This window comes from Ammospiza nelsoni, chromosome 7, assembly GCF_027579445.1.
Source record: "Ammospiza nelsoni isolate bAmmNel1 chromosome 7, bAmmNel1.pri, whole genome shotgun sequence".
Taxonomy (NCBI): domain Eukaryota; kingdom Metazoa; phylum Chordata; class Aves; order Passeriformes; family Passerellidae; genus Ammospiza; species Ammospiza nelsoni.
In genome coordinates, this window is record NC_080639.1 from 9748801 (window position 1) to 9812280 (window position 63480).

Sequence of the window (63480 nt, forward strand, 5' to 3'; positions counted from 1 at the left end):
CATCCTCTTGGCACCTGTCTTTGAGTTATTTATATGTAATGATGAGATCCCCTCTCCATCTCTTCTCCTCTAAACTAAACTGGTCCAGCTCCCGCAGTCTCTCCTTGTAAGAGAGTGCTCCAGATCCCTCATCGTCTCTGTGCCCTCTGCTAGGACCCTCTCCAGCAGCTCCTGGTGTTTTCTGTACCGAGGAGGCCAGACCTGGACACAGCGCTCCAGATGTGCCTCACTAGGGCCGAGTAGAGAGGGAGGAGGATTTAAAGGAGGGGAAGCCAATGAGCGGCGCCTTTCCTGCCTGGGTGATTTTCCCCTTTTCCCTTATTTTAAATGGCAGGGCCGGTGCCGGCGCTGGGGCGGGGCGGGAGCTCCGAGGCCGGGGGCGCTCGGGGGCTGCGGGCCGGGCTCAGGTGCCGGCGGGGGCCGGGTCGGGGCCGCGGCACCGCCGCTCCGGGCTCGGCGGCGCTCCCGCCCCCGGCCCCGCCCGGCCCCGCCGCCGCCGCCCCGGGGAGGGCGGGGAGCGCCCGGCGGAGCGGCGGGAGCGGCGGCGGGCGCGGGGCCCTCCCGGCGCTACCTGTGCGAGCGCCGCGGGGCCGGGCGGGGCCGGGAGCGCTCCAGCATGGACTTTGACGGTGGGTTTGCGTCTTTGCCGCGCAGGAGCCCGCAGGAGGCGGCGGCGTCGGTGGGACGAGGGCCGGATCCCGCGGGCACCGCCGGAGGAAGGGGCAGCCCGGCGGCCGGGGACCGTGCGCGGCGGGGCCACGCTTCCAGCACGCTGCTCGCACGGACACCGCCCCGCCGCGCCGGTATGTGCCCGGCTCCATCGGCCCGATCCGCGCCGGGGCCGGGAGGGAGGGAGCGGGGATGCGCGGCCGCACCGCGGGGCCGTGGGCAGCGCTGGCCTCGGGGAGCGGGGCGACGGAGCCGGGCTCTGAGCTGGGGTCTGCCAGGACAGCCGGCGGTGCTGCTGCCCTGCTCCTCCCGTCCTCTCGCTGCGAGGAGCCGCCCGCCGACTCCTCCGAACTGAGCAAAGCGGAGGTGCCGCTCCCGCTGGGCACCCTGAGGAAAGGTGGTGCTACGGACAGCGGTGAGAGATGCGGAGTGGGAAGGTGAACGGCGTGCCTGGTTCTCTCCAAGCGCTGTTCCGGCTGCTGTGTTTGCCGGCCGAGGTGATGTGAGGGTCTGTCAGCCCCTGCTTTGCCACGAGCATCTTTCCAGGCTTCCACACTGACTCTTATACAGAGCAGGTTACGTTCATCTGGCGTGTTATAAAATACAGATTTAATAATGCAAGACCCATCATGGCAAACATTCTTTAACGTTTAGAAATATTTTATGCTTTCTCATAGTTCAGTAAGTAGCAGTCCAAATTAGGTTTCTAAATATAGTCATTTTAAAAAAGGAAAAAATGCAGAGATTTATCCTGTAGGCTTAACAAAGTGGCATTTTTAACCTTTAAGTACATACAAATTAGTTTTCTTGTGAACATCACGTTCTGCTGGGCACATTCTTCCTTTAAAATCACCTTGGTTGGTACAAGTTGCCCGAGGGGTTGGGCAGAGCCTCGGGACGCTCCTGTCCCTGGGGACAAGGCGTTTCCGTGGGCAGGGTCCGGGGGACAGGGCTGGCAGCGGTGCCAGGCTGTGCGGGCACGGCTGCCTCGCCTGGCTCCCGGCCCTTCCCGCTGCCAGGTGCGAAGGCGGCAATGCTGGGAGCAGGAGCTGGCACATCAGGAGGGGTGGAATTCAAGGAAACAAATACCGGGGGAGAGCCGTGAGACAGAGTGTTTTTTAAGGCTGACATAGTTCTTTGTTGCAATTCGGGGCAGCTTTTGTGCAGCTGGAGCATCTGGTTGTTTGCCCCTCACTTTGTCCTCTTACTCCTTAGTTTGTGTGAGTCAGTGGTAACATAGTTGTGACTTAAAATGTGGGGCTGTGTTTTCCTGTGCCTTCCTATGTGAGATGTGGAAAGATGGCTTTCCTGGTGCTTTACTAATTCCCATTTCCCTTTTTATAATGGGCTTTTGGAGATTAAAGAACAGAATGGGCTTGTGTGCTGCCTTTATTGTGCTCTTCTGTGGTTCATCTTGGGCAGATCTTGACCGTCTCCTTCCTTCTGACTTTCATTTTTGTTACTCCAGTGGAGCCTTCAGCTTCCTGAGGCTGTCACAAAGGCAGGCAGTGTCCCTCATTCATACCTTATGCTCTGCAGCTCCATATGTTCGTGGTTGAATCTTGTGACAGCCACTACAATGAAGCCCGACCCTGTCAGCCTGAGACACCGATCGGCTGCTCTCGCTGCTGCTGCTGCTGCTCCTCAGCTCCTGCTGGCAGGATCCCCAGGCTGGGCAGCAGCCAGCAAGAGCTGCAGGAGGGGCTTTTCTTGCTCGTAAGGATTTGTGCATCCCTTTTCATTGTCTGCAGCTCTGTCTCTGCCAGGCACCTGTGGAGGACAGTAATGCACCTTTACAAACCAGGCTGGATCCTGAGCCTTAGTCTGAGTTAGCAGCTCAATGTCTCAATGTGGTCCTGAAGAGGACTGTTGCTAGGGAGGCTGTGACTGCATAATGGAGTTGTTGGGATGAAGTTTTGTGGTATATGTAGGAAAATTCCTGTTTCCACTCTAGTTGGTTACAGTGTTGCAGCATTGTAATAAACCACGAGGCTGCTCTGTCTGGGCCCAAGGCTGTGCCTTACAGCAGTCTGACCTCAGTGTAGGACTTGGCCAGTGTCTCTGACACCTTTGCTGGTGTGCTTTGTGTTTTCCCCTGCTGTGGGGATGGTCTCTAGACCGTGGATTTGCAGCTAGAACAGATAGGAAGGGCTGATAATTACAAGAGCTGTGGGCTTTGCTGAAAGAAGTGTTGGACCTGCATCGTTTGGTGTGATGCAGGACAAGGAAAAAGCTGTACATATAGATCAAAAACTTTGTTTCTGGTATTTTGGTTCTGTTCACTTACCAGTTTTGAGCATTATTTTGTATTTGGGATCTTGGAGAACTTTGGATCTCCTCTATCACTATTAGCTTTCCCTTCCAAAGGCATTCCTCTATAGTTTCTGTAGTTGGGTTCCTTAAACCTTGACTAAACTTCCTGCAGATGGAGTTTCTGAGAAGCCTTGAATCTTCTTCATGCCCTTTCTTCTCCAGCCTCACTCCAAGGCCTTTCTTGCTAAGGAAATCCATTGGTTCACTGTTACCCATCTAGAAAACAGGCTTCCATCAATGGTAGGCATCCTTCTCCTGCTCCCGGGGGGGTAGTTAAATTAATGTTCCCTCTTGTCCATGGCAGAGTCTGTACTGGTACATGCATGTGTTCTGAGACATTGGGGAAAATCCATCCATACATTGTAAGCATTTCTGTCCAAATTTGGACTAACAGCAGCCTATACAGCTGTTTGGACAAGCAGCTGAGGTAAAATATGAACAGAACCTGTAAGAGGTTTTTAGCATCCTGTTCTCCCATGGCCTTTGGGCTGCCCCCTGAGCTGTGTTGTTGGGCAGGGGCACTCACACAGTGTGTGCAGCTCTGGTGAATAAACTGCTGCACTGGAGGGAGGATTTCGGGACAGGCCGACTGGGTACAGTTTTACTTTCATGAAATTAGACAGCTACCAAGCACACAGTGTTCTTTGCTTTTAACAAGACTTCTTCCTGCATGAGGAATAACACTGTGGCTGCTGAGGGCTGTACCTACTGGCATTGCCGTTCTCTGAACTACTGGTATTTTCACTCAAAGGCTTCTTTTGGTATTTCATCTTGGTTTGCTGCTTCCCAAAGCTTGGGTAAGATTGCTAGAACAGTGCAGAAAGCACTTGTTTTTGTTCCTGGTTTCTGTGGTTGTGTGTCTTGAGGAGGGGTCAGACTGTTTCTTGATTTTATGGGGGCTTTTGCCTTTTTTAATTTTTATTTTAAGTCAGTGCTACTTTTAGAGTTCCAGAGTTTGTCAGCATAAAAACTCACATTGACACAGTTGTACTATTTAGCAGCAAAAACACCTCACTTGCGCTGTGCATGTAAATCATAAAGTGAAATAAAAAGAAACATTTTATTCTCTCTTGTTTTTCCCTCTAGTTTGAAGATTTTCGTGTTCCTTAACTGCATTGCTAAAGTGCTTGAGAGATGAAATTTGACATGGAAATTGCTTCCATTAAATAACTCACTGCTCTGACAAAGGAGGTTGTAGGCAGGTGGGGCTCAGTCTCTTCTCTCAGGTAACAAGCAATAGATCCAGACAAAATTACCTCAGGTTGTGCCAGGAGATGTTTAGGTTGGGTATTAGCAAAGATTCTTCACTGAGAGGATGCCCAGGATGTGCAGATGTGGCCCTTAGGGACAAGTTTTAGCTGTGGACGTGGCACTGCTGGGATAATGCTAGGACTTGATCTGAAAGGCCTTTTCCAACCAAACCAAATTTATGATTCTGTCATCAGCTGTGCTCTTATTGAAAAACCTGTTAAAGTAAACTAGAGGTCTGCCTGATTTGGAAAAGCAAATGTATTATTCTCCCATTCATTTAGAAACTGGCTTAGAAGCCTGGAAAGGCTTTATCAATTCTGGCCATGGAGAGGCAAAAACCCAAGCCTTTGAAATTCCTGGACTTTCCTTGAGATAACCAGGAGACTTTCCCTTCCATGCTAATCCTGCACAGCAGTTGTTTGCAGTTGCTGCATGCAGCCTTTTCCAATCTGTAGCTCTTATCTCTTGTTGGCACTAAGCGACAGGAGAGGGAGGGGATGGCTCTGAGAGCAATGAGAGCTCCATTTGTGCTTTTCATGTCCTGAGCTGTTTTGGGATATTTGGGTATCAGTGATTGCCTGAGGCAGCAGAATCTTTGGTATTGTGCTTGTCTTAAAGTAACTGTAGCTGTTTAAAACTTCCTTTTCCTATGATGAGTTGTTCTAATAAATGTCAGGCAGTGCATCTCCTGTGTAGGATTTGCGAGAAGCTGGATGTTCAGGAGAGCAGAACTGAAGGCCTGGTGGGTTGGACTGCTCTGGAAGCCTCTGCCTGGGGCTGCTTTGCACAGGGAGCTGAGAGTCCTGCAGGGATGGAGGGGATGCTGAGCACTGAGTGAATGATTCATGCCTTTGCCAGTTATGAGCTGCTGCTCTGCTCACAGCTGAGAGGATCCAAGGGCCAGTGCCACAAGTGCTCCTGAGCCCACCTTGGTAGGGAGAGGGGTGTTCTGGGTTCCCTCTCTGTTATACATGGAGAGTGTGAATATTTATAGTGTTTGGGTGCAGTTCAGAGGTGCAGATGCCCGAGTGCTGTTTGGTTATTTCTGCAGGTAGGTCACCTGCCCAAACTCCAGGTTTGAATACCTTCATTCTAGAGTTTATTGTTTCCATGCTAATGGCAGCACTGGCATTGTCTGACTGTTCTCCCTGAGTCCTTGGATGATCCAGGTCTCAGTAGAAGCTTTGAGAGGGAGAAGGGAAAACAAGAGAGAACTTTTGAGGTTAGGCAACAGATAGGGCACAATACCCTTCCCATATCCTTGCTGAAATGCCCCTGACCTGGCCTTGCTGTGGGAGGAGGTTGGCATCCTAGATATGGTCAGGAGCCACTTGCCCAAGCAGTGGCCCCACTCTGAGCCCAGCATTAGGTGCTGTGTATAAATTGTTGCAGCCTGTCATTCAATCTAATTTATTAAGTGCTGTATCATCCTTTTACCTTTGTCAAAGTCAAGTTCTGAGAGAAAAGGCAGGCAGCCTTGTGCAAGGCCAGCACTACAGATTCATCACCTTGCTGGTGGATGTTGTGCACCCCTGACACCCTGGAGGGTGCTAAGCTCTGTTCCTGGGTTCCCTTTGCAGAGTCCCAGAGGTGAAGCTGTCTGTGCTCTCCTGGGGACGAGGGGACAACCTGTTAGAAGCAGACGTGGTTCTGGTAAGTGGCACTCTGAGCTTCTCCTGCAGGTACCCAGGGGAAAGCTGAAAGGCTCCCTGCTGGAGGAGGAATCATATTTGAACCAAAAAGTTTGGCTCTGTCACAGCAGGAATTACTTGCTGCCTTCAGCTGGGTAAGGCTGCACATTTTGAAGCTGTTTTGAAAACTTTGGCTTATTTTTAATCTGGTGACTGCTGTGACATAAGGTGTTGTAGAAAGCAGTTTCTTATAGCGTTATATTGAACTTCAAGGTTTTTTCCTGAGGTTCTCATGGATGGAAAACGTGTAGATGATAGCAGGAACTTACCTGCTTATGATGGCTACAGATGTTGCATAACAGCAAAATGCTTGCTCTTCTGCCTGTTTTCATCTTATGCTGGTGTATTCCAGAGGCCAGTGAAACCCTTAATTTTTGATATTGCACATTTACCTTTTTGCAGTTATTTTTATTGAGAATTTTAATGCTTTTAAAAATCCTATTTGTTTTTTTTAAATGGCAGTTATGTGATTAATGCTTTCTTCCTCTATTTCATATTGTCTAATAGTGAATTGCAGGCATCCTTTCACCAATTTTTTTGTTTCCTTCAGTAGTTAGAAATGAATTTACCTTGGCAGGAAACACTTTGCCAGGCTGGCAAAGAGACTGCTTAACCCTAGTGTGCCTGCTGAGTTCAGCTACCACCCCCTCAAAATTTTCTCTCTCCTAGTATTACCACAGTAAATAAAGTATTAGGTGAAAAAACATCTGAACTTATCCTTGGGAACTTCCAATTCCAATATGGAATTGATTGTTTTCAAGACTTCCGTTAAAGTCATGCACAGTGTTGTGCTGAAGTTAAATGAAGCATTTAAAAACATTTTGACTGTGCATCCAGTAAAATGGAGCACAACTAGTAGCCTATATTTTTCAGATGAATAAATCAGCATTTCACCTACTGTAAAATCTGTCTCTAAAAGGAGAAGATGAGTTCTGGTTTCTGATGGTGCTGCTGTAGCTCCTGCTTGAGGGTGAGCAGAGCAAGCAGAGCTCGCTGACCCTGGCTCCAGCTAAGCCCAGCGGCTTTGTCACGTGAGGAACTGCAGAGCCCTTGGCCTGAGCCCCAAACCATCCATGCAGGGATGTCTGAGGCACAGCTGGGCACAGAGCAGGACTTGGGCACTGACAGAAGCAGGCTCCTGTCACACAGTTTGGCCTTGTGCAGTTACAGGATGCAGCAAGGGAGTAAAATGAGCTGCTCTGATTTGTTGGGTTTTTCCCTCTCAGGGTATGAGCGTTGTGAGGAAAGGTAGAGATGTTAAAATCTGCCAGAACTTAACACTCTGGAGATGAGTTAGGCAGAGAGGATTTAAACTGCATTTCACCGTGTGTGTGCAGGCAAGGGCTGTCAGCAAAACAAGGAAGCAGCCAGAAGGTTGAGGGCAGCTTCATTTGCAATTATTTCTGTGCCAACAATTATTAACTCCAGTAGACCAGGCACTGTAACACTCACTGCAGTGACTTGGAAAGTACTGAGCTGTGTAAAGAATGAAATGAGCAACAGGCAAGAATTTAAACTAGGGTCCATAACTTGGCTTTGAAGCTCAGCTGATTTGGAACAGTTGAATTGTATTGTAAATTGCCTTGCTGTCTGCAAGCTTCAGAGCCACCTGTTCTCTGTGTAGGACAGTCCCAGGAACGTTTGGCTTGACCCAGGTGAAGAGGCAGAGGTGGTGAGTTCTGCAGAGGAAGATGCTCACCTTAGGGAATTTCTCCCTACCTGCTTTAAGGAGAAGTTTATCCTCCTCTACTCCATTCTGTCCTTTCCATTAGACACTAACTCATCTGCTGGTGTCCCCTAACAGAAATCTCCACCTGCACATGGGAAACATTAAAGCAATGATAAAATCCTAACTAAAGATAGCTTCTATTTAACAGACCTCCATTTAAAAAACTTAAAAAAAAAAAAAAAGGAAAACTATAGCTCCAGACTTGGATAAAAACATCCAAATCTGAAAAGTCTATTTTAAGGAAAGTGTCAAGGATAAACTCTGATAAAAATACACTGCAGCTGTGTATTACCGATTACCTTGGCTGGATCAAGACTGCAGCTTTCAGGCATCAGCAGTGCTGGATGGTACCTGCTGCCAGTGATTCTTTACCATGTTCTTGGATCTACAGATTTGTCCAGAAAAGCAAGTGGAAGTGATTAGTATTAATGTTTTATTGATGGTAAATATGGAAATTAGACATGCACAAGATATTACTATTAAAGCTTTGAATTATTCAGCTGCCTGAATTGCTTTCAGGCCTCTCCTTGGCCTCTGGTCTGGAGGCATGGTAAGTTTGATCAGTGTATGTTATGGACAGACATGGGTATAGACATAGGGATAAATGTACTTTTTTGTGTAATAAGGGAATCCTGCTGTTAACTCATCTAATAACAAGTTATCCATCCAGTCTTTACACATTTAATGATGAGATATTGAAATTAAAATCTCATAGCTTGGCTCTCCTCTGTGTTGGGTAAAACTGCAGGTAGAAGTCAGACCTTGGCAGCAGGGTTTGTGTTCCAGGCCTGTGGACTACAGTGCCCGTCCCAGAGCACTGGGCACGTGCTGCACAGGTCAGTGTGCACAAAGAGACTCACTGGACTGCACTGAGCTGGTCTGCAAACCTTCCTCTACAGTGCTGAAATGTCCTGCTACACAGCCAGAGGTGTGGCACTGTTTGTGTGGACTTGGTGGTTTCTGGAGCCCTTTAGGGCTGACTTCCCGCCAGGAGTGCCAGCCACTCCTTCTGTGCTGCTGCCCTAAAACAGGTAGCAGTGATTTTTATGAAGCAGCAAAGAGAGGACAGGAGCTTGTCCCAGGGATCTGGTTCTCCTGAGGCAACTGCTAGACTGGGGAAGTCCCATCCTACCTGTGAAGCACCATTTGCCTTCAAATGGGATTGACTTCCTCTGCAAATATTTGACTGTGATCAGGTTACTGGATTGGAGCACCTATTTCCTCCACTGTATAAAGGAAATAAATAAGGCTTAACATCTTTGCCATGATTGTGTTTTCAAAGGCTATTTACAAAAATCTTTAACTTTGGCTGACCTTAGTACAACGTCATTGGGTGAAGCTGCAGGGAACAGTTGGTTTCTGTGCTGTGCAGTCTTTATTTTGGCTGGCAGTCTGTTAACTCTGATAAGTGGGTAAGCGCATGCCAGGCAAAGTCAGGCGTAGCGTGAGATTCTGCTTTGCCTGAGAGGAAGTAGCCCCAGAAACAGCTTTGTAGGCCAGTAAACAAAAACCCATATTTGGAGTTGACCAATTCTGGATCTTGAGGGCTTGAAAAGGACTCTGCCAGGTGGTTTGTTGGTCACTTTCCCTTCTCTGGGTGTAAAGTCGTCCTGCTCTAGCGAGAATGGTGCTCTGGCTCTGTTGGAACTGCCTTGATCACAGCAGGCTGCTGCTGCTTTGCCTACCCTCTCCAGGGAAAAAAAAAAAACAGCTCTTGTTCCTTGTGAATACCTTCTGGTGGCTGCCCTGCTCCAGCCTCCTTCAGCAACAGCAGAATGACACTGGGAATTAGTGTCATTGTGCCCAGAGGGCGTGTGACAGCCATGACATTGGACTCTGGCTATGGTGGTTGTGTGGTGCTGCTCTGGGGTGGTTTTAGTGTTTATTTCCAGCAGCACCAGTCCCTGGAGAGAAACAGCATTTGTTTGCAGTTTCAGGAGAAAGGTAACGCATTGTCAGCTTGGAAGAAACAGACTTTATCTTTTTTATAAGATTTTACATTCCTAGATGGCCTACATCCCGTACTGGGAATTGCATTCAAAGGCAGCATGAATTCAGGTCAAACTTTGCCTACTTGTAGTAGATGGTTGTTACCGATAAAAACATTTTACGCATGCTGGGCAGAGATTTACTTAAGCCGCTTCTCCAAGCGCCTGTAGTGAATTTACGTTTCCTTTGAGCTCACTGAGAACGGTAACGTATTTATTGCCTTTATATGAAACACTGTTTTGACAGATTTCCTCAGAAGAAGCACAAAAGGAGATGTCCTGTTCTTTGAAAATAACTGGAGCCACCGGCAAGAAGCAGCGACGCCGCACCGAACAAGGGAACCGCTTCCAGGTTATCCAAGCATGCTGCTGAACTGACTTTTGCGGCTGCATTTTCCAATGTACCATGGGATGCATCAAATCCAAGGCTGCCTTCCAAGGTTCCAGCGCCGTGCAGGATGAGCGGATCGGGGCAGGCGGCGAGGGCTGTGCCGGGGAGAAGTCGTCGCTGCTGGCGGTGCAGGCGGAGGAGAAGGGCCCCTCGAGCGCCGCCGTGCTGGACTACGCGCACCGGCTCTCCCGGGAGATCCTGGAGCAGGCGGTCAAGCAGTGGGCGGTGACCGAGAGCAAGTACAGCGACATCCCCTTCATCGAGAGCGACGTGCCCTGAGCCTCCTGCCAGCACAGCCCCTGCTGTCCCCTGGGCACCGCCGTGGGGAGGTGTCTGCAGGGAGAGCCTGAGAAATCTGCCTTTCAGCCTAGATTGCTAACAAACCACTTGGATCGCAGTAGAACCTGTCCATCAAGTGTCACTCCTTGTCAGCCATGTGTTGAGTGTACTCTGTCTTCGTATGTGTTGGATGTGAGCAAAATCAGCGTTAAAAGGAGGATGAAAAGACTGTGGCTGCCCTGCACCTCTGCAAGCACTGCCACAGAGGACAAAACGTGGATTATTTCTGTGTTCTGCATAAAAGATCAGTGGTCTGTCTGTAGGTGAGATGAACTCTCTGTGCTTGGTGATTTGTCTGCGTTTTGCTGAAGTGAAATCAAGGTGTGCATGTAGCAAAGGTTACTGCTATCATAAATTTTACTTTTGATTCTGTGACCTAACCAAATCTGTAAAATCACAAAATAATGAAGGTGATGGGAGGTGCTTTGCAAACCCCAGTAGTATTTAGGGAGCCATTTGGATGATGATGCTCTTCACCTGCCATTGAAGTGAACCAGTGAGAAACGTGCCAGTGTCGATAAGCAGTGCATTATCATTAACAGATGCTTCTGTAAATGCTTGAGAGCTTGTCTCTAAAACCCTGCAGTAAGATAGGTTAATGACATCTGGTGCTGTGTTCAGACCAAAGCTGTTTGGTGTTTTGGTTTTGTTTGGGGTTTTTTTGTGTTAGGGTGCCAGTTTGGAAGGATTTGGTTTTGTTGTTTTACTGTAGCCCAGAGAGATGTGCAAACACTGCTGCTGGTAACCAGTGAAAGGAACCTTCAGAGGTGTGGCAGTGCTTTAGGACAGTTTGCCTCACGGCAGCTCTGCCTGCATTACACTGCAATTCCACTCTGTAGCACCACCCTTGGGGTAGGACACCTTCCTTCAGCTTCTGCAGGCTGCTGCTTCCCCATGGGAAAACCTGTCCATGGCAGTGCCAGCAGGAGCCACAGGAGCCCCAGCCCTGAGCAGTGCCCTGAGTGCAGAGTTGGGGACCAAGCCTTAGGCCAAAGCTCAGGGGCTGCATTTCTCCCCAGGGCATCCCCACACAGCTCCCTGCTTGCCCAGGGCTCACAGCCTGACCCACTGCACTCACAGTGCACCACACACACATCAGGACACCGATGGATTGTTGCATTCATCCCAAAGGTACAGTGTGGCTGATGTTTTATACAAAGTGAAGGCCTTCTAACAGCTTGGCTTTTACCACTTGTTTGTTCCTTTCTCTGTGATGCCCAGTAGAAAAGACATAGTTCTTTTTCCTAGATCAAAATGTTTTCCATTTTGTTTTCATTTTATAGAGAAATGCTTTCCATACTGGTTAAAGCTGTTACTATTTTTACAAGGTACACATAGTTCTAGTAAATGATCCAAAGCATGATTTTTCAAGCAATGGGAAGCAAGCAGAAAGAGGACCATGTCAAATGCTGTAGAAAGACAGTCTATGATTTGAGCTGTTTTGCAAATGTTAGGTATTTGAAATTCACCTATATGGGGAAGTGGTTTTATCAGGAATGGAGGGTGAAAAATGCTTCTCTGTGACACAGCACAAGGCTGCCATTAAATCCCAGGGACCAGACTGGATTCCCAGTGACCTGCTATTAAGGCTGTTCTCAGGCTTGTGCTGGAAAAGGGAACAAAATCAGCTTATGCTGTAATGTCGTCCTCTTTGAAGTTACGTGGTTGTCTTCAAAGCCATTTGCAAAGTGGGACTAAGGTTTTATGGTTCACTTAAATTCTCCTGATAAGTGACACTCCTTCAAATTCTACAGCACATATTTAATCATACTGTTTACTCTAAAATACCTCCATATATTAGTGGGAGTTAGAAAGCAAAGCCAAAACACTAATCAAGTCAGTACATATCAATTGGATATTGCTTAACCTCAGTATTAAAAAATATTAATATTCTTATTAGAGCTAAAATAAAGCTTTATTACAAAAAATAAAAAAAAGGGCCAAACTTTCTAACACGAGTGTGGGCTTGAGAATGTGAACACTGCTAACCATAGAAAATAAAATTAAAAAGCAAAAGCTGCACAGCCATTGTTGGCCAGGCAGGTGAGGGGCAGGCAGAAAGCTGCACTCGCTGTCAGAGCACCCTGAGGTGGGTCTGCCCTGGCCCTTGTACAAGGCACTCACAGGCAGTGAGGTGCTGCAGTGCTTCCTGTTGCCACGTCTCAAATCCTTCCTCTGGGTGTAGCCTTAGCACCTGCAACTCTTCAGGAATATCAGATGCCCTTCTGAGAGCAGCTCCCAGCTGGCAGGCTGCCACTGCACAGTCCAACAGCAGGCAGAGAGAGTTACAGCACAGCTGAGGTTCCACCAGAGCATCCCCTGTGACCATCACTTGGCATTTCCCAGAAGAGGGGTCACCCAGGCACCTGAACGTGCCCCTGGGACTGCTGCCCTGTGGGGTGGCTGCTGCCCTGTGGGGTGGCTGCTGCCCTGTGGGGTGGCTGCCCTGCCTGCCCCACAGCTGCCCCCGGGGTGACTCAGCACCAGCTGCTTGGTGGCCCAGCCAGTCCCTCACCTGCAGCCACCAACCTCCGCCCTCGCTGGTGCCTGAAGATTCCAGCAGCTCCAGAGTGGCCCAAGTGCAATTCCAGCTGCTTTAGGATGCTTTCCATGACACTGGCACTCCAATTCCAGCTGCTTTAGGATGCTTTCCATGACACTGGCACTCCAATTCCAGCTGCTTTAGGATGCTTTCCATGACACTGGCACTTCAGGGAAGGCACACAGCAAATGGAAAGCAAACAACAGGGAGATGGCTTCTCACCAGGAAAATCATCTCTTTTACAGGATGCTGTCCTTATAAATAATGCACTTACCCTTAATAGAAAATAAATCTGTGCAGTGCTACAGTGTGGTAAGAGATGGAGGGAGATAACTCCCCAGAGCTCTGCTGTATGTACATTTAATAGGCACAATACTAATAAATTGTAAAAATAAAGACTTCTTCACCAAAATAAATTTATGCTAAGCTGTGCTAGAGTTTTAGAGCCACTGACAGTGAGTTTCCAGCTAAGTTACCTTTGATTCTTTGACTTCATTTTGTGTAATAAAGGCACTCCAGTTTGGGACTGGCATACTCTGCAAAACTGTTTACTTCTATTTAGGAGTTAAAAATACATTTGCTTTATATTTTCTCCAGGAAACAAGATTAATCTGAGTGGGTATGATGTGACTGACTTGATATTCTAATAATGGTTCAAAAAATTAACTGCAGCACAACTTTGTACAGTTGACATTTCTGGACTAAGGCACATCAATATTCCCAAATAAAACACACTACAATATATTTTTACAATATTTTTTGTGGAAAATATTTTCTTGTGGACCAAATAAAATTCAACTTACCATCTGCTTGTATGCCTTTGATTTGAAAAAAACACAGGATTGCAAATATTGGACAGGATCTTGTTACCTTGAGCTTGGGCTAATTCCTGTTCACATGAATTCTGGAAGCATTTGAACATGCAAGTCAAAGTTTATTAACTCAAAAGTATCTTCTTCCTAAGATCTTGTACAATCAGAGGAGCCATGATCCCTGCTCCCTGGGAATTACTGTGGTTTTCATGTAATTTAGTTGGCTGAATATTGCTCCTTTTATACAAAAATAATGGAATTATTAAGATAACCAATCTTTAAAAAATAAATTAAAAATAGCAATTGTTTATGAATGTAAAACATATAAAATTTTTAAATAATACAGGGGGAGCACTTCTTATGGGACCAGCTTGAGGTAGAAAGTCTTGTGACACTTTCAGACTTACCTAGAGGTTTTAATGAAATCTCGATTACTTTTGGAACTAAACTCAAGGACAGTCCCATAACAAGTATGTCCACAGTAACATAAACTCACAGCTGAAATTTTAATAATTTTATCTTACGAGACTCTAGTGCCAAAGCAAGGTGCCATTTTTTCTTGATTTAGCTCTCCATTTGCTCACCTCTGAGTTTTTGCAAGTCACTTTTGGCAGTTGAATTTCCTGGACTTTGTTTCCAGGCGCCAGCTCCTAGAAAGGAAGGAGCCTTAAGCCATTGCAGACCATTGCTGGTCATAAAAACAGCCCAATGTTGAAAACTCCACAATGGTTCTGCTGCAGCTCTGACTTTTTCATTCCCCACTGCTGACTATGGCATTTGAACAGAAGTTTGCTTTCTTTCTTCAGAGAAGCCAGAATTTGTACTTGTGACCTGCCTGTAAGTGTAGAAGTAAGCAGGAAGAAACACTGCTATGTGCTCTGATGAAGCATAAAAAAGAAGATGTAATGTTGAAGAAAGATGAGTAGCTGTCTGCATACAATAGAAAAAATGATTTCCCTCCCACAAATACTTGTATCAAGGGGTTCTGGTTCTGTTGTGTAACTTCATATCTTATCAGCATCAGAACCCCACCACCTTTAATGCACTGCAAATTGCTGCTTGGTGTTCACAGCAAGGTCTGAGGCACTTGTTTCTTCACCACTGTAAGACCAAGAAAAACCAGCAATTTTCTGAAATGGTGAAATACTGATTATGCAGTTGAATCAGACATAATGACATTTTAAAAAGTGGGCTATGCAAGCAAAGAGAAGTGTGCTTCAGGCTCTGGCAAGACTATCCCATTTGAAACAATGTTTACATCACACAGCAAGGCTGAAAAATTACAAGTGTTTAATCAATAGAACAAAATCTTGTTCTCAGACTAATAATATATCAGTCTGAGCTTTTATTTAAAAGGATATTTAACGCCATGGATTCTGTCTTGCATTTTCCTTTGTAGCTCTGACTGCATTAAAGGTTTAACCATATTTTATTTTCATTGTACACAGAAGAATCTGTGGCACAATCCCAATTTACCAGATCAGTGACAAAGCAAAGAACACAAAAGGTCTCTTTACTTTTTGCTTATTAGGTCACCCCTTAAACTGTGCTCTTTTGCCCAAGGGCTCCTCCTAAACTAAGAGTTGATGCAAAAAAATTAAATGTTAATCACTCTGTAAAGCAGTAAAAATAACAATTTGCCTCAAAGTGATTTTTCCCATTATTAACCAGAGATACAATTATTTTCTCATTACAGAGAATGTTCCTGAATGCAAAAAAAAAAAAAAAAAAAAGAAAAAAAAAGAAAGAAAAATAGACTTGTGAATCTCAGCTAGTTAAAAAGTTTTGTCCAAATTGATCACACTGCAGTTAATTTTGGTATCACAGAACTAAGCACATAGGTAAGATGTCAACAGGTTTGTTCTTTACAGCTTGAGATCATCATTTCCCAGTGGTTTAAAACAATTGTCCACAAATTCATCGCTGACTTCTTCTAGAGCAGCTGGCTTCCATTTGGGGGACTGGTCCTTGTCAATCAGCACTGCCAGGGGAACAGAGAAACACCAAAGTCACTCATGAACTTCCTCCAATTAAAGTGACTTAAGATTGCAGCAAGACAGATCACTGCAGTGATTCCATGGGGGAGACAAATGTGTGTGCTCTGGAGAAGGCAGAGCTCCTGTAACACGGATGTTTCATCTCTAATCAAAGTTCCTGAGTTGTGACCTGCCCAGAGATGTCCCTGTCACAAGGAACAGTGAATCCCTTCAGAACAGCCCTGAAATGAGTGGTTTAGTCAGACCTGCCACTCGTGGCTGACTTGCACTTCATGGGAGCCTGCAAATGGCACTTCACAGTGCTGCTTTTGGACAAGGCTTTCACACCTCTGTGCAAAATCTGACTCTGGGGAGAGTACAGGAGATGACTCAGTGGTGCTAAGTGCCTAAAGCTAATTTAAACACATCACATTAATAATGAAATAACTCACGAGGAGAGAGTAAAGCAGGGTGTCTTTGTGGGAACTGAGGGTGTTTATTTGTAAATACTGACAGCTGCTGAGGCCTGGGTACATTTAACTGTGACAATCTGTATCACCTCAGTACACAGACTTTATGCTGCAGCCTGGGAAATACAGCACTGGAGATAAAAACCATCACTGAGTGAATCACATGTAAAAGGCTAACAAGAAAATGCCAATTCCCAAAGAACATTCCCTGTGTCACAGGAATGTTGAAGGCATGTCAGCAATGGCTGCGTTAGCAAACAGTAAAACAAGAGGGAGTTAATTTGTGTGTAAAAATTACTAGTATTAATGGAATTCCAGGGCATCCTTCCAAGTACCTTTCAGGCTTAAAGAAACCCATAAAGGTGCTACTGAAAATGTGACATTTTTATCATTTAAAGAAGAACAGCTGTAAGAACTGTGGCTCCCAAGGATGTACTGATTACCAATTCCCTTCAGATGAGTGAGATCAGCACCTGATTTGGAGATGCACCTGTGGCCTGGGGGAGGCTTCTGACCAATACAGCCCACAGCATATAAGAGAGGATGGGCAGGAAGAGGGGGTACATTTCCAATTTCTCTCCTGAGAGTGGCTTTTATTTGTTTGCTTTTTGATAAAGAGTTTAGAAGAGGCTGGTTCTAAAGGCAGGTGAACTATGATACTCACAGATATTTCCAAGAATAACAACTATTTTTGGGTAAGTTGCTATGCTTTTCTAAATTAGTTTGTTCTTACTGAGTGAACTAGAAATATCCAAGATGAGGAATGTGTAAGGGGGTGGAATGTTGTGTTCAGTTAAAAGAATACCTGCCTAGAGACTGTGCTTATCAAAAAAACAGGCCTTGTGGTCTGCCCACCAACTTGTAGTAAAAAAAAATGTGACCTGAAAACTTCTCTTTAACTTTTCTGTCTTTAACCAATGGTTGAAAATGGCTAGAAAATACACACAATTCAAATGACAATGGCACTAATTAATATTTCTGTAGCTGAAGATACACAGGCATACATCCCCACAGAGAAAGGCAAATCAGAGCCCTGCACCTATTTACTTGTAAACAGGGAACTAAAGACTCCTTAGAAACAAATTGTAAAAGGTAATCCATTATATGGGAAACTGCAATTCCACTGAAAACAGAATCCATGAGGAAAATTCTTTAGAAGAAGAGTCCTGTAAAAGAGTGCTTTTACTGTGATGTTCAACTGGGTAACTTACTGAAAAGCTGTGATCTTGCAGGGTATTTCTGAACACTGAAAACACTGATTGGCTTGGGTGAAAAGATGTAATTATCCCAAATCAACTATGTTTATTCCATTAGAATAAAAATTATCTACAGTTTTTCTTCAATTTTAGTTGAAGTTCACAGTCTAAATGTTATCCACAAGAGTCAACATTGACTAGAGATGGTTTAGAGAGGAAAAAGTGTCCATATGTTTGTTAGTACAGCTTCCCCTCTGCCATGCTGCAGTAAGTGCTGCCAGCTCTCCACTCCAGGGTACTGCTGTCTATTCAAGTCCATCTTTCTGTTTGGATCTGCGGCCAGTTTTACTCTGGAGGATAAACTCAATGCTCCTAATGGTCTCTCTAGTGGAGTCTTTAATCTTGCATGAGTCAAAATATTTGTTTTCTAGTAGAACCATGAAAATATTCCCTTTCTGCACTGACTTCTTTACATTTTGTATCTCTCCAGCCTGAGATCAATCATTAAGAAAACAGAAATTCTGAAGACTTCTAAGGTAGGCTAAGAGAATTCATTATGATAAAAGTAACTGAGCACAGACATTGTGTTAAGGGTTTGATCTTGTGTTTCACCTTTCTAAATCAAAACCCCAAACCCCTCTGTTCAGCAGCAGTGACTTTACCAGACTTCAGGTAGTGCTCTGTTGCTGGGCTTCCTCCAGCACAGTCTAAACTCTGCTATTTCCAAGGCCCTGACATTCTGTTTGCTGCCATAAAATCTCTCAGCTCGTGCAGGGCCCTGGGGTGCCCAGGGTACAGCTCACATCTGCCAGCCCTGCAGGGGAGGTGGCAGAAGCTGCACACAAATATCATCTTTGCAGCACCAGCAAGATGTAGGAGACCTTTTCAGCTCCATTTCAAGTGCACATTCCTGCACAAAGAGTTAGGAGGGTGAATTAACAGATATTTGTCCCTGAGATTTGCTGCTGAGATTGTATCCTACCTGGATGTGTTTGAGCACTCACTCCAAAAGTGACCACTTTTCTTAGGCAGTAAGATTTGAAAAACAATTCTTGGCATCTACCCAGACCTATGCATTTCTGAGTTGACATATTGTTCTATTAATCAAGGTGAAAAATTGATACCTAATGTGTTCCAAGTCCACAATTACCATTTTATAGGTAAATGCTGATGAAATATGATCCATGTGTTTTACAGTTTAGGAGTTTTGGCTTTTCTTTATGATTCTTGTGATTGGAGTGATTAAACAGGGAAGACTGCCACAGTGGATTTTCAGGTTGAAAGAAAGCTGGCTAAAAATAAAAAAGAAATTTTGACCTCAGGTCAAAGCAGGTTTAAAAAGCTTTAAAACTACTCCCTAGAAAGCCTTTTAAAATTATGGTTTGAAGCAGATGAAAGGTATTAGTAAAACCTGACCTGTGGCCATTGGCTGCCGAGAAACATTCTTAAACTAAAATCTGATTGCTGTAACTCAACTTCTGTTGATGGTAGATCTTTTTGTGGTACAGAGGGTCAAGAACTGGCTCTTAAATGCTTGTAATGTAAGGCTTTAGGAAAGAGAAAGCTGATACCTAACACTTTTATCAATTTTATTCACAATGGTTGGTCCTGTGAGGTACTTAATAATCTCCCTTCCTGTTAAAAAGGATGCTCAGCACATTGATGGATAATGATTTTATGGAATTAGACCAAACTACAAAAGTGATCTTGAGTCAGATTCTACACTCCTCTGCAACAAGAGAAACAATGCTAAGAGTGAAAATCTGAGAACAAGATCTATGCAGTAAGCAGAGAGCAAAAGTGCTTCAGGAACAAATTATCACTATGAGCAATCCCCTCAGTGCAGTTAGATCTTTGATGGGTTTGTTGTTTTCCTTCTCCTGATACAGTTAAACTTTTGCTACATCACCCTGTAGAAAATAGAAGTTTCCCAACTGCTGTTCTTGCAGCCTCTCTCTTTACAAGCAGTCTGTGCATTTCCTGGCCATACTGACAAGGGATTTGCCTTTGTACTGTACTGCAGTCCCAGATGGTTTCCTGACCTTGTGCCTTGCAAGGAGAAATTCAGTTGGTGCTCCTCTGACTCTCAGACCTGGAGTTTGTCACTTCCTGAATAACTACATGTCAGCAGCTTATTTGCTGATTTAGAATACATCCCAGGAACGGTATTTTTAGGGTACCCTTGTCCCCATTACCAACATAATGAAAACCACTTCTCAACATGTGTGGTAAATTCTTCAAAGGAGTGTCTGCTAATAAGTGCTAAAGACTAATTAATTAAAGTCAGAAAATTTCCCCATGCTGTATGAATAAATTTTGCATCTCTCACCCCAGGCTATCTTTAGTACAGTGTTACTAATAGCAGCCATTCCAACTAATATCCATTCCTCAAGTGGAATTCAAGCTGCTTTATAAAGACAGATATAAAACAATGAGGAGGAGGTGATAATACTTGAGCATGTAACTGTGTGAATTAAAAGTCCAACCAAAAGTTATCCATCCCAATGCCTTGTACTGTAAGCTCCTTGGAAAAAGCCTGTGCTGTATTTCATCTCGTGATGAACAGTACATAAATAATTGCTCCAGCTCCCAACAGATGTGACTTTGGGTTTGAAAAACTGCACAGTGAATCAGCAATAGGATCAAGGACAGGCTTCAAGTCTGTCCCCTAGATGAATTTGCTGAGCCACTGCTCTACTTTTACCTCTACCTCTCTTGACCAATGCCTTAAAATGCTGAATTAGTTTATGTTAAGTTTACATATATAGTTGTTTAGTAGTAAGATGCTTCCATTCAGAGATATTCTGGACAGGAGGGAAAGTAAATCTTTGTTCTAACAGTTTTCTATACAAACAGTTGTTTTTGATTTTGAGTCTCAAAGCATTGTGTAGCTGGCTGAACCAGCTCTGTGGCTAAACTAAACCTGGACAAAAGTGATGCATGCAGCTACTCACTAATGTCAATGTTAAAGGTGAAAGAAATGGTGCAACCAGGTGGATAAACAATGTTAGGGAACTGAGATTGCACAAAGGAAACAACACGGCTCTTGTGCTTTGGAACAATAACAAATTTTGGCCACGCAGAAGTCCAATAAGCAAAACCTATGGAAAGCTGGAAGTTTTTCTGGGCTGTTGCTGCATGCACTTGTAGTAATTTCCAAAGAAGCACCACAATAGTGAATGTGTGTGCTATCAGCTTGAGGAGTGTTTTTGGTGTGGGAACTTACCTGCTCGAACCCCTTCATAGAAGTCATGGCCCTTCTGAAAGATTATAAAAAAGAAAGCTGTAACGTGACAGGTTCTATTTATCCCATCTTTCCCTATCCTTTCTGCTTGAAATGCAATTTCTCAAGACTCAGTTAAATCCCACTTGTACTGTTCTTTTCTAGGCCTACTTTGTCTTTACTTATTAAAGAGCTGTGTATCTTCTTGCTTAAATGCAGCCACATCTCTTAAAATCAGTCTGCTGACCTGCAGCTGTGCCACAGTCAAGTTTTCTCTGTGTAACACCTCAGGTCTTTTTCTAAAGAGGTTCACATAATGAGGCTAAGGTGTGTAGTACCAGAAATTCTTTTGAGAAAGGCCAGTCTTCAGGAATTGTGATGTATTCTGCCTATGTGGAACACTTTACAGGGAAATGGAATCCTGTAAACATCCAATTCTTTTTTAAAGAAGGGTAATGTAACACTTAAATCCCTAAGCATGCTTCATTAGTAATGGAGCCACAATCTTAGTTTTAGTCAGGCATTAGAACATCAGGATTAGACAGATTTTCACTTCTTTAAGTACTTACTTTGACTGTCACAAATAATTTAATTGGACACATAAAAGCCTTATTTTAAAATGTGCCAAAACTAATATAATAAGGATGCCATGGCAAACCCTGTACGGCATTTTTTCAGGTAATTCAGTTAGCAGCTCTGTTCCACTGCAAGGATCACTTTCTCATATGCTATCCAAGTCCTCAGCACTTAGTACAAATAGCACTAAAATCTCTTGCTGTGATAAATTTTTCATAGACAACACTCTTGAAAGGCAGTGATAAACAACTATTTGCACCCTGCTGCTGGGAACTGAGGCACTGAGGGCTAAGTAATTTGAAGAGAAAACCTGTTCAAGAACACCAGTTTTAAAATTACAATCCAAATATGAAAATATCTATATATTAATGCTTCATGTTTTTTAACTGAAGTCTTCTACACTCCCACCTGGCCATCATTAATGTAGTATCATTTGCATTCCATATAATAACATGAATCAAAAAACTGACAGCCTCACCAACACACCAAGATAATATTGAAAATTAAAACCTATAAACTCTTGATGAAATCTACATAAAATTTTTAGTCTCTGATAAACCTTTTTCCCCCCTGTGGCTGGGAAGGGACAAGGGGCTCAGCTATTGCTCACCATGCATGCCTGGCTCAGTCTGTATTCCATCCGGAGCACCTCCTGCAAGCTCATGGAACTTCCTTCTCTGAGCTGTCTGAGAGTCAGCTTTAAAGACGTGGGTGACATCTTGTTAATAGTCTGGGGAAGACAGTAACATTATTTTCTTCAATTTGGACACTTGTGAGAGTCTCTTTCATGCATTTTAAACTTTGTGAAGTAAATGATGGCTCTCTTGTCCCTGAGCTCCCTCTGTGACACCTATTCCTCCTGCTCCCTCCCACCAAGCTGTCACATTAAATGAACTTTCCTGCATCAGCTTTGATCAGCAAGATCTCTGGGATGTGTGCCATCACTTGTGGAAAACCTAGAACTCCTAAGGTCCCATCATTTGAGATAAAATTACTACTAGCCAGAGAAATTACTGTAGTTTGAAAGACGTTTTCAAGGAGAATCTTTTGATAAGTGAAGGCAAGTGTTACAAGCAATTATACTTTGGTTTTGAATATCATATATATATTTAGTGTGAATTACTCCCAGATTTATTAGGTGTAGGTGATATTAGTATTGCTTAGCATGTAAGTTTTATTTGGTACAACAGAGTAGTAAGGTATAATAGAGAGATTGGCAACCAACTTTAAGTCATTGCTTCACCATCATTGGCAAAGACCAAACGATATGCAAAGAAGAAATCTGTGGAAAAAAATGTTAGAATAAACCAAACATATTTATCCAGGTTTCTTGTATAGGATTAACAGATACTGAAGTAGTTCAGCCTTAAATTACTCTGCTGATAGGAAGCTTGGAGGCCTTGCCTTTTTTTGACTGAAGCACAGGCTATAAATATTGTACCACAGACAGGATTCTTGTAAAGCACACAAACAAATGCTGTAAATCTGGCTCTCAGGAGCGTCCTTTGGTGAACTGCCAGCCAGTAAACAGTAGGGGAAAGTGGGGAGAAAGACAAAAATCCTAGTTAAGAGAAAAGAACTGAGCTTTAAAGCTTCATGGGGTTATGGGGAAAAGGAGCTAAATCTTATTGTTGCTTATCACTGTTTTCTTACTCTAAACACAATCCTCCCTTCTCTGTAAAGCCAAATAAAAGATATGTATCATTCATGGTACAACAGACACTTCCTGATAATTAGGACATTTTCATCACTATTAAAAAGCGCAGATGGTATGATTTGCCTCTTTACATTATTTTCATTGCAGACATTAGGCTCCTTACCACAGCCAGAAATGGCAGGTTTCCAGTCATCAGCAGCAACATTTTTTTTCTAGCTCCCAATTACTCTTCATCCCTCCAGACACCAGCTGATACAGCAGTGACCCATTTTGCCTAGTTAAGCTGAAAAACATGTGATTGCTACACAAGCAGGAGTGTGTGGAATTGTGCCTTCAAAGCACTGGCTCTGTCGTTCTGTGATCACTGTGCTTGAGAGAGAGGCTGGCAAAGAATGAGCCAACACTGGCTCCAAGTGCCAACAGTTCCTCAGTTCTGGTCAAGCTCTCCAACAATGAGAGACTCAGCAGATTAAGAGATCTGCTGTACCTCCAACTACATCACTGTGTAGGTTCTAGATGAGTGGCAGCTTTTAACTTTGACCCCTTATTTGCTGCATGATGCTCTTGCTGGCCTCATCTTTGAGCTGGACCTTTCCTCCTCTAAGTTCCACATTCTGTCATTTAGATTAGGAAGTCTTTGCTCAGACCAGGTTAAATGCTACGCGTGGTATGGCCAGTGGCTCCAGAGGTGAAATGGTCATGGCAAGCTCTGGTCAAAGCAAGCACTGGAATGGGGAAGATCTGCAAACAGCACTTAAGACAGCTGCTAGATGCACTAGACTGGTTATCTTGGCATATCAATGAGGCTGAAGGTGGAGGAGGTACTGACAGAAATCAAGCTGGAGGAAGAGGAACACAGCAGGAAAATTGGTAGGTGTAATTGCAGAAAAATGAGTCACCAGTGTAGCTATAAATACATTCCCTGTACAAAGAGGAGGGGATTGGTGCTAGGGAACAAGCCTAAAAAGAGACAGGATAGGCTGGAGTGGGGAGTACTAAAATGCAAAGAAGTCTTCATAGTGGTATTTGACATCTATTCCAGTATCTTTCAAACCATCTTGATTTTGACACAATGATCCCAAAAGCTCTAAGCTGAATTTGCAGTAGACTGAACACCAACAAAATGCTAACAGAAGGTGACTGAATTAAGTGGCACTGACACAGCAGATTCCCTTACAAGCATAAAAGTGGGACTAGTGACTTCACTAAAAACCCCAAAACCTCACAGAGGTCCATGACTCCCCTTGCAATAGATGAAGACATCCATCACTTACTTATGTGAAAACCAAGTCAAGTATCTGATGCTTTTCAGGTTAAGACCTTGCATTTACTTCATCCCACTAGAAATGGCACACCTGCCCCTCAGACTAAAGCTTTTTGGCTCATGTAAAGCCTGAAAACAAACTAGCACTACAAAGTTAAAGGTTTGAAAACTACTGAGTTCTAAGTGTAAGTTCTCTAGCTTTCTACCTGTTGGTAGCTGGGTTCAAAGTGTGATGCAAATCACTAAGTCGTTCTCAAGTAGAATTTTAACAACTTTATATTCTTCTTCACACAATATTTCAGTATCAGGTATGCGACAGCCTGCCAAGCAGGCATGTTTTGAAAGTAAAAAGCAGGAGTACTGTAGGTCAATGAGAACAGGGTACTTGGGATAGCATGGCTCACAGCATAATTGGATTATTGTGGAACTAGGAGTTCCATTTTATTAACCTTGTTGATCCAAGGTACAAGGTGGGTGCACCAAGGGGGACCTCCAAATTAGGATATTTGTATTAAAATGTCAGTTAGGGCTTATTCCATAGGCTTGTTTATACATATAATAAATACAAGAACAAACAAGGAGGATAAGCATAGATATTGCTGTTACTGAATCAGCTGATATGATATTTATCAGGTGGATTTGCTGTTGTTCCTGTACCTGGACACTAAAGTGAAACCTTGGTTTCACAACCTGCCCAATCCTACTGCTTAGCACAGCATGTCTGCTGTCAGAAACTCCTCTGAAATTTAAGTATTTATCCACACTAAGTCTTGCATCTGCTAGAAAATGTGGGATTTGTTTCGTGGGGCTTTTCCCACGAATTTCTCCATGGACTGAAGCAAGTCATACCAGCACAGTATTATCTCATGAACAGACCAGACAATTGTTCTGAAACTCTGGTCAACTCCAAGGACATTCATTTGTGAATCACATGAAAGAAAAAAGTTGTTATGAAGTCCTATTAAAGACATATGAGAACTGAAGAAGCAACAAAATAGCCCTTGTTGTTGTTTGGGAATTTAAAAAATCAGTTACACAGAATCCTAACTTTGAAGTAGATGACCCAATTTATTCATCAATAGATAACTTAAGTTTTAAGCTCTGAATTAAAACTCTTAAAGAAATGTACTATCATAATAAGGAAAAAGAACAAATAATTCTTTGTTGTTTTCAACACCCACTGAACCTAATCAATATAACATGAACAGATAACATTTTTATTCTGGCACCAATTCATTTGATTGCTTTATCTGATGAAATTTGTAGTAGTAGGAGAAAAAAACAGCTTTCCCTTGTATTCAATTTTGCTATTATAAGACATATGCTAAACTTCTTGCAGTGTACTAGATGTACTGGTTGGCACAAAAATAGTCTTAGAACTTCCTTTCTCACAAACTGTTTGATAGTTCCAGTGACAATGTGTTACATTTTGAATTAATTTTTTTAAAGTGACAGGGTGCCTAATGTGAATACTACCTTATAAAATTCCTTCTGCTCATATCAAAGTCAGAGATGATGGATGTTTTATTTTACTATGAAAGGAGGATTTCTCCTGTGAGCTGTAACTAAAGTTAAAACAACCCTTTTGCTGGAGGAATGCTTCAGTTCTATCCAACTGGAATATTTCACTAGCTCCATACAAAACTTTTACAAGTCATCTGAACAAAGATATTTCAAAGGATAAAAAGAAAATATACACATTATTTATACATTAATATAAGTTGCTTCTTGCTCTTGAGGCTGAAGTAGGAATTATGTGTGTAGCACTGCTGCATGTTTTTTAAGTAGTGACTACATCCAACACTCAGAAATGCATTAGAAAGATCAAAAAATACTTTGTGATTATAAATTTCTTTTGCTGTTTATCCAAATGAGATATCTGGAATGGAAGAAAACCAACAACACTGTTCTAGCACTGTTTTATTCCAAGCCTTGGCAATATAATGAGAAGCTATAAAGGGAACACTTGTTCCCAACAGCCCCCTGACTGTGGGGAGGGGAAAAGAAAGGGGAGTTTGTTTTTTTTTACTAAATTACAATTTTATGCACCACATGATGGTGCTCACATTGTGTGATTCTAGAGGAATACCCTTGTCTGAGTAGAACTACTGAGAATCCCTCAGGACTGTGAGTGAGAACCTGAAGCTCTCAGTCCAAAGCCCTATAGGGTAACTAAAATCTGCCCTATGATAAGAACAAAAGGATAAAACCATAAAACCAGACTTAAAATCTCTAACAGAAATGACATAGACTTTACCTCTAGCTGCTTCATGGCAAAAGGAGAACCATCTTGCTTTAACTTTTTAACAATTTCTTCCATACTATTTGCTGAAAAAAGACTAGAAGAAAAATCAGTTAACAAGCTGCTTCAGTTTCTGTTTTACCTTCGAAGGGATGTTAGAAACAGAGCATAATCAGCTGATACGGCTTTTCTTAGCAATGTCTTCCATGTTGCTCAGTTTCAAGTAATTCAGGCATCTCCTTTTCCTTTACAAATCTCTAGTATTTCAATAAAACTTACTAAGAAACTCTGGTATTTATTTATAAACTTCAATTACTACCATCAGTCTTAGCTGTGCTTTTATAACATAGTAAATCTTTAGCTATCAGCTCCATTCTGCTGGTTTGCTGTCAGCATCTTTTATCTCTAAATGTAGTTACTGCCATCCTTCTTGCAGAGATTTAGCTCTTTCTTATCACTCTCATTTATTTCTCCTTTCCTTAAGTTCCAAGCTATCATTGGCCTTTACCCAATGAGCACTGTAAATGTGTTAGGTTACATTTCCTGTGCAATGGAACAGTTACTCTCACAAATTCCCATCCAATATCTACAGAAAATGTTCATTTCAATGTGCCATTGGCTATGAATCAGGTTACTTTGCCCAAGTACTTAATGTACTGATGGGTGAAATGTTTAATTAGCTCCAGATAAAGCTCCCTAAAGACAAAATGCTATTTAAACTTGGAGGTGATTTCTCTCACCTTATCTGTGAAATAAAGTAACTAGATTTAACTTCATGTTCTCTACACACAAGAATAAAAGAATTTGAAAAATTACTGAATACCTGTTAATCTTCTCCATATGTTCATCAAGTGAAAACTCCTTTTCTTGATCAATTGTGCACTATTTAAAAAGCAAATACGTATTTTACTTGGTTATTTTAGACTGAAAAGTGTATCAGTACAAAAAATTTCAGTGACTTGTGTTCCAGAAATATTGTATCATAAATGAACACCTAATGTTCATAAGACAGTGCAATTTTTAATGAATTAAAATTTTGCAGTGTGTATATATGAACTGGGCGCTATCCTGTGAATGTTAAATATGTTGCCTCATACTGCAGTGCTTTGTCTGAGCTACAATGGATGCACATTTGTCAGGGTGGTTATCTTGTACACAAGTAATTCTGATTATTCTATCAAAACACTTCTGTGCAATGCACAGAAGAAATTCAGTGCAGATAAATCTACTCAAGAATCAGAGATTGTTTTCAAAAACAACCTTTCATTTTCTTTAAAAATATACAGGCCTATGTTTAGGCTTTTTTAATGACCAAGGGAAAAAAAGGCATTTCCCTTCCTTCTCTTTTCTGTATCATTTAACAAAATTTTATTTAGACATACAAAGTGTGTGATAGATCCATTGGCCTTCTGTGGGAAGGCTGTCAAATGTTTCACATCTTCTGGCATTAAGGGGTTTGGGACATAAGCAGATGTTCAGGAACAGCAGCTGAAGCTGAAAAGGTTCCCTGGCATTTCAGCTCCGATAACTAAAAATACAGTTTCCTTTTCCATTCAGTGTAGTCTTGTAAAGCAGGATACTGCAACATATAATCACTCCTATTGCACAGCATTCTGTTTTGTCAAAATAATCAGTACTATGATGTAAATGAGCTTATCCCATTTATTTTTCCAATTAATCTTATTTATGAACTTAGTAATTACAAAACAGAAATAACAAGAGTAGACACAGCTCATTTTAAAGCTGAACAACAGCAGAGTAATTGACTGAGTAACACTGAATACTGGTTTGACTCTAGAGGTTTCTTTTGAAAGAGAACTGCAATGCACATCAAAAGAGTTAAAATAGCCACTGATTGTGAAGGCAAAACCTTTTATTTTCATGCCCATTGTTACATGGGGCTAACACAAGTATTATGGAGAGAGTGCCATGAGTTTGCAAACTCAATCTTTTCAAACATAGAAAAAGATAATCATTAACATGGATTAAAAAAAAAAGTCTACATTTATTTAACAATTTTGCTAGATTTCAGTAATTTCAGATTACCTTCATGTGGTAAGAGTTCAATAAATCTGCAATTTTTTCTTTTGAAGGAGATTTCAGTTCTATCAGGTCTTTCTCCAAGGCAGGTAGCTGTTAAAAATAAGATTTAATTACAAGTAAGTAAAACAAAACACACTGCTTGGGTTATTACTCTGGTAATAGTAGGATATACATATATAAACTCTCCCTCATCCTCCCCAACTTTCTGACAGACCCTAAAGAAGCACAAAGCAAACAACACAGGGAGACAGAGTTCATGTGTCAGTGTTGAACTACCCCAATTTAATTATGTCTGCAGTGACCAGCAAAGAACTCCATTTGAATGGAGTGTCACCTTCACAGCAAACTTTGCAGTTGTATAAACCTCTAGTTTCATACACTGCTGTTTAAACTGCACAATTTTTTAAGCAGCTCCATTCTGCTGAGTAGCTCATGCCCTTCCAAGAGTGGAATTGTAAAAACAGCACCATTTGCTCCTTCCTTCAAGCAAAGCTGTCACCAGCTGGCAATAGTTAGAAGGACAGCTTGAGAGTGTCCCACCATGCCTGTTTGCAGGGCACAGGCAGCTAATGGGAGTGCACCTCTGCAGACAGGGGTGTTGGTACCAGGTACTGGGGTGCAAAAACCCCAAAGCTCTCATGTGGCTGTGGGCTGTGCCCTGGCCAGCACTGCTGGCACCTTACCTTTTCAGATTCTACAAAATGTGTAGCAATGCCAGCCTTTAGCACATCTCTTCCTTTCAGCCTGCAGCCTGTCAGTGCGAGGTAATAGCCAATCTTTCCTGAGAGCCTTGGCAGGAAATACCCTCCACCTACATCAGGGAAAAGGCCTGAAATAAACAACACAAAACAAAAGTGAAGGGAGATCTTGTACTAATCATCACTAGCAGCAATTTTTTCTTGTCTCGTTTTCATCTTCCTTACATAGGCACAGCAAACTTGTCCAAATTTCTCCTTGACTTGGCTTGACATTTCTGGCATCAAAATCCTTCCTAAAAGCAAACTCTTGAACACTTTCCAAATTTCATCTTTTCCACTGGCACATACTTCACAAACATATACCAAAGAAGAATATTTATTCTATTTGCCAACAACTTGAGACAATTTTAGGTGCTTGAAAAATCAAGTGTGTTCTCAGCAAGGAAATAGAAGTGACCCAAAGAATTGTGAAATAATTTTCACAAGCTCAGACTGCATGCTGCTTTTTCAATGAAATATTTTATTATGATCAAAATATTAAACACTGATGAAGTGCCTCTTGCACAGCTTAGTTTGAACAAATTTTGGGGCTAAGAATTCAATAATAGATCGACAATATTGATAGGGTCTTCCTGAAGGTGGAGGCACAAGATGCTGACTTAGTACTTGGCTCTTTGACAGGATTGTGACTAAGCTGATTTTAAAAAATAATATTAAACTCTCCAGTTTAGTAACACTCTTATATACTTTTTAAAAATCTACAAATTAGGGTAATTTTTTTAAAGAATTTAAAGCTGTGACTAGAATTTTAAATACTTTTAAAAGTTGTATTGGAAAGTATCTACCTTCTGCTATATAAATTGCTCACAAAAATAAATTTAGACATATTTTTAAACGTACTTAAACTTGAAAAAAGTTTAGTTTAGCTATTGATTTCAGTATTGAGATTGGTTTCAGTATTTAGTCTTGGTTTCAGAAATCTGAATGCATAAAAGCAGGGTCCAGTTACTACCTTGAAATCATGCCAATGGTGCATTCATGAAACTGTAGTCTTCTGAAGAAATTAAAGGTGTGGTGGACTTAATTTTTTTTGCATTTCAGAGAATGAATCAAATGACTCATGAAAACACATAAAACAGAATACAAATGAGCAATAAGAAGCTTGTAAGGCTGTTGCCAAAGAGATATTAACTGGGAAAATTCAGATGTACCTAAGGAGTTTAAATGGGGTTCTGATAGAAGATGGTAATTTTTCACTCACATGTAATTGCTTTTGTTCACAAGAGTCAATGTATGTATTACAGAAAGACCCTGTTCCAAGTATTTTGAGACATGGGGAATTAGTGGTCCCTGAACAGTTCTCCCTCTTGGATGCAACAAGGGGAGGTTTCTTTCAGACAGCTGCTCTTCAGTGTTTCCCAGTTAACAATCTGAATATCTAACCCATCTCAGCTTTTTTACTCTGGTTCCCTCCTGGTTTTCTTTTTGTTCTGCTGCTTCTACTACATCAAAAGGTTGGGTTTAGGAGTCACTGCCTATCAGTTACAGCTGTAGTGTTCTATTCCCACTGATGTGTCTGCTGTCATTAATTGATTTATCCCTCATCTCCCAGGCCACTGAGACATACAACTCTTCTGAAATGCTGAATGCCTTGCTGATACCCTTTAAAAGCCCTAAGCTGTATTAACTCCAATTCATCACTTACCTTTTTTTATCTGTACTCACATTCTCAAATAGTCTATTCTACATTTTACCTTCTCAGCTTGAGCTATCACAACAGTGATGCCAAGACTTCTATTTAGTTTTATGTTTCTATTCATCTGTCTCCCCTTGGATATCCTTCTACTGCAATAAAAAAACCAAACCCAACCTCATTTAAAAGCAAAACCTATCTTAAAAATGCCCTCTAAAGCAAAAAGGCAATTACATTATTCTCTCCATCCACCAGAACAACAATAGCAACAATATTTTTTTCTTTCTGCTATACTTCAAATAATATTGATGGTGGACTACTGCTTTCCCCACACTCCTGCACATTTCCAGAGGAAAAACATCTTTCTATTGGGATCCATAGTGTCCTTCCACTTGGCCATACACAGGAAATCATTTCTAAATAAACTGTGAAGTTGATTAGCCTTAAGTAGCTTTAGAGGCAAATGAATGAAGGTTTCTTTAATTAAGGAATTTACAAACAGGATTACCTAATCCACTTTAAACTTACTTGGTTGCATAGTCTGCTATAGCTTCTACTGTATCCTTTTCAATGTTCCTGTCTTCCTTTTCCTCTTATAATTTTACTCCTGTTGTCCATGTTCTACATATTGCTCTTTTCTCAGTAAAACTTCACATGCTTCTCTTTGCTGCTGAGGTTCTCTTAATGTATTCCATACCTGATCTTTGGGGTTTTTTGTTAGCATTTAGCAATCATATTTCAATTAGTGAAGTTAGAGAAGAGCTGCTGGGCTGCCCAGGCCATGAGCCTGTGCCTGTACTGCTGACTTGCAGTCTGCTCTCACACAGATGGAACAGGCTCTGCTGTAGTCCCAAAGGTGCAACTCTGCATTTCCCAGGCAGGAGAAAGGCAGTGCTGCTACATTCTTATCTTGTCTGGCAGAGCGGGTTGGGAATTTATTAGTATTGACTTCTAGAAAGCTAAAAACTTAGCAGGGATATGCAAGGAAATATCCATTATAAGTGTAACCTCACCCCAAAGCCCATACCTTACACTTCCATCCTTTGCTCTCCCCACCAGTGGTTTTCTACACCTTCCTACTTCTGCGCTGCTTTCCAGGGCTTTATCTTATCTATGGCAAACTCCTACAGTCTAGAACAGCCTTTTCTTTCGATTTGCTAAGTGGCATATTTATCTATTTCCCTTTATTTATGGTGCTGTACAAATGCAGAATAATTGTGTGAAAACAGAGCAGCTGGATGAATGCTTTGTTTTCATTTCACAGCAAAGGTGTCATGCCTACTGAAATAAATGAACACATGAAAAAAAACAATACAGTATCTAGAGAGCCATTTTAAACATACCCCACAGAGATCAAAACAGCTAAGCCTTTAAATCCAAACAGATTTTAGTGGTTTTACTTCTAAGTGATCCTAAAAGGGGTTTAATTACTTTATTTCCTAAGCAAGTTCTAAGCTTTTCCTTCACGTCTTCACAGCCTATTTTTGTTTAAATAAGTCCTTGTCAACACAATAAATCTGTGTAAAGTACATAGTTCTTGTTAATATAAAACTACTCATATCTTTCCCTTTGAAGAAGAAAGGGAAGATGCTTTTATTATTAGAATAATTTCATACACCAATGAACCTCTGTTTAGTTAAAAAAATACAAATTGTTAACATCAAAAGGTTTTCATATACATCAACTGATTATTAACTTCAGAGCTTAGAAAACTCATGTTGTATTAAAGCTTAAGTTTAGTTTACTAAGCTTTTCTTCAGCAATAAAACAATACTTGGAGGGCTGAAGTAGTTTTTGGTTTTCATCCCAACTTTACCTGTTCAGAAAAATTACATTACATTTATCAGCTAGCAGGAATTGCTCTCATATTTCTCTCAGGAATTAAAATGGTAACGAGCTTGCTTGCATTTGGGTGGTTTATTATGCTTTATTGTGTTTGACAGCTGCATCAGGAGAGTTTCCTTTAATCTGACTCATTTTTCTTGAGCCATACCTGTATCTTTATGTAGCTCTGGGATTTTTTGAAAGAAATTTTGTCGGAATTGACAAAGAAACTGTAGGATCAAACATCAGAAAACACAAGGTACATGTTGCTGTTTAAAACAAAAAAAAGGTGACACTGAAGACACTGTGATCTTGCCTAGGCACAATCTCTGCACAGTTGTAATGGGTCTACATTAATAATCTACAAGAAAAGCTGGAATTCCAAAATCTGTTTCTATGAAATTGCAGAGCAGCTTGTGGTACACCCAGTTTGACTCATACTGAGTTCCTAAGGTAAAGCTGGTGTACCTGCACTGGGAGCTTCAGACTTATCTGCCCCCATCTGTAGCAAGACTTTAGTTCTTTTTAAAAAATAGTTTTATCCTGCCAGCCTTTGTGTCAGTCTACACAGTTAAGAGGCTCAATGATCAACTCCCAGAACACAGAGAAGTTTCTGGTAATTTAACAGAAAATACTTTCCATGTATGGTCATCTCCAATTCCCTTTTAAAATTCCTTCCCTACCATCAAAGCATTCGAAGACATTTCACCCTGATTACACAAACAGTGAAGCTCTAAACATGTTAACGTGTGATAATTTCTTAAAACACTTACCTATTGCTGTTTCTGGCATGGCAAAAACAGTCTTTTCTGTAGCAACTCGAAAATGTCCATGGACTGAGACACCAACTCCCTACACAGGCAAAGGACACAGTTATAACATTACTGGTAAAAATAATCATAACCACAATGATGATAATGATTAATCATAAAAATAATAATTCTATGTAGTATACCTCTTGCTTTGCTTTACAATTTAAATAATACTAGATTTACCATGTGCAGCCCAACAAAATATTAAAAGGCCTTTTATGGTTCAAACACTAATCATATTATCTTCATCATTTGGCTGAAATAGCTTTTTCTGTGCTTTGAAAGATGGGTGAGTCATACAGAGAATAACTTCAAAAAGCCATGAGTGACTCTGTTATTTCCACTGGACTACTAAGGGAGTTGACATCCTTTTGCTAATGTTACTCCATCTATAATTTTTGCACCTATTTCAAATCACCACCAAAAAAACCCAATACTTTTGAAAAAATACATAAATTTCACAAAGTTGTTGTCCTAATACTTTCAAAATAATTAATAATTAACTATTCTTCTAATGTGATAATTACCTACATTATAAACATAGAATTATTTCAAGCAGAAAAAGCCTTCAGTATTATTGATTCAAATTCAAAATACATGGTTAGAAACTAATTTTTTATACTGGGCTGGTGTGCTCACCAAGTCAGTAACAGAACTCACATTTCTGAGTATCTAGCACAATTCTCTAGCAGTCTGTCATGATGAAACCCTTCCCTCAAAAGCAGAAGAGTTTCTGGTGTTGTCTATGCCATATTTTTGGATTTAGGTAGTAAGCAGCAGCAAGTCCCAAATTAAAAAAAAATCATTTTGCATAAAATACATTTAATTTAGATAAATCTGCAAGAGGCAGACTGATAAATAAAATATTCAATGTAATCTAAGAATGATTAGATTATAGGGTACAACCACAACATACATATTGAGGTCTCAATTCTCAAAGGTTACCTACATTATTCTTGTCAATAGAAATGTGTGTTTGATCCTATCTGGAGACAAGACCCTCTGCTGAATAATTCACAAGTAGTTACTTCACACAAATATTCTCTCTTTCATCCTTTCCACCATTTCAGTTTAATTCCCTTCCTCACTGTTAATTTTCCCTTTACTGAGACCTTCCAGCCATCCATGTTTCATGTTAAAACTAAAATATCTTAAAAATCATTGGCCAAAATAAACCAGTGTCTGATGAGGATATAACACATTTTAAATAAAAATTTTAATTGTTCAAATACTAGAAAAAGGGCACTTGACCCAACTAAGTCTATTAGTTTTCACAAATATCTTCACAGTATTTCATACTTCCCATCAAAAACAATGAGATTAACTGGATTATACTCCCTGGGACAAGCAGTATATATTTAAGGTTTTTAAGGTGAGAGTAGAACTTTATTTCTTTTGCTTATCTACAGAGATCTTTGGTTGGGTTTTATGTCAAAATTTTTTAAAAGCTTTCTCAATTCAATATAAAGTAAATTTCCTCTCACCCTTCCCTGGCCTCTCTTACAATTCTGCCCAAGAAGAAATAATTTATTCCATTATGGTGATACACCTAAATCTGAAAGCATTTTCACGTTTCCTTTGTGTAATGACTATCTGCCACTCTCAGGTTCTAATATAGATGTATGAAGTTTTTAAGATTCCAGTTTAATTTCCTGAGAAATGCACCCATAGGGGTGAGTGGTTATCAAACTCAATTTTATATTCAGGAACTAAGCCAAATGTATGCACACGAAGCACTGCTGTTCCAGGGAGGCATATGGGATCTGAGCAAACATCTGAATCTTATTTGCACAGGGCAAAACCCTATGTCTCACCCCTTATGTGTCCTTTAGCCCTTTCTCTGAGCACTGATCAGATCTCATCTGTGCAGCAGCAAGAGCAATGGGCCTGTGTTTAGTTGTCCTGAAAATGCAAAGCTGCCTTCACTCCTAAAACAGCTCCAGAACTCTTTAATGAAATGGAAATGTGACTTCATCGCTTCCAACTTCTTTAATGTCATAACAGCATATTTTCACTGCATTAAGTAAAGCCTGCTGTTATTTTGATGCATGTTCAGCAATAACTCTGCCTTTTTTCTAAAGCTAATGAAATAAAAATCATGTCCATTTTGGTCTTTCTAATGCTTAAATTAGGATTTTCTTATCCCATATCTAAAAATACAAATACCATCTATCTCAAAGCGTTTTTTCTGGCTTGTTTTCTTGACAATCAGAATTTTGTTTAAGGATTCAAATTTTTGGCTTGAGTATTAAGTACCAAAGATTTGAGTGTGAATTCCATGAAGGGAGCTTCTCTTCCAAGCTTGTTCCTTTTTTGGAGTGATAAAAATAAATGGCGGGTTCTAATAATAGAAAGTTGAAAGATGTAATTTTCTGTTGAAAGAAGTAATTAAATCAGATTTCACTTTCTCAAGTGCTTTAGCCATAATTGGATTTGTTTCTAGATAGCCTCCAAGTTTTGTACAGCCTGATTTCTGATGTATATTTAAGAGACTAAAACTGTATTTTCTTTTTATTCATTATAAAGAAAGAGGTGCAAATATGTTCTTGCTTCTTTGAAGATCGTTTCTAAATAATCCAGTACTGAGATAAGATTTTGAAAGAAAAATTAGTTAATGATGAAAATCCCAGTAATTTCTTTACTGGTGTTCATGTGCTTTTTTGTTTATTTGTAACTTCCCAGGTGGTTGGCATACCACTGCATGTTTAACCTTCTAGATCTAACACAAAGGACAAATACTCATTAGTTTAATACATCCTGTGTAAAGAACAAAGGTCTAAATGCATTCCTCTTTCATTTCTGGATTTTCTAATTTTATTTTGTTTCCATTTAGCCGAACTCTTACATAGCTGGAGTCCCCCCTAGGAAGGCCCTTCACACCATTAAAAAATCTTTTGTGTTCACTTCACCAGGTACTTCCAGCATTTACACATACAAGTCTTAAAACTATAATATCTTTATTAAAATACACTTTATTCTGCACTTCCAAGGTTCTACTTTTCATGATCTTATATACTAAAGCCGATTTCTTCCTTCAGACTTCTCCAGGGTAATACATTCCCTGATGGTCAAACAGGCTTTTACTGCTGGAATTTTTTTTTTCCACTGACAGCTGAATTTTGTAAAGGGTACTTACAGAATGAGACTAGGAGTTAAGGAGAACAAAGAAATTAACAAGCAACCGATTTAAACAACTGGGCTGGTTTTGGCTGAAATAGAGTTGATTTTTTCTTCACAGTAGCTTCCTCATAGCATGGGGCTGTGTTGTGTTAGTCTCAGCATACTTCAGGGAGGCACCTCATTTTACAGGCAGTTCAGCTGGAGTTCATCAACAAACTTATAAAAAAGAGTGTAGAATATCTGAATTTTATTTCCACACAAGACTGCCCATTCAATGCTGTATTTCAGAAGTCATTATGTGACTGTGTATAGAAACTTCATCACTGACTTCCATTTCTTTTCTCATGATGGATACAGAACTTTATTACAAGTATTTTTCTAATGAAAAAACAACATGACCAGCAGATGCAGAAATTAAATACAACTACTGTGACCCTTTTGTGTCACAAAGGCTGTATTATCTTAAATTGAGAACGACCCACATTTAGTAAATCAGAATTTAGAGAAGTTATTCAGAAATTGAGGGCCACCACAACAGAGAACTACACAGAGAGAAATAAATACTCCCTTCCTGCTCACATATAGAAAAGCAGACCTGTGTCACAGCAAAACCACACATTACACTTGGCTATTTACTAAATAATCCATCTCACACTGTAAAGGAATCACTGCCTAGGAATGCTTAGGCAACACAATAAAAGAAACATAAACAGAAAAGGTCTTGAGGGATGTTACTTGTGTCACTTTCACCAGGCTGGTAAATAATTTTTAGCTGTTTGAGTAAGCAGTGTTATGATAATACCAATACTGACTGCAGTGAAAGTCCTTTTGTAACAGCTCCCATCAGTGACTTAATTTCCTACATTTTTAATTGCATGAGAACAGCTTCTGGTAGAGCTGGAACCAAAAAGAAATGTAGCAATCAACTGAGCAGAACACAACAAAGGGCAAATATGTCTGCAAACAAATGTGCAAAAATAGCCAGCAAAAATGTTTTCAAAGGCAGAGGGAGTGAGTGGAATTGATTCAGGAAGCAGCAGGAGCTTACAGCTACGGTGGATCAAAAAAAAAAAGGATCTAAGAGCATTACTCCCTGCATCCAGACACAATGAATCTTAAACTGAACCAAAATTAATCTTTGTTTATCATTAATGTTATGGCCCACTCCAAAGAGTATAATCCATTTTCATCTGTAGATACTACCAGACAAGATGAGCCAGAACAATGCAGTGTGACAGATCAATCTGGACACTGAATATCACCTTCTTTGGCTGCTGACATAAAAATCAACTCTATACAAGTGTTTTAAAAATATCATTAAAACAGTGGGTATTGTGAATGTTTCAATAATTTACTGTGGTATTTTCAAACATAAAATATTGATGTTATATAATTTAAATATAAAAGATTTATTTCCATATACTGATTATGTATTAGAGAGTCTCAGTCCAAATTGCTACAGAGACACAGAAACACAACAAGCTGACTGGAGACAGATCATCTCCAGTAATATTGGATGTCTCAGAGTTGTTCCTCTGACCCCTAAGTATTTAAATAAATTGAGCCAACTACATAAATAGTAATCATTTAGGTCAGGTTCTTCTCAAAAGGGAACTTGGGGAAAAACACACATAGGCCATTCTATGCAGCAATGCTGCTACAGTGAGTGTCCTTTATCAACCAGATTTAAATTGACTTCTTAAGAGCCCCAGTTTTCAGTCACCACAAACAATTTTTCCTGGGGCAGCTATCATAATCTGCACAATTTTTTATGGACACAAGACCTGTGTTGCAACAGAGAGAAATGCGAAAATGTAAGAAGACCTGGATCTGAAAAGCCTATAGTTCTCAATTGGTAAGAAGTGCAACTTTTTCTAGTTTCACATTTGAAAGTATTCTTTTTGTCCCAGTTTTGTTTCTTTATACATAACTGGCCATGTGTAGTCAGAAGAAAAGATAGCAAATGCAGCTTTTTTATTGTTCCTAAAATTCTGGAAGAATTGTCCCTCTGTATCACCTAAAAATGTAGCTACTGCAAGAAATCCCTGTGTCCAGCTCATCAAGTCTTGATGTCTGCAGGGAGGGCAGGCAAGTGGGAGGGAACCTGTTCCAGCAGGTTCAGTGCATAACTGAGCTTCTAGGTTTTATCTTAAAATGGAAGAAACACTTCTTGTTCTTCAAGACAGGTACATGCATCAGAACTTTATTTAAATAGTGGCACAGTTATTTGGGACAGCAGGAGTGAATCCAGAGGATTTTTGTAATGATGTTCTATTCATCTGAAAGATGTGCTTGGAAAGTGTAAGACTGATTGAAAGTCTTACAACTCAAGGAGGAAATGAGCACTCAAATTCCTCAGGAACTGAGGAAAATGAGCAGAAATATGAAAGGATGGAGAAGCAGGCAAAGATAATTCCCTTTAGAAGATTTAACTCTTTGATCTATAATAAACAGAAGGGGAGGGAAGTAATGAGATAACTCTCAATATGAGGCTAGGTAGGTACACAAAGGCCTAGAATTAGAGAAAAAAAGAGAGACTTTCAGCATGCAAGAGTCTGGTGTTAAATGGAAAGAACAAATCTGTGCAGAAGCCAGCAAAAACCTGTCACTGTAGAGCAAGGAGAGGGAGAGAAAAGGAGTTTGACTTACTGTACCAGAACTGAGCTATAATTTAAAATACTTGTATTCAAGACAGTGCTTTATGATTGCTTTGGGGAATAACATCATGTGCAAATGATTAACAGAAAGAAGCACTGAATGCTCAATGTGAAGAGCTGCTGCCATTCCAGTCTGATTAGCCACAGAATGAAGAGCACCATTTATCCCTGGGATCACACACCAGAGCCAAGCAGGCACAGCAGCGTGGCCAGATGGCAGAGGGACTGCAACAGCAGCAAGGAGTGAACCCTTCCTTAGGCTTGCCTCAGCATTGTTTTCAACACCCCATATTGCAGGAGGTAAGTGGTGCACAAGGCAATCTCAAAACTATTTGTTTGTACTTGCAAAATCTGTGTTTTATTTCACAGTAAAAGCTGCCTTCAGCTTTGAAGCACTGGCAATAAAACAGGCCACAAGCTTCTCTGTGGTACACAGGCACGAGGGGGGAGGAGGACAGGCAGAGAGAGGACAGGAAAGCAGCTTATCTAGGTTTAGTATGACAATTACTCTTACTCCAGGGCAGATTTTAGAGTGTAAATTAAAACAAAACCAAAGATGTTCCAGAGCATGATGGCTGACAAGACGCATGACATGCTTACTAAAAGGAGGAAAAAGAATAAGAATCAGGACAAGTCCCAAGAAGTACTGACATAGATTCCAGTTTCCTAGCTTTACAAAGGCCTAAAGGGGTGATTATGTCCATTACAGTAGAGAAGTACTATGTAAAATCATAATATTTTGTGAGGTTTCATATGCTGCAGCTAGTCAGCCCAAGCCCCATATATATACATCTATATAGATATAGATAAATATTAAGCAGTATTTCCATGATGTGCAATAAAATTTGCACCCCGAATTACACCACAAATGAATAGCTTTGTTCTGTGGGCAATATCCACTTGTAAATGCACATTCCTGTAATTAAAAATTGCATCAGAGTTGGCAAAAGAAGTGAGACTTTATAGATTGTTTAATCCTAATGTTTCCTAGTTTTTGAATGTTAGTGTCAAATGCTGTTATCTACACTTCTGAGTAGAAGTTGCATGCACACAACTTATATGACTAGATATGTGTTGGTAGTGAAAGAAACATTCCTGAAGAGTTACAGCTGCACAATCTGGATAAAAATGGGACAGGATAAAGACAGTTATTGGTCAACTCCAGCTCCTTTGTGTACTAAAATTCTGTAGACAAAAATGGATAACATACAAGCTGCTTATGACATCACTACCAATTTACTTGATAAAAAATATTAGTTTAATAAGGATTGTTGACCAAATCCTGCTGAAGTGTAAATGTAGATGTTTGTAACTACTGGTAGATGTGCCATCAGGTCCTGAGATCTGACTTACAAGGAAAGGCAGATTCCTCTAGCAATGTCAGCATCTGGAATGTTTTGCTAAAATGAAATGGCAATAATGTGAAAAAGAGCTAAAGCTAAATATTAGGTACTGAGTTTATTCCTCTACTGCAATATGGATTCAGTAATTCTGACACTGTATTCCAGAAGAGAAAATGCACAGGTAGATGCACAATAGATTTAGTATTTCCAAACCATGGAGTAGGTTCAGGAATTTGGCTGCATGTGTTTCTCTGCAGGAACACCTGCATTACCCCTTGATTAAAATGACATAACTCATTAGGCATTCTGAGAAAGCTTCATATTTTAAATTGCAATGTTTGTGAGGTCTCCCCATCATTGCATTGCTTCCTCTCACAAACTAGCCAGGGAAGCACAACCTAGATATAATCTGGGAAGTGGAGGGCACCATCCTCTGAAACAACATAAAGTGTTAGCAGCAGTTGGCAATAAAACTGAGCCAATCATCAATGAAACTTCATTTGACAGCTTCATTATCTGCTTGGATGATGAAGTAACCAGGATTTCTATAATTCACAGTTGACTTCTGGGGAAGGCAAACACTCTGAAGGGCAAGATTCAAAACCATCTCGCTTTGGAGGAACTAACAAAATGAAAATAACTACACTCAGGAAGGTGTAATCAAATACAGAGATGGTAAGTGTGCTTCCCATGGAATAAATGCCTTGATGCTTTCAGGAGTTTACAGCAACCATGCAATTAGTGCAAATAAGGCAGTGCTGCTGTGAAAGGAACTACTGAAGGTATCACACTGCAGCAGAGCAGAGGGGAGAACACTCAGCCTGGATTCCCTACACCTGGGCAGCCTCATCAGCACAGGGCCACCTCATAAGGCACTCAGGGTCCTGGAATTCAGAGAAAAGGAGTACTTTCTTTTCCTTTGCAGTCTTTGAAGAAAAGGGTGGCTCTGCAAAACTGACTCTTTGACAAATGAGTTCAGTTCAAGGAAGAAGATTTAAAATTGGTAAAAGGTAAGCAATAAAGAAATACACTGTGATGGAAGTTTATGTTGGGCAATGAGGAAAGAGGTGACAGTAAGAATTTTGGGAGTAAGTAGAAGTGGTGGCCTCCTAGGACTGGATGCTCAAAACTGCTATTTACATGGATTATTTGTGACAGAGTATCTCTGTAATATAGGGAGGATAATTATTCTGCTCTACTTGGTGCTGATGAATCCTCCAGCTAAAATATTGTCTGGTCTCTGGCAATAAACTGTAGAGTATACAAATGGGAGAGATTCCAGGGATTGCAAGAGGACTAAAAGACTTAATCTGTAAGAAAGGCTGAATAGCTATCCTTATCCCTTTTAAAGAGAGAGGACTAGGAGCAAGGAGTGCAAGTATCTCAAAATGTCCACAGGGAGCTGTGACTAAGACTGGAATGTGTTGATTACACACACTGAAGACTTACATTAGACACCAGGGAAACCAAGCTTGAAAGAATAACTAAGCACTCAGGTGGCATATCTAGAAAAAACCAGTATTCCTGCTGTTGGAGAGTTCTGAGTGCATCAGGTGAAAATCAGCTAGGCAGTCATCTAGTTGTACTTGCTTAACCCTAATGCAAAGGAATAATACTGATGTTCCTCCCAGCTCTACACATTTGTGTAGTCTAAAGCTTAACTTATTTCATATTACACAAGAGAGTAACACTCAAACAGTTCTTAAGAAAATTCTACTGTCCAACAGTCACCCTAAAGAAACTAAGTAAATAACTTAGATGTTGATTCAGTGTAAGTAAGAGACCTTGCCTAAAAACCCAGGTGTGGTGACAAAACTCAAGAAAAGCCACTCATGAACCCAAAGACCCAGTCACAGGTTGCTATTTTCTTCTCCCAGGCTGTACTCCTGAGGTCCTCCTCTGAGGGAAGATTAGAGGAGTCAGTCCTGTGTACTGATACTGCTCTCACAAACTGGGCCCCACAATCTGAGGGAGTCAGAGATGCAAATTTGATCAGACTGCAAACTATATTAAAGAAAAACCTTCCCATTAATCTTCCTAAATGTAATGACTGGAAAATAAGATGTTTGGAATAACTCAAAGTACAGTGCTTTACAAAGGATTTAAGACAGTTAGCAATTCTACCAAACTTATTTCTGCACTGAAAATGTTGTTTAAATGTAAGTTAAAACCTACTTCCCCCACAGGAAGATTTTTTTCATCCTAAAACAAAAAGCCTAAATTTTCAAAGCAAGGCTAAAACAAACTTAGCAAATATGTTGCATAAAAGACCAGACTAAAGGATTAAATCCTGTAGAAAGTTGTCCAAAGCCAAGAATTCTCATGTTTGAGCAACAGTCTCTTTACTAATCAGTAAAAAAATAAGCATTAGACAACAGGCCTGAAAGAGCAACAAGCTGCTTTTCACAAAGCACAACATTCAGCTTTGAAATGTGAGGCCTTTCTGAACAGCAAGCCTACTTATTGTCAAAAGTATGAGAGGTAGAGAGAGGTGAGTGTGACCACTGATGGTTACCTAGCACTGTGGCTCTGAAATACAGCCTGGCTCAGCAAGTTTCTAAAACCTGAATGCTCTAGAATATGATACTACAAAAAAGGGTTCTTCATTCATGCTGTTACAGATTCTTCTGTAAACTGCAAGTAATGGCCTTTCCTCCTGAAAATGTACTTCTCATTTTGCAAAGCTACTGAAGATTTTACAGATTTTTGAATTGTATTAAGTTATTCCAGTGACCTTGACCATCTTCACCAACTTCCAAAGTCCATGCCCACTTTTTCTTTTTTTTTTCCCTCTGTCAAATATTCTCCTTGAATTCCAAGCCAAATCATTGAAAAGCCACCACTCAGTCTGTCTAGTGTGCTTTATTTGGCTCTGAAACAGGTCTCAAAACAATTTTATGAATCTTTTTGTCTGTCAGAGAGAGTATCTGACGCAGTAATTTACTTTGTGCCAAAGCCTTTTTTAAAACCAGAGCTTAGGCCTGATCTTATAAATCATCTATATTCATCTCCAGAGAACTTAAGACAAGACTGTGACTTTTCTAAAACCAGAAGACCAAACTTAGGATGTCATTTGCAGACAATAATATTTTTTAAAGCCCCAAACATCTGAATTTCTTGCCAACTGTTTGGGTACTTAATTTCAAGAAAAAGAAAATTTACAGATAAAAATCAGCTAAATCTGAACTAGTTTTTAGCAATGTGAGAGTGCGTGCCCAGTGCTCCTTTCAACAGAGCCCATCCTTTAGCAGTAAATGTGGTATTTATAACTCATTTCACTATTTTTCAGTAAACTGCAGCCACCTTTGCTTCTAACAAATTTGTCTTACAAATCTGAACTTACTGTTCCAAATAAGTACAAAAAGATGAAATGATATATTTATATTGAATATCATCAATTTTTGATGAACTACAGGAGAACAGAAAAAGGTGCTGAGAACAAGCTCCACAGCCCCATCTGTTGGCTAATGAAGCTCCCAAAACCATCTACCAGCCCCTAGCCAATAATGGAAGTAGAACCAGTTCATTTTTTGGATAAAATTCCAGGTTTCACTATCACAGATCTATGGCATCTGTGCACCAATAGCAACCTTTACTATCCAAGCACATAGTAACTGATCTTCTAAGACACTTATGTGATTTTTTTTTACTTATTTCCACTAAATTAGGCTGCATATTTTCTGAGTTAAAATCTAATTCCCTACCCTGAAGTGAAGATGCTACTTCTAGGATATGATAAGCAAATTAAGGCATGATTCAGACCCTAATGGCAGTTAAATTGTGTCACAGTCCCACTGAAATTTGGGTATCCTGCACTAAAATTTGGTTTATCCTGCACTAAAATACAGTTTCAGACTAACTGCTGTCTTTTAAAAGCTTGTCAGAGGAAAGAGAATTCATAAAGAATCTTAGAAATGCAGGATCATCTGACTCCATTATGTTCTTTTCAGTCCAAAAATACATTTTCCTTTCAAAGGACAAAATTCTATTCTTGCTCAGGCCACAGTCATAACAAGCCATCTGCAGGACCTTTTAAAAGATATTGGCTGCTGGGCAGTTTTGCTCATTCATAGCTTTCCATCCTATTATTCAAAAGTCCATAAAATAAATGGACTCCCTATCTCTTATCTACAAACCTTCAGGACTGCTATGGTCAATAAAGCAGTTTTTCTGCAAGAAGGGCTACAGAACAAGTGCCCTTTATGCTGCAAACAATGGATGTATGCTAGGCTGGGGGGAATGGCTCTCTAGCTGAGATCTTAGGGACTTGGTAGCAAAGAAGCAAAGGGAAAGAGAGCTGCTGTGTGTTTAGATCAAAAGCTGAGAAGAGCAAAACAGACAAATGAAATGTGTAAGGAAAGATGAAAAGAGTCATGACAGGTCATGGATCATGTAGTGTTCCGCTTATATTTATCTTTGACAAACTTTATTTAAATAGATTCTACACCCATATCATAGGGACATGCCAGAGAACAATACAAATCTAAGCAGTGACATGGCAGACAGGCTTCATCGTTAAACTCAGTGTTAAAAATAACTGAAGATTATTTTAATCCACTCTCTGATGTGCTGCAAATATATCCTACAGATGTGAAACTCACTAGAACAGTATTTTAGCATGTAAAAAAAGCATGGCATTGCTCTTTTATCTACTTATGGTGCTTACAGACAGTAACTGCTGAAAAATTATTAACATTGAGTATAACTAGCTATATGATGGAGTCTTCTCTGTGATGCTTTAGTAATAAGGTGCAGCCCTGTGTGGAATCAGTACCCCACAAATTATTATTTAAAAGTACTACAGAGGTGAGAAAGTAAATGCATTTCCAGATTATTTGCTGGAAAAATATAGAACTCATGAATGTCTGTTAAGGTGTAGCTTAGAATTCTCAATTTCTCAAAGAGCTGCTCTTTAAACGTATTTTTATATAATTCTGTTTTTAATACACTTAGAATGGAGAACTGTTCTCAGATTTTTGTATAGTATATGAACTCCCCCTGGGGATTCTGAGAACCTCTGAGAGGGGATTCTGCTCCTTTCCCAGAGGAAGCACTTGCACTAGCTACCAAGGAACAGCAGAGGTCCTACAAGGGCAGCAGAGTACCCAGACTAGCAAGAGACAAAGGTTCAGATTATGGTGTTTGTTCTTCAATCCATAGGTTGGAAATGCCTTGTGTGTGTTTCATTCAACTCAGACACAACATGAGATGACTTTAAAACAATCAATCAATCAGTTAAGGTCCTTAACTTACCCCTCCCATTGTAATGCCATCAATAAGTGCCACATATGGCTTCTTGCAGGTGCCTGTAAAAAATGTAAAGGAAACAATCATTCATCTTTTTCAAGAGTGGACCTGTGCCTAGCTGCCACATGACAGGTTTCCCCACATCTTACTTCAGCAAGAGCAGCAGAAAATAAATGGGAATTTAAGCAGTAATCATATTATCTTACAATGAAGGTAGCTAATGTAATTCTTAAGTAATGAAAAGAAACAGCAGTTCCTGATTTACTGGATTGTGAGTGTTGTAAGAGAACATTATACAACTATCAAACATCGGATTGCTTGTTATGTGAGTACCTGACAGTTCAGCCAGCACAAATAGCTCTGTCTGATGTTGGGACACAGCAGATGCCCTTTCACCCCCTCTCACAGCCTGGATTAGGAGCACAGGGTGTGTTCCAGCCCTTCAGTGCTTTATTACAAAGCCAGAAGGATGGGTGGGTTCAGCCACAATGTGACTGTAAATTCTGCAATGCAGGCATGTTCTGTCATGGCAGCTCTTGCACACAGCCCTGAACATGGTGCAGGCAGGTTCAGTGACAATGTCCTGAATTGCCAACTTCATCTCTTGGCCCCTTTAGAAGGCATAAAACTAAATCCCAATGCTTTCAATTACCATTCATGGAAAGACTCAGAACTTGACTGTGAATGAAACAGCTGCCCTGTATTCAGTGTTTTCAGGTCAGAATTACTGCTGATACAGGTATCCCCTGCAACCATGTTGTGAGTTTTTCTGTAACAACTATACAGAGCCTTGTTCTTAAAATAAACTATTTTAAAAGGCAGTTCAATCCTTCAAATCAGTAGTTACAAAATGTTAAGAGAATTGTATTTTGAACTTTGTTCTTACACAAACATCCAAGCTAATGCATGGGCTGTAGATGCTACTCCCTGAACCAAATTTCTACAGCAGCAAGCCTTTCCCATTGCAATGCTGTGACAGCAGCTCCCTGCTGTATTTTTAAGTTATGAAATATAAGATACAAATAAATATTTTTAGCAGAAATCTCAGGCTTAAAGGAATACATTCATACTAAAGCTAGCAAAAATCTAGGTTTTGTAATTACATGCATGCATTAGAGATATTAAACAGCTAATTATTAAAAAAAATTAAAATATGAAAGCAGACTTTTAAATTATGTACCCTTGCAACAGAATCATCATCAAGTTCAACTGGCAAGGTAATACTATTTTTTCCCCAACTATTTGAAACCTAAAACTATTTTTCTGCTTTGTATTGGTGAAGGAAAGAAAGGCACGTGACAAGCATGCTCAGTCCTGAAACTCTGTCAAACAAAGCAAAAGTAACTTTTCAAGAATTTCTCTATTAGCTGTGCTATTCTGTCAATGCAAGCAACAGCAACCCTCCTCCTGTAGTGACTAAGACAGGATACCATATTTTAAAACTAAAACTGTATTCAATTAAAATATGTTTGGAGTAGTTTCTTCTCATCAAAACCTTCAACTCTTCACTTTTACCCTAAAGAATTAATATCTTTCTTTAATATACTTCACCCAGTGTCTCTGCAATAAACTAAGGCAGCTCACTCCTGAGTTATGCAGCCCTAGTCTTTCATGCAGTCTATTTAAATGGAAAGCATTCATATAATTTAATCTTTTGCTTTCTAACTGAATATTAATGATTTTCCACACATCTATTTTTACCTCAGGTCTTCTTTGAAGCAGATCAATAATACTTAGGGCAGAATTGCAGCCTCTACAGCTAAAACTAATTCTCCCACAGAGGAAAGAGAATTAAGCAGAACAATGGGATGGGATAAAGTAGCTGTCACAATAACTCAAACAAATGAAACACATTCTGCATGCAAGGTGTAAAAATGGGATATGTTATATTACTGCTATTGAACTTGGAAAAAAAAAAATACTACTTCTCTGATGTTACCACAGTCTTTAATAGATTATCAAAGAGATAAATTTACATTTGAAGCCAATGTTATAAGAACTGTACTGTTTCAGACATTGCTGTTAACATACCAATGGCATTGTTCAGCCTGTATTCTCCTATGAAGAAATCTTGTATCAGTTTACCTCCAACTTTTCCCGCTTCTGTGATGGCTTAAGAGAAACAAAAATTCCAAAGATAACTGTAAGTTTAACAGAAAATACAAGTAAAAGAAAATAATGCCTCATAAGTTGGGTCTTTTCCTACAGCAAAGAGAGACCTACTTAATTCTGCTTTATTATATTTGAGAAAATTTGCTCAAAATTAAATATGTACATAAGTCTCAGATTTTATTTAACTGTATTTTGCTGGACACTGTGTCACATACTTGTGAGAGTATGGTCCATTTTCTAACCCCTCCTAATGTCTAGTACTCAATTGTGATATTTTTCATACCAACATTTAGAACAGTCACTTAAAACTGACTATTCTGAAGACTCGAAATACTAAAAATGAGAAGCCAATTAGAGTATGACATAAAAATATCTTTTCATATATTGTAATAACAATAACCTGTGCTGCTTGTTTACCTACAGTTTACAACAATTTTGATAATTTTGACACTTTGGAGATTTCCTGCAGTACACTGCTAAAAAATAATCACAGATATATTGATCACCCTTGTCAGATCTGTATCTAGCCATCTAAAACACTAGACACAAATTATCCAATACTATCAGAGCTACCTGTAGGGCCCTTTCTTGGAAATAGACTGTCAGTAATGAAAATTTGGGAAGAGAAAAGTAGAGACAAGAACCCTCTCCTCCCAGAATGACTGGCTGGTATAACAATTTATTCATAAAAATGTAATTTTTACTCTTTTATGCACTGTCCTGGCAGTTGCCTCCTGATAAATACCCTGAATAGCATCTGCAAATCAAGGTGTCCTAAGAGTCAGCACAACTGATCTCTTACTCTTGTGCAGCAAGATTTTGCTTACCCAAGACACAGTAAACACAGGAAATCAACACAAAGTAGTGACTGGGAAAGACATCAAATGTTAAAGCAAGGATAGTCCTTACCTCGGATGTCACCCCCAGCACAAAAAGCTTTTCCTCCAGTTCCCTTTATAATTATTAGAAAAGTTTCAGGATCTTGCTCCCATGTCTAAAAAATAAGTAAATATTTCCACATAAGATTAAAATCTGTTTAGTGTCTATAACACACAATTCACTTTTTCAAAAAGCAAATCAAACCATACTTTAAAATAGATTGTCTTAAACTGAAGTTTGAAATCTAAATGTCTTTCTGCCACTTCTGCATCCTATTCAACCCTGAGAGCAGAGAATAGCAAAGCTGCCTTTCCTATTTCAGAAAAACACCTGAACACAGCTCTCAGCCTCTGGAGAAAGGCAGCACCCACAAAACAGGGCCTGACAGAAATCAAAAATTGACACCTTTTCAGGCTGTGCTTCAAAAATATTTAATAAACACCAAAAGGCATCAGACAATTATCCAAAAAATATTGGTATCTACTGAATTTGACTCTGTGCATATGATAAATAGCATTATTAAACTAAAAGAGACTATTTTCATGCTTAAAATCACGTGGTACTTCACTAGCTTGTAGAAACAGTGTCTGCAAATCCATGAGTTCTCATTTATGGAATGACACTGAAAGCCCCCTGCTTCCTAGGGGCTGGTATCTTATTTTCAATCATGAAAATGGTACTGCACTCCTGATGGAAAATGGTGAGCACTGCTTGCTCTAAATTCAGTCCTGGCATTAACATGTGTGTGCATTTACCTATGAAGAATGCTAAATTTAACTCTGTCTGACAGCCTGATCTTTGATGTGTCTTCTCTTTCTAACTTGCTTGACTCTGCCTGGTTTTTCCCATGCTATAAATCTGAGCTCACTGTACTCACACAAACTTTCATGCTTTAAATCACTACACTAAGAAGTGTCAAAGTGCATTTTAAAACTGGTTTCAAATAGCACATGTATAGTGGACGGGGAGAAGTGGAGATACTAACCTTTAGTTGAGGATAGATTTTTTGGATCATAGGCAGATTTAGTGCATTGAGAGCCTTGGGTCTATTCAAAGTTATTACTCCTGCACCTCCTTTCTTTTCCAACAACACTTCTGCTGCTGAGTCTGCCTGCTTAGACATTTTCTGGTCATGCAAAAACAAATAAATAAAGCAAATATCATCAGTTAGGTAGCTCAAGTACATAGTTACAAAGTGTTTATGGAAATATATTCTCAAAAAACACATTATCTAGGATCACAAAACATGCATTCTGGAATTGTATGCTAACTTTTTCCCTCTGTACTTCTATTTGCATTTCCTAAACAGTTCTTTGGAAATTACTTTGAGTCTTTCAGAGTAATAGAACTTAGGCAAGTTTTTGGACCACACATTCTTTTACAGTAACATCTTGAGTTCAGTTAAATAAAATTTGCAACAGAGACACACACACAAACACAAAAAAAAACCAAATAAAACAAACAAAAAATTCCCCACCCTACTAATAAAACGCAAATCCATGGTTCCTTAAAACTGACATTCTGAAAATACTTGCAAAAATTAGAACAGCATATCCTTATTGGTAGTTTGACACTGCGAACCCAAATGTACACCCTGCTTTGTCTTCAAGTAATTTTTAACAGTAGAAAAGATCTCAACTATTTTCATACTCACAGTGGGATGATATTTAAGGAATTTACGGAAGCTAACAGAGAAACAATTTATAAATTAAACAAATATCTATAAAGTAAAGCCAAAAAATTAAGCTTTAATTTACAGTATAATAGACACCTGTAACCAAGTGCTCAGAGATGTGGGCAATAAATTGCCTGAGCAATAAATGTCAGTGTTCAGAACCACTGTGTGCAGACACATTAGAAGTTGCATGGGCTGTGTGCCTCAGGGGAGTTAAAGAGACCTGAAAGCTTCCAACTCAGTCAAACATGATGCTGTCCTTACCAAATGTTGAAATATTACTTGCAGTCTGTTGAGTGCCCTCAGCCTGAAAAAAAAAAAAAAATTAAAAAACTAGTTATAACCATAAACCTGCCACGATTCCCCAAATATCTGACTGCCACGTTAAGCAAAGCAGTGGCAGAAAAATTTGGAAACACAAGTGCTTGACATTCGCCTCATAAGAATCAATTAAACGAGGGCAAAATTTTGTTATTGAAACAGTTGGAAATTCTTTGCTTACTAGTAAACAAATAACAGATACCAGTGTCAGCTGCTCATGTTTTCAACTTAGAACCTGAAAAATACCAGGACAGAGGGGTAGAGGATACAATTGACACTGTATGTGACAGCCTTTTTGCGAGCATGATTAAACTTAAACATTTAAAAAAAACAAAACAAAAAAAAATCAAAACCAAAAAACCTCATGTCAAAACCTTCGTCTATTTCCAAAAGCTTCAATGACACAACATTGCCCTCGTGCGTACACATTTCACATACATTTACACAAGGTTTGCGTAAGAGCTTTTGCTTCTGTGGGTGACAGTAGAGACCCAGGCTGTCAAACTTGGTGAACATGCCACTGGTTTTGAGCAGTAATTGGTTAATTTTGAGGCTGTAATTTATTAATGACCACTGAGGAAGCAGAGCTGGAGTGACAAACTTCACCTTTCAGCCACTTCAGCGCACAAACCCAGCCCACTCCAGTTAGTGTCATGTTAGTGCTGTTAGTGCCGCGGTACACTACGCTGGTTTTTAATCGCACGCTTGTTTTTGAAGGTGAAAGTTAGCGAAGGCCTGGCTCATCTAGGCCCGACCTACAGCTCGCAGCAGCTGCGGGGCTGCGATCCCCGGCCGGCTCGGCCGGCGCTCCCCTCGCTCCCCGCGGCCGCCGCTGCCGCCCCTCAGGGCGGCCCCCGTTACCTGGGCAGCGCCTGCAGCGCCCGGCCCGCCATGGCGGCACCGCTCCCTCACCGGCTCCGCGGCACGGCACAGCGCGGGGGGGCGCATGCGCGGCGCTCTCCGGGGCACCGGGAGCGGCTCCTGAGGGGCGGCCGCCCGCTCGCCACCACGAGCAGCCCTTTTGCACTAAGCAAGGCAGATTCCTTACCGGAGCAGGGAAAGGGAGCTGCTCCCCGTGCTGGATACGGCCGGCTGGTCTGAGGGCATCTGGAGATGCAGCTGCTTTGCGGGTGAAGCGAGCAATGCCGCGTGTGGCGGCAGTAACATCAGTCGTGGGGCTGGCTGCTCAAGGTGGGGAAAGCTCGCATTGCCAAACTGCCTTCGTGCACCGCAGCTGCATGCAGGCTGATTATTATTTCCAGCTGCAAGACTGGTTTCTTAATTTCTGCCCTCCCGGCTTCTCTTCACCCTTTGCACCTGAAGCACCAGGCACACCTGTACTGCCCGCGCAGCTGCTCACACACGGGCAGCGGGTGAGGTGGGATTAAGAATTAACATCCCACCAAGAACTGCTTATCCGTGAAGGTATATACATGGAGAACATGTATTTGTGTAAATGTAAATACATGGAGAACGTCTATTTCCATTTACATTTAGAGCTAGCACGTTTACTGCCCCAACAGTAGCTACAGACGACGGTGAGCCCAAACACAGCCTGTGCTTTCAGCATAAATAGACTCAGAAACTGCAACTGTGAAAATTGCCTTTAAAAAAAAATAATATTAAGGCACTTGAGAATTTTTCACGCTAGGAGTCAATAATGCAAAATTCACTTAGATTTCAGCAACTAAGACCATTCCGTGACTGGTTTTTTAGGCTGACACATGAGACTGCTATTGAAAAGACACAATGAACCATGGGGTAAATGATAATACAGTGCATTAGGCTGAAATGTAGCTTCATCACATCTTGGTGTAACAAGTTCTTAGCATCAGCTGCCTTGACTCATATTTGAATTTAAAAGAAAGAAAAAAAAATCTTAAAATCTTTTAGCAAATTTATTTTGCTGGAAAAAAAAAAAAAAAAAAAAAAAGTCCTAGCTCTCAGAAGCACTCTAGAGAAGTCTCCAGAGGGCAACCTTGCTCTTTATTTCTAAAATGATTCAGCCCCTGCTTACATCAGCGTCATCTGTGTTGGCATTTCCGTTGCAGTGACTCTCAGAGTATATTAAATCTGGTTGTAAAAATTTTAATCAAGCTAAATAGGCACAAAAAAAAAAAGAATACAGAACATTTCTGTATTAACACAGTCTCAGTTTTCAGTCTTGTACAATGTGAACAAAAAATAACTGGGAACAGGACAAGAGGTGCTTTTCCAGGCACTGGGAGACTGTCTATGCAAACTGATTAATTGCAAGAATTCATTAGGTGATTCTGACTATTCAAACTTTCACCTACAGGTTATATGATAATCAATGATGCAGTTTATTGTTGTCATTTTGTGTGCACTATATCAAGTGCCATGCAATTAAATCTAAACCAGGCTAAATGACACCAAATTATCACAGTTGGCAAACCTGAACCCTGACTTAAATAATTATTTTTAAAATTGTTTTTGAGGATAACTCTGCAGCTCTCATCCAGGCATTACTAATTAGAGGGTTTGATAAGCAGGTAACATTTTTGTTTCTCATTTCCTGTGACTGAAAGTCTCTACATTTTACAGACAAATACAAAAAGAACTTTTCTGTGGGATAATCTCTTTGTTAGTGATGTTGTGAAAATGAAGAGATGGGTGTGTGGAAGCTAACCTTGGGTAAGAGCAGGTGGAGGCTATTTGAGAGCCCTGGAAATCTCCTAATAAATTCCACCTGCACATGGGCAAGGCTGGGATCAGGAATGACTGTATGGGATGTCTGCTTCTGGGGGTCCAAAACAGAAGCTGGTGATCTGATTCATCTTTCACTTATGCTGATTTTGATCTCTTTTCCTCCTGTCCTCAGTGTAAGTAATGGTGTAAACCCTTTGTATTCTTCCAGCTGTAGGTCTGATTTAGGACACAAGTGGGCCTCCTCCTTTGTAAACAATGAAGTAACAACAAGCCTTGCCTTGAGACAACTACTGATTTCTCTCCAAGGTGCTGATATTGAATTTATATTTAATGTTTTCTTTAAAATCTTTCCCTTTTTTTTTTTTTTTTTTAAGTAGTTTTTAAGAAGAATGGGTGGTAGCATAAGAGGCATCTTCCTTGAGGCTTCATTTTTAAACCTGCTTGAATTTGATGGCCTGAATTTACCTACAGTTTTTTTAGGGGCAGAGGATTCCTAAGTGTTAGAAAATTGCCATTTTTCACAGCCATTTAGCTGACTGCAATCCTGTCCAAAAAGCAACTCAGATATCATCTTATTTTTCAACAGTCCTCCTGCACACCCCATTTTTTCAGAATATCAAAGTGAAAATTATTTCTAAAATGTAAATAAAAGACTTTTCTAAGTAGGATGTGGCAAAAGAGTGAAAATAATGGAGTTCTCTCTGCCTGAGAATGAGCAGAATGAGATGATCTTTAACCTGGGAGTTTATGGATTATTTTGCTGTTGGCAAAGAGGGCTGCACAATACTGGACCAAGCCAGGAACTGAGAGTGTGTAAGTGCAATAGCCAGAAGGATAAGCAGGTTGTAATTCCTCCCCCTGGAGAAGTTTCCTGGCAGCACCTTCAGCAGGTTTGAAAAGAGAAAACAATTTGCAGACTGTAGGAGGTCTGCAGAGTTGAGCAGATGTTTTCAGGTTTTGTTTCTGGTTTGGGTGGGTTTTTCTGGGATTTTTTTGTTTCTTTTCCAGAAAAACATGTAACTTTAGCATGTGGGAGCTCTTGCTCTCAAGGAGGATTCCAGGAGCAGCTCAGCTGCATTCTGTGTGCCACCTGTTCAGCCCTAGTTAAACATTAATTTGTGCCTCACATTTGCCTCAGAGAGCTACCAGAGCAGCTGACCAAGACCAGATAATAAATGGCACAAGTACTTCATCATGTCCCATGCTGCTGTTTCCAGGTTTGCTGTAAATCCAGTCTTTTCCTCTGCTGGTCTGACAGCTGGCATCTCATTTCTGTAAGTGTGGGGAGTGAGTGCATCCTTACAGCCTGTGAAGGTTAAGGGAAAACGAGTCTGTGAAGGTTTGAGGAACAGAATGGGGAAAATTCCAGTTCATGCCTGCTAACTGGTTATTACCGTGCTGACAAACAATCCTCACATTGTTATTTCTCAGGCCAGGCTCAGCTGACAGCCCTTGAAAACAAGAGACACAGCCTGAAATTTCCTCGTGCCAGCTTCGGTACATAATAGTAAAGGCTCAGGTCTGCAGTAGAGTCTTCCAGGGACATCACTGAGAGCAGAAATAGACTTGAAATAAGCAGAAAGCAAATCTGTTTCTTCACTCTCAAACAGCAGGCAAACCCAGAGAAGGACTGAAACACCTATGTAATATGGAGAAACAATTTTTTGCTTTTGTCTGTAACCTGAGTCATTTCACATGAACAGCCTGCCTTCCCCAGGGCTTTTGGTCAGAGACCTTTCAGATCATGCATTCACACAACACCTGCAATCATAGATTTGGGATGAGGGCATGCAGCGGTGAATTCCTCCTGTAACAAGAGAGAGTGAGGGAGGGGGAAAAAAATCAACTTTTCTTTTGCATCTTATCAGTGGGGAACTAGAAAGTGTTTGGAAAAGGCTGGAAGCAAATCCACAATGAAACTGTGTGAGCGAAACACTTTTCCTTTTCTTTTGGCCTCAGAGAGCACCGGGGGCGGCGTGGGAGTGGCTGTGTGCTGCTGCAGATGCTGCCGTGCCGAGGAGAGGATCCAGGCGAGGTCCATCCATCCAGCAGTGAGTTCCTCTCCTCCCACCAGCCCGGCTCAGACACAGCACTCGTGCTGCAGCCGCCCTGCCAGAGCCCCCTGGGTGAGACGGGACCCTGGGCAAACACCCTCCCACAGCTTTCTTCCCTGCTGCCACCAGCAATCTGTCACTCCTCTCCCCGAACCACCCTCCACCTACGTGCCGAGCCATAACTGTAAGGAACGCCCTCTTCCCTCCTCCTTTTCCTCCCCACGAGCCTGTTCTCCGTGGGTGAAAAATGCTGTCTTCCCGGAGATCTGGTCACCCCCGACTTTGGCTTTGAGACCCAAGCTGTTTGATACCTTTCAGGACCACAGCTTGGAAAGCCCTGCTTGCAGGTCTATTGTGTGCGTTTTTCAATTGCATATAATTGCACATGTGCAGGTGGGAAGGGGCTATTTGCTTCCCACTCGCTTCGATACGCCTCCCTTCCTAAGAGGACGGCTTCCTTCCCTTTCTGCTCTCAGCCTCCCACGCGTTTAGCAATGAGAAATTCTGCAGAAAACTGACCAGCTACCAAGCCGCCCACCTGAGGAGGAGGAGCACCAGCAGCAGCAGCACTTCTCTCGCTCTCAGCTTTTTAAACACAGTTAAAAAGAGCTGTGGCGTGGGTGGAAGTAGCTGTAGGGAGCGTGTGTGGGAATGGGGCTAGAGGAAAGTGCATTTTTTCTTGGTAGGACAGTTAACTTCTAGTGGACCAAAAAAATACCCCTAAGATGTCTCGCTCCTGAGGGTGTCTTTGGGTGTATAATCAGTTCTTGAGTCTCCCAGGTCTGGAAAGGATGAAGCAGGGAATGAAGCAAGTGATGGCAGGGAAGCTTGCCTTCCAGCCTTCAGGAGTCTGTTAGGAAATGATATCTGTATTGCATCTCGTTGTGTGATCACATCTGCTGTTCTGCTCTCAATGTGTGTGTGCTGGATTCTGTGAGAGTCAGAGATGCCTGTATGTAGGAAGAGAAAAAGGCATGTGGTTTTCACACCATGTGGGTCTGTATTTCAAAATACTGTCCCTGTTGGACCTCTTGAAATAGCACTGTCCCAGAATATCAGTTAATTCAGTATTTACTCAGTGTGCTTCTCCACGAAATTAAAATCAAGCTTATTTGTGTTAGCTGGTTGTTATTTGAGGTGCTTTGCTTGTATTACATGAAAATAGCAGTGGAACTAGTAAGGAACTCTACACTGGTATGGAGTGCAAAGTGGTAGTGCTGTTTCTTAAGGAATCTCTTTGATAGACTCCAAGAACCAAGGGTCCTCAACAGCTGTGGGTTTCTGACTTGGTTTGACTTAGCTATCTGAAATACAGATTTTACAATATATAATCCCCCTCAGCATTGTCCTCACAGGAGTTACCTGCACACATTCTTCTCAAGCCAAAACACTACCCATGCATTGGTTTTGACTAGATTTCTCACAGCATCAGGCCTTCCATATATGTTACTGATGCAGAATCTTATATCAGGATGTGGTCTTTAATGATTCACAATAACAGCCAAATAATGAATTTGACTCTGAAAATACTGGAGATACCTGGAAAAAATTATTGTGCAGAGCATGTAATTTTCTCCTAGTGAGGAGAAGCCTCAAGCCTGGGACCTGGGCTCACTGACTTCAGTGCCTTCCTCCACAGCCTGTCTCCTGTAGCTCTGAAAATTTTACCTTAGCATTGGAAGGCAAATGTAGGCATAACTTTTAGGCTCTGAAACAAAGAAAGTTATGAATAAGCCTAATTAACACATTTCTGTGTGACACAACACACAGATCAGCTGATGGACTTGTGCTAGCAAGAGGTGGAGTCCTATCAATGGAGATGTAACTTTAATGGAACTAATTATCCTGGTGTTTTAAAAGTCTTATTTATGACTGGTGAATAATATTTTAAATGTATCCTTCTAACCTTCCACTGAATCTTATGTAGCTCATAATTATAATCCACTGGAATTACATACCCAGCCTGAGGAGGAACAATATTCCAAATATTAAGTTCATGTCACTTGACTCATTTACTTTAAAACATTGCAGCAATTCCTTTGTCAGCAGCATTTTGGAGCACTGTTGGCTTGCTTGTAATTCTACCTCATATTTAGCATTGGTTCAGTTAACTTTGGAGGTAGTGCTTTTCCTACCTTTTATATCAATGAATGTACATCAGATTTTAAATGCAGATTATATACTTATCTTGCCAACTACCATTAGCCTCAATTTCTTCTTTTATGATCTATCTGTTGTGGTAGAATTATATTACTCGAGAAGCAGGAAAAAATAAAAAAGGGAAAAATCACCCAAACATTTAAAATCATGGAAAATCTGTTTTAGGAGCTCAGTCCTGTATAAGATTCCTCTTGGCCTCCCTGTTCTGTCTGTTGTTCAGCTGGATTGTCACACACTTTGGTCTTGAACCATCTGCCTCCTTCTCAGGGGCCACAGTAAATGACTAGTTACCTATTTTGTCTCCATCAGAATCATAGTGAATTAAGGACAAAAGCATTTGATGCAAATTAGTAGCTTTCTGGCACACCAGGGAATTGAGCACCTCAGATGTTTATTTCAAGAATTTGTTACTCTAAATTAAAGTGAGGCTCTTCAGCAGAGCAGTTTGGCTGACAGTGTGACAGTAAGTATCTTATTAAATGGATGTGGTGTATTCAAACCTTTCTGTGTTTCTAGTCTGGTACCTCACAAAAGTATTATTTTCACTTTAAAATAACTTTGTTTTAAAAGTCTATATTAAGAATATTTTTCAAAATTTCTTTCTGTTTTATTTCATCCTGGAGTACAGTGAAAACTGTTTGTAAAAGAATGACTTGAACATTGCCTATGGAAAGATATCTCAATGCCACAAATGATGCAAAGGACAGCAGAGCAGAATGGAAAAACTTAATAATGAGAGAAAAAATGGGTCAGTAGAATTAACAGAGGCCTTTAAGCTATCAAATAAGCATCTATCACTCACTGCTGCAGATATATTCTGTTCAAAGTATAAATTATTAGTGTCCAATATGGGGTAATCATGAGTTTCAATGCAACTCAATTTATCAGCTCTGTGTATAATGATTAACCTGACAGAAGGTTGTGTAGCCAGTCAGAAGGAGAAGTGTTTGTCTTTGGGGTTTTTTTGTTTTGTTTTTTCAAGGAAGAAATATGGTCACCCTGCATCATAAACAAACTTGCAATGGCAGTGACAGGGACAGAGTACTTGGTTCCTTGAGCCCTTACTGAGTGGATATACTTCCCTAGGGATTTAGTGCTCAGTGAAGAAAGGCAGTGCAGCTGTGGCAGGGCACAGCTTAGATTTAAATTGTTCCAAAGGAAATACATGATTTCTAGTCTCATTAGCTCCTCTCTGTAATGTCAGTCTTGCATCTGCTCCATGGATTTCATGGTGCCACTGGTTCTCCTGTCCAGACCCAGACAGTCCATCACTCTGTGTCTCTGCAGTAGCAGGCTCGTGCTGCTAGCAGCTCTGCATGGGAATATATACAATTATTTCAGAAATAACATGGAACTCCAGGTGATTGAGTCATACTTTGACACACCTCTGTGAGCCAAGAAAAATGCAGGCACTCCCTCATAGAGCTGTTGCTAAGAGCACTTCTTCAGGCTCTAGGAGTGAGAAGGTGCTTCATTGTACAGTTAACAGCAGGGTTTCAATCTGGGACCTGCACATAATAAAAGCATGTAATTAAAGGCTGTGCTTCTGCCCAGGAGAAGTTGCACCATGTAGAATTAGTCTGAGACACTATTCTGTAAATGTAAGGCCTTTGAAAAGTGATTTTATTGGCATTTAGAGCTTAAAAATAAAGAACAGGAAGCTCTGGCCAGTGCTAAGGCAAAGCATATTCTGTTTGTTTTATGCTAAATTTAAATAATTTTGTAAGAAAGCAGAGACTTTATGTAAAATTAAAAAAACGAGAGAGAGCAATAAAAAAGTAATTTTCAGTTTGAAATGTTAATAGATTTTTTCCCCATGACTGAGCAGGAGAATGATGAAACACACTTGAACTGTGCATTTCCTTTCCTGTGTCGCCACTAGCATCCCTTAGCTTTTGTGAGCCTTTTGGAATATTCACCATTGACCAGTTCCCTTCCTTGTAAGAGACTGCTGAATTTTGCAGGTACAGCTCTCTGTCACCTCAATTACAACAGCAACATACAATTTTCAGCATATTTTGAATAGTCTGAAGAAGCAGGCAATGAGAAATTCCTTTGTTGCTTTTTCACTCTTCTGTTTTAGCTGTTTCATTGTAATAACAAGATTAACCTTTTAGATGACACAGTAGGGCACCATACACTGGTGATAACAAATGGCATCTTGTCATTGCTCCTATTAGTGAGCTAAAACATAAATATAGTTTATCTGTATGTTTGCAGTGCATGTACCAGTAAAAAGCCACATAGCACAATGACCCAAGATTATGGGATCCAGAGGAAGAAGGTTCAGATGCTTTGAATTTCTGTGTTGCTTTACAAATCAACACATGGAATATATTTTCCAGTTATATCTTAAAGAAAACTGTTATAAACTGATATTTAAAAGGCTCTGTGTCACAAGGGATGTATGTTTTTGCTTTCCAAGCAAAAAATTTGACCATGGCTTCACTTGTGAGCCTGTAACTCTGCCACCTGTTACCCAGTTCTGCAGAAGGCAATGAGCCTATTTTTTTAGCACAGGACAAACAAATCCTCCATGTCCTAAAATGTGCTCACTCAGCCACACTCCTTTCCACAGGAGTCTCTCAATTTATCTTTTCTTCTGAGGAAATTTCCCACCTAAGAATTTCCCACCTTCTTTACTTTTTAAGTAAAGAAAATAACTTAGTATTTATATTTACAGAAGTAAATATAAATACTCCAAACTCCGTCATGTTCCCCAGTATGTCATTTCAGGTGGTTGTAGGGTATTTGCAATCATCTCTCTGTTTCCCAGGGACTCATTTGCTTTTGTTAGTTATTCACAGCAATCAGCCACAGCGCTTGTAGGTACCATAATTACTCACCACAGAATGACTGCAGCAAGGGGCTGTGACTTTGTCACTGCAGAGTAACAACCAGAGCAGCTCTCTCTGGAATATGTGTCATCATTCTGGGAGGTGAAGGAAAACATTCTCCCTTCAAGACGTGACTTCAGCGCCCAGAAACCTGACTGCAGTGACCCCCCCCCCGCGTAACCTTCACTCTTCCAGGAGGAGGAACTCTTTGCAGATCTGTTAGAATCTTTCACACCTATCTAAGACTTAGAATGTGAGTACTGTAGACTTATCTCACCAAAAAAACCCTATAGTTCAGATGTGTTTCTAAAAAGATTTAGCTCAGGAAACAGCTAAATTGAAACTGTAGTTTTGCTCAATTTCTCTCTCCCTTTGCCAAACAGGCCTGGGTTAATTAGTAACCAACTTTCCAATATCCATTTCCTCCTCTTGCACCTTCTCTGTATGAACTGTGTATATTTGTTCAGCCACTGTTGTTGCAGGATCACCCTCACCCTGCTCAAGTCCAAAGGTTTGCCAGTTTTGTTTAGCTCATAAACTTAAAGATGAGTAAGATAAGACAGGTTTTGTAAACTAATTGCTGCATTGACTTAAAATTTGTTGCTGCTGAACCAGAATTTAAAATATATTGCACTCTGAAGTATTTGAAGTTCTTTTCCACTATTTGAAACACTAGTTTATGCTTAAGTGACTAATTTAGGAAGTGAAACATACAAGGTAGACGGACAACCTATGTGTCATGTACATTTGTGTCTATCTACATTTTCATTTTTGCCAATGAAAATTATAAATAACACAGTTTCCTGGAGAATTTTCAAGATAGAAGTCTTACTTGTGAGAGTGCTGTCTGAAGGGTTTTTAGGCATCAGGAGGGCTGATTCACAATTGTACTCCACAGTGTTTAGTTTAATTGTTTAACTTTTTTATTCCACTTCAACCTGAAGAACAAAACCCCCCTACAGTTTAGAGCTGATGGCATTTGCACTCTCTGTAGTTATGTTATTCATCACACATGCTACAAAGAAAGAAGGAATTGAGACCTTGGGCTTTCCTTAACATTCCCTGCTGTTCCTGCTATCAGTGGCCAAGACTATGGAAGACAAGGAACATTTGAGTACTGCTTTTGTGACTTGGATACAGCTGATGACAAGGAGGGGCCAGCTGCTGATAGCTTGCTCTGGCTTCTCCTTCTGTCACTCAGGTAGGAAATGCTGCTACTTTAAATAAATAAGAATGGCTCTGCCATTCTGGAATAGCAAAAATTCTTTCCCAACTCTACATCTGCAAACAATTTTTTAGGCAAAACATGAGGATTAGTGATATTTACTACATGGAGGCCATCAGAACTCATGGGCTCATGAAACCACCTGTGGCCCAAAGGAGAGTTGCAAAACCTTTAAGCATTTCATCATAAGAATGTAAGATATTTTGAAAAACTGAAGGGGAAATAAATTGTGATACAAAATTGTTGAGAACTATTAATTTATTGTTATTCTAGTATCTTTTAGTTGTTCCCCAGAATATTGCAGGTCTTGGAAACAAAAAATCCAGTAACCTGGTGATTTCTCTTCTGTGCACGTTCCTTTGCTGATATTTGACAAATCTTTAGCATCCACAGTATCTTTGCAAGTTTTGGACAGGTCTCCTTGTAGCTTCATTTGATGTTTCATTTTCCATGTATGAGAAGAAAGATTAAATGAATTTGCCTTCTCCTAATTCAGGACTTTTTAGATCTGTTATATCCCTGCTAATTAGCTTCTTTATCTGACTAATGAATACTGGACTACTCAGCTGCTCCAGGCAGAGAAGTCAGTCCAAAGTTCTGAGCATCCTTCCTGGAACCTTTCTAACACTAACATATTCCTTTTGAAAGGAGGAGAACATCCTGATTTTTTTCCCTATTTTACAAATAGATTTTGTAAATCTTACAAAATCTATTTCAGAATTTCTCTCTGTGTGAAAAAAAATCAAACCATATATTATGCTAAAATAGAATTATTCCTTACTTTGCAATTGGTTTTGCACGTATAATTAATGTTTTTTCCTCCCTCACAGGTGCTTTGACAGTTTTGAACCTTCTGGTAACAAAGAGTTAACAGCATGCTGTAGCAATATAAGAAGTCCTCAGGGAGCTAGGTGGTACATCTGAAAAGCAGATAAAATTGTCTAACTCTGCAGGCAACAGGCCTTTACTCAACTATTTATAGAGCTATTTATAGGGGAAGAGAAGGGAAGGAAGAAAAGGAATTAGTAAATGACTTTAAAAAGTACAGGTACTTAGAATTCATAGTTGATGTGCTGATTTAGGAAGTCAGGAGATACAGAAAAAGGGTAAGGAGTGTTAATAGTGTTACATAGACAAAGACTATTTTTTTCCTACTTTTGTTGCCTTCCTGTGTTTTGGATTTTTTTTTTTCTTTTCCCACCCAGCCATTTCAAAGGCATATCCTTGCAGTGACGCATCAGTTTTCTGTCTGCTTGAGGTTTAGAAATAGCTGAGCTGTTATAAATAGATCACAATCTGCAGGAGACTAAGACAATGGAAATCCTGTAAAAGCTTCACTGAAAAATTTAGAGGTGGATAGAGATTCCAGCTGTCTCCTAGAGCAGAAGTGCTCCGTTTGGAGTGCTTTATCAGCCAGTGCAGAGGAGCCGTGCTCTCTGTGCAGCAGGGGGGAACGGCCAGGGGCAGTCAGGTGGCGCTTTTGGTCACGGTGCCGAGCACAGAGCCACGTCCAGCCCCTGGGAGCTCCCAGCTCAATGACGTGAGGAGGAGGCACTTTGCTGTTCCTCACTGCAAAGCTAAAACACCGCAGGCAGTTACTCTTTTATGCACAGTAGAGACACTAAATCACAATGTTTAACTTTTCCACCACGGCTTTTCTGGCAGTACTTGTGTACTCCGAGTTGATAGCATTCATCAAGTTTGCTCCCTTTTTCCACTTTGCCTCCAAAACACCTTTAGTGAGGTGCCATAGCATATGGTAGAAAGCTTGACCTTGTCTA

General features: G+C 40.6%; 2 protein-coding genes across 5 annotated transcripts; one reads left to right on the plus strand and one right to left on the minus strand.

Moving 5' to 3' along the window:
- Nucleotides 1-542: 542 nt before the first annotated feature.
- Nucleotides 543-13718, plus strand: C7H2orf88 (chromosome 7 C2orf88 homolog). 4 transcript variants are annotated; one of them, XM_059475630.1, is made up of 3 exons: nucleotides 594-629; nucleotides 5814-5886; nucleotides 9889-13718. In XM_059475630.1, exon 3 carries the CDS (start codon nucleotides 10048-10050, stop codon nucleotides 10309-10311), a length of 264 nt encoding a protein of 87 aa, XP_059331613.1. In that variant the 5' UTR covers nucleotides 594-629; nucleotides 5814-5886; nucleotides 9889-10047; the 3' UTR covers nucleotides 10312-13718. The 4 variants fall into 4 exon arrangements, with proteins under 4 accessions (XP_059331616.1, XP_059331615.1, XP_059331613.1 ...); XM_059475629.1 differs by having other exon boundaries at nucleotides 599-803; XM_059475633.1 differs by lacking the exon at nucleotides 5814-5886 and having other exon boundaries at nucleotides 543-629.
- A 108-nt stretch (nucleotides 13719-13826) lies between these two features.
- On the minus strand, nucleotides 13827-51693 carry HIBCH (3-hydroxyisobutyryl-CoA hydrolase). Its single transcript, XM_059475628.1, has 14 exons — nucleotides 51615-51693; nucleotides 50697-50739; nucleotides 49743-49883; nucleotides 48788-48872; nucleotides 47798-47878; nucleotides 45773-45825; nucleotides 33361-33439; nucleotides 29056-29201; nucleotides 28376-28462; nucleotides 27153-27211; nucleotides 26345-26426; nucleotides 21777-21896; nucleotides 20594-20627; nucleotides 13827-15706 (listed from the first exon to the last, which is right to left on the minus strand). Exons 1-14 carry the CDS (start codon nucleotides 51644-51646, stop codon nucleotides 15591-15593), a joined length of 1158 nt encoding a protein of 385 aa, XP_059331611.1. The 5' UTR covers nucleotides 51647-51693; the 3' UTR covers nucleotides 13827-15590.
- Between the last annotated feature and the right edge of the window lie 11787 nt (nucleotides 51694-63480).

What these genes read in the sequence shown, in the direction of transcription:
- C7H2orf88 (XM_059475633.1), top strand. Translation starts at nt 10,048, where the DNA reads ATGGGATGCATCAAATCCAAGGCTGCCTTCCAAGGTTCCAGCGCCGTG.
- HIBCH (XM_059475628.1), bottom strand. Translation starts at nt 51,646, where the DNA reads ATGGCGGGCCGGGCGCTGCAGGCGCTGCCCAG. An exon ending in GCGCTGCAGGCGCTGCCCAG is followed by an intron (nt 50,740 to 51,614) that starts GTAACGGGGGCC and finishes TTTTTTTTTCAG; the next exon opens with GCTGAGGGCACTCAACAGAC. An exon ending in CTATGAAGGGGTTCGAGCAG is followed by an intron (nt 15,707 to 20,593) that starts GTAAGTTCCCAC and finishes TTCCCCTGGCAG; the next exon opens with TGCTGATTGACAAGGACCAG.